The following is a 72,089-nucleotide window of genomic DNA, read 5'->3' as shown; positions in this document are numbered from 1 at the left end:
TATGCTGCTTTTACTACTTTTGGTCAGTATTGTGCTGGAGATCATACTCATTTAAAAAAAAAAAAAACTAAACAGTTGAACTAGAAAAATAATAGTCATTCTCTACAGATATGACTGCTTGATGACAAGCCAAATAAATGAATCTATGTGTTTATGTGCCCTAAAAGTGGCAACTTCGAATAATTCATGTTTAATTTAAACCCCAATATGACTTTTAAGGTGGGGTCTTTAGGACTTTACTGAAGTGAGGTCAAAAGAATGGAGAACAAATCCAACAGGGCTACGATTTTATCAGAGGACAGAGAGACCTTGTTCTTAGTCTCCATCACATGAAGACACATTGAGGCGGCTGGCAACTGCTTGCCAGGAACAGAGGCCTCACCAGAAGTTGACTGTGCTGGTTGGTACTCCTGATCTCAGACTTCTGGCCTTCAGAAATGTGACAAAATAAATTTCTGTATCATTTCAGTTTATTTATTCAAAACAGAATCACTTTTTAAGCCACTTGATATACGGTATTTTGTTATGGTGGCCTAAGCTAAATATGACAGATTTTGGAACTGAAAGTGAGGTTTTGCCTAAAAATGTGTATGCAGCTTTGAAATTCAGTAATGTATCAGGGCTGAAAATTTTTTAAAGCACATGCTAGGAAAAAAAAAATTAAAGGATATTCTGGTGAAGTGTCACTTGGCAATGGACTATTATTAGAAAATGGAGAAAATGCAATCCTTGAAAGGCAGAGGTAAAGAACTTGGTAGAACTATATTCTAGCATTTCATAGAAGGTAGAACCTGGAAGTATTATAATTGAAAGTCTGAGAATTATAATTAAAATGTTGAAGGAGTAGCTTGGTTCCTTCTGACTCCTTTATTAAAATGCAAAAGGTAAGAGCTGAGGTGGGCACAGTAGTGCACACCTATAACCCCAGCAATGCAGCAGGCTGAGGCAGAGGATTGCCAAGTTCAAGGCCAGCCTCAGCAACTTAGTGAGGCCCTAAACAACTCAGCAAGACCCCATTTCAAAAAAATAAAAAGGGCTGGGGATGTGGCACAGTGGTGAAGCCCCTATGGGTCCAATCCCCAGTACAAAAACAAAACAAACAAAAAATAAGAGCTGAACTGAAGAAAGAATATTAAGCAAAAAGGAACCACAGCTTTGAAGATTTGGAAAACTTTTAGTCTAAACATACTACAAAAACTAAGAAAGCTTCTACTAAAAATGTTGTTGAACAACTATTTGATAAAAGATATGGGTTGGCTGGGCATGGTGGTCATGCCTATAATTTCAACCCTTCTGGATGCTGAGGCAGGAGGATAATAAGTTATAGGCTAGTCTGGGAAATTTAGTGCGACCCTATCTTGAAATGAAATTAAAAAAAAAAAAAATCGCTGGGGATATAGCTCAGTCAGGGTGCTTGCCTAGCATGGGCAAGACCCTGTATTTATCCCCAGTAATGGGAAAACAAACAAACAAAAACTGAAGTCAGAAACAAATTAGATTATACTAGCAAAGACATTGCTGCTTGGATCTACAAAGAACCCAGCAGGCAAAGCAGTAAATTTCTTAGATCTTATAAGAAGAGGATGTAGGGATAATCAGCTACGAATATTGACTAGCCATTAAGAACAGGTAAGGATGGTTTCCTTCTTGGCATGCTCAGTGGGAGATCAGTGGGATTAGAGGATATGCTTGGAGGAGTGTTTTTCAACAATTCACCTGTGTCCTATATCATCTTGGAGTCTGGTGAATTTTCACATGAATAAGCCACACTGGCAGCCACTTATCAACAAGGGATAAGAACCAAATCTTCATTTATCTCATATAGCATGTATTAATGCTATGGTAACTATGAGTCAAAACACCAGGATGAGGCTAACCTGCAATACTGACCTCACCTAAGATCCACAAATGCTCAGACTCAGGTGTCTGTGAATGGGCAACAGGGAAGGGGCCAGGGATATAGCTCAATGGTACATCAACCCTGTGGTTGATCCCAAACATTACTAAAATAAAAAGTTCCAGGGGATCAACATATCTTATTTCATACTATCAGGATGGCATCTAAGGATAATCTGAACCATTACAACCCATACAAGGCAATTAAGACTAATCTGATGATCTTTGGTGTCACTGTCAACTTTAAAGGTCACAACAGATGGGCTAAATAGTAACACCCATACCTTTACATTCATAGGCCTTCTTCCCAGTGTGAATTTTTATGTGTTTGTTTAGTCGTGAGGAAACAGCAAATGCTTTTCCACATTGCTTACATATGTAGGGTTTCTCTCCAGTATGGGTTCGCATGTGAATGTTAAGGGATGTGGAATATATAAAAGCTTTCTCGCATATATCACACACAAAGGGCTTTTCTCCACTGTGAATTTTCAAATGTTTAGTACGATGAGAAGAAGTAATGAAGGATTTCCCACACTGAACGCATTCAAAAGGCTTCTCTCCAGTGTGAGTTCTTACATGATGAATCAAGCCTGAAGTCCTAGTGAAGGCTTTCCCACATTCCTTACATTCATAGGGCTTCTCTCCACTGTGAATTCGTACATGTGTAGCAAGGGCTGAATACTGAGTGAAGGCTTTCCCACATTCCTTACATACATAGGGTTTGATTCCAGTGTGTGTTCTTATATGTTCAGTAAGCTGAGTAGATCTAGAGAAGGTTTTCCCACATTCCTTACATTCATAAGGTTTCTCTCCAGTGTGAACTCGTATGTGTTCAGTCAGGCCTGACCACCGAAGAAAGGCTTTCCCACATTCCACACATTTATATGATTTTCTTCCAGTGTGAATTCTACTGTGATCATTAAGGTATGCGTTATTTTTAAAGGACTTGCCACACACCCTACATTGGAAGGACTTTTCTCCATTATGGGTTTTTATATGTGCAGAAAGTTGAGAAAAAGTAGTGAAGGACTTCCCACATTGCTCACATTTTTTGGATTTCTCTCCTGTATGAATTGTTACATACTGAGTTAGGTGTGAGGAAACTGCAAAGGCTCTCCAACATTCCTTGCATTCACAGAGTTTATTTCCAGTGTGGGTTCCCATGGGATTATTAAGGCATACAAAACACGGAAAGCCATTTCCACATTCCTCCCATTTGTAGGGTTTTGTTGCATTGAGAATTTGAAGATGTACATCAAGGTCTGTGGCATGAATAGGTTCGTTCCCATATTTCTCCCATTCATACGGATTTCCTCCATTTTGAGTTCCCATATTTGCCTGAAGGTATGATTGATTAAAGAAGGCTTCCCCACTATCTCTGTATTCAAAGGGTTTCTCTGTCATGCTAGTTCCCTGGTACATCATATCTGGAGTCAGGCTGAAGACTTGTTCACACTGATTCAACTCAGAAAGGTTCTGTTCAGTAGAGGTTTGTTTATGTAGAGTAAGGATGTTTTCTCCATACCCATTACCCTCAGAAATGTATCCTTGATTTTGCATTCTCACATCTGTCATAAGGCATGACTGTTCAATGGGTACTTCTCCACATGGCTTATAGTCACACAGTGTCCCTCCATCACTGAGGCTTGCCTGCTGATGAATGCATGAATGAAGATTAAGGGATTTCAGAAAGGTGAAATAAATTTTACCCAGACATTTCCATGGTCATTAAAATTTTTACAATTTCCATTTCATGCACAGATTTCCTAGCCTCTTTATTTCCTAAAAATTGGATAATGGATCCTTTCATCAAAATCTTGTGCCACTGACTCTAACTGTAAAAAGACTATATTCCCATAAAATTGTTTAAAACCTACATGTCAATTTGTCTAGTTACATATTTGGGAATGTGTTTTTGAGAAAGCTCTGAAGCAACAAGCTTCATGATGTTCAAAATCTCTCTCCAGAGGAACTGCTTCCTCTTAGGTACATACTGCTCTCAAATATCTCTCATTTGGGGGCTGGGGCTGGGGCTCAGTGGTAGAGTGCTTGCCTAGCGCGTGCAAGGCCCTAGGTTCAATCCTCAGCATCACATAAAAAAATAAATGAAAAAGTAGAGACATTGACAACTACAACTAAAAAATAAATATTAAAAAAAAATATCTCATTTGTACTGGTTCTCTATAAAGGAATTCCCAATCTTTTCTAAGAGTGAGAAATAACAAATCACTCCTGTTAATCTTACCGTTTGTATCCCAATGGAAGTTTGTGTCATACAGTCATTCTGAAGCTCTGACCCTTTGATGCTAGGTTGGAGTTCCAATTCTGAAGCTAAACAGCAAAAGAAATGTAAGGGTTTGAAGAAATAAATGGTAGATAAAATTAAAAATGATGAGGGGTCAACTGTCCTTGTTTGCAAATTAAATATCAGATTTAAGGATTTTTAGTATATTAAAAATTTGACAATAGAGCTGAGTGTGGCTCAGAGGTGGAGTGCTTGCTAGCAAGCATATCCCCTTGTGTTCCATCCCAGGCACTGCCAAAAAAAAAAAAAGCAGCAATAAGGACACAAGGTCAACATTTTAGATGGCTTATTGCATATTGATTCTGTGAAAATTAAAGTGAAGATTATCAGAAAAGGAAAGTAAGAACTAGGAAAAGCATATACTGAAATAATAAACTTAAAAGAGGGAACAGAATAGGTAATTTTGTGAGATTATAGGAATGTTTGAGTAGACTGAAAGTAATAGGTTATAGGAAGTAGAAGATCTCAAATTCTGAGGAAAATGGCTTCAAGCTTCAGAAATAAAGTACACCTTTAAATGTTTTCCCATATTAGCCAGGCATGGGGGTGCACACCTGTAATCCCAGTGTCTCAGAAGGCTGAGGCAGGAGGATTACAGGTTCAAGGCCAGTCTCAGAAACTTAGCAATACTGTAAGCAACGTAACAAGACCCTTCTTAAAAGATAAAAAGGGCTGGGGACATATTTCCCTAAAATTGTTTAAACCAAGTTATCAAGTTATCCAGTTATATATTCAGAAATGTGCTTTTCTGAGAGCTTCATGGTATTTAGATTCTCTCTCCAAAGGAATTCCTCCCTCTGGATGCAAATTATTTCTCTCAATATCTCTCATTTGTACTGGTTCTTTATAAAGAAATTCCCAATCTTTTCTGAAGGTGGGAAATAACAAATATTCCTTATTTACTTTATCAGTATTAAAGCACCTCTGGGTTCAATCCCAAACACAAAAAGCAAACTAATTTTTTCTCATATGTATAGCACATACCTATAATCCCTGCTACTTGGAGGCTGAGGCAGGAAGATCACAATTTTGGGACAAATCTGGCCAATTTACTGAGATCCTGTCTCAAAATAAAAAATAAAAAGGACTGGGGATCCAGCTCAGTGGTAGAGTTGCCCTTGGGTTCAATCCCTAGTACCAAAAAAAAAAAAAAAAAAAAACCTCCCATATTGCTGGGTGAGGTAGCACACGCCTATAATGCCAGATACTTGGGACACCAAGGCAGGAAGATCAACTGTCTCAAAATAAAAAAGGGGTGGGGTGTAGCTAAAAGGTAAAGTGCCTCTGAGATCAATCCTCAGAACTAGGGAAAAAAATTCCTCATTAAACTGAGTTCTTCTTACTCACATTGAAGAACTTCACTTTCCATTGTCCTCAACTGTTCTTCTTTTAACGAGGAGATCAGACTAGGTATGAAGAACTGATATCCTGTGCAGGTGGAAAGATGCATGAATGGAAGAGGCTCATGCAAGAGATGACAATCCTTCTTATGACTAAGGAATTATAGTTCTAATGAAAGCAATTATTTCAAAATGGGTAAAATGGAAAAATATGGGTTGAATGTATAGCTAATTGATACAACATGTGCTTAGCATGTGCAAGGCCCTTATTTTCATCCCAAGCACCAAAAAGAAAAAAAGAAAAAAGAAAAAGGCATGTCTCTCCATTTCTGTGCCCCCAAAAGATTGGTTATCTCTAAACTCTGATAGTCAAATGAAAGCTGACATACACATTTACAAACACTAAGACTTATCTTCAAGTAGAAAATACAGCAAATCTAACAAAATGATATTTGTTCTCATGGGACAGCAACTCTTCCCACTGGTTCTCAAACATTACTGTGCATTAGATTGATATGGAGTGCTTCTCAAAACGGACAACCAAACCTCAAACCAAGTTTCCAATATAGTTATTTCAAAGTTGTGGAAGGAAAGTGTATATTCCTAACAGGCTTAGTGAGGTCATGGTGTTGATGACATTTTAAGAATGGCCACAGTAGATGAAAATGTATTATATCAGGAACTATGTGTTATTTCCCACTAGAGTCAGAATTAACAGTCAATTCTGCAAGACAATAATAAGCATATGAAATACATCTGTTCCATATCAAATTACAAGGAATAATGACAGCCTTACCTACTGAGGTCAGGTTCTCAAAGTTCTCCAGCATCACATCTTTGTATAGGTTTCTCTGAGTTGTGTCCAGTAAAGTCCACTCCTCTAGGGTGAACTCCACAGCCACATCATCAAAGGTCACTGAATCCTAAACCATTACACACATGCTGGTTTGAGCCAATTAACACTTCCACCAATGTTCACTGGAGAATTAGGAAAGGGGGCTTAATACCTATATATGGTTCTGAGGTCTCCCATATTCCATCCCCAGTGTTCAATGGCCCTAGGAACGCCTCTCTCTATCTAAACTCACTCACTGTTAACCACCTACCATTATATATGCCTTGAACATCATTTGTTAAACGTGAATCAATCTCAGCACACCTAGTTTAGGAGCTTTTGTCCTACCTGTCTCTACTGTAACACACTCCTGAGCACACTGCAGATAAATGCTAATGAATAAATTATTTGAAAAAGGACACTAGTCTGCCTCACCATCTGTCAGAGCATTCAGCAAAATGAGAAACATGCAGTGGGCATCATGAGGATCAAAGTAATTACTGAAATACTGGGATGATTTTCAAGGTAACACCTCACCAATCTGAGGCTTCCACTCCCTAAGGAAATTCAAATGAGGACTCAATGGGGCTGTATTTCCATTAAAATAAAGTCTCTCTAAAAGGCAATGTCTTTAATGCACAGAAGTATTCCACTTTGTGGAAGGACACCCTTTCTTTTTACCTGGTAATAATTTGCCTGGTAGTCAGTCACCATTCTTTCTACGTTTGTCTTTTCTTCATAAAAGCAGATTGGTTCCGTGGAAAGAAGGCCTAATGGAAAAGAAAGATGGCATCAGAACCCAGAGTTGCCCATAATTCCTATATTCACATGCTATAAAGTCATTCCATCCTACATGGAAATTCCCTCATAATCTTACACACTCAAAAACCACATAAATATACAACATTACCATGAAATGCCACAATAGCCATGACATGTCTCACCTAGAGCCCAGGAAGCCAATTCTGAGCCATGCTGCCCACTGGGGAAAGGGTAATGATCTCATTTTATAGGTTAAAAAAAACAAACAAAACAAAACAAAAAAAAAAAACTTGAGCCCTGAAAACATATAACTCTATTTTCCCATGGTGAAACACATGAAGATTATGCAGCACCTCTTCCCAAAGCATAGACACCAGGGAGATGAATTATGAGACAACATTCTATGTCCCACTTCAGTTCTTCCTAAATGAATCAGCAGCATGACTGCTGAAGCACCATCCATTGGACACTATATTCTGCAGGGGAGACCTAAAACAGAGTGTGAAAAAGAGCATCAACAAGGACTTACCATGGGACAAATCAATGGCTGCCATCCTGGGATGCTGATGGTGAAATATGCCTGAATGCTCCCTTCCCTGATGCCAAGACCACTTTAGGGCAGCGTATGAATCTAAGTGGACAGAAGCAATCTCCATTCCTTTTCATACAGGGTTATGTGGAGTCCCATTCATATCAATCATTAATCAACATCAAACATCAGTCATTAAACATCATACATTAGTGTTCTCTCTACAGTTAACATATGTGAAAGCCACTAAAAATGGAGTATTCAATAACAAGTACAATTATACAAATACTGACAAGACTGGTATTTGTCAGAGGTTGCTCTAATACCTTTCTATATATAAGTTCAGATAATTATCATAATCATCCTACCATTACTATACTTAATACTGAAGAAACCTACAATTCAAACACTTATAATTAGGCTAGTATCATCCAGTTTGGAAGTTGTCAAACAGGACTTGGATGCTGCTGCTTATCCTAAAAGCCTGATCTCCTATGGTTCTTACTACTCTCCACATGACCAGAAGGTAGTCTTGTAACTATACAGTATAATTCAGTAGTACTAACCCCAAGTGTTATTGACCACTTCTTAAGGATCTAGTATGACTAAATAATCTTGCTTAATAAATTAAAATCAGAATAAAAACATGAACACGATTTAGCTACCTGAAAACTCTCAAATGTTTGGAATAACTTGGATATCTGAATCTATTTATGTGTATATGCAATGGGAACTGAACCCTGTTTTGCACATGCTAAGCATGTACTCTATATCCCCAGTTCCTGAATCTGCTTTTTTCTTGGTACCAGGGACTGAACCCAGGTCACTGACTGCTGAGTCACATCCTCAATCCCTTTTATTTTGTGAGACAGGGTCTCACTATTTAGGGCCTTGATAAGCTGCTATGCTGGCCTCAAACTGGCAAGCCTTCTGCCTTAGCCCCCTAAAATGCTGGGATTACAGGCATACCTTTTTCCCCCCTTTTTTAAAAAAATAAAGCAAGTTTATTCTCGTTTTAGAAATACTAGTTTGAGAACAGGAAATGGCCTTCTTGTAGGATGGGCATGAGATCAAAAACAGAGAGAAAAGGAGGAATTGGGGAGGGAAGACAGGAGAATGAAGGCCATATCCCTCACTCTGGATGGGGGTAGGTCAAATGAATGATGGCTGGCTAGGAGATAGTAGACACCTGCAAGAACTGGAGAACAAGGGATCATCATCCACAGTCTCTTCATAAAGCAGCAGGTAATGGTGGCACCAGTGACTGGAGCTATCCCTGTAACCATCAGTCTGTGACGAGCACAAGCAGGCACTGCCCACCTGGTACCAGGTAGAGTCGGCAATGCTGACCTAGGCACTAGGGGCATAGTAGGACACACCTTCATCCTTGAGCTCCAAGCTATGCAGTCTCTGGCAATGGCTTTGGGGCCCCTCCAGCTCCACACAAACAGGGTCAAATCCCCAGCTCTGCCATGCCATCCTGGACCACAATGCACACTGATTTGGCAGGTAACAGAAAACAGTCTTCCTTCTCAAGTCACTCTACCCACCAGCTGGCAGCCAACTGCAACCAACTCCTTCACAACAGGAGGCAGTCTCACAGGTACACATGCCCGCTGCTAGCCATGCCACAGCTGCCACCAGCACCACACCCAGCAGCAGCACTGGTAGGGGACATCTGTTTTGTGCAGCCAGCAGTAGGGCAGAATAGACTCTGGGGGACCCACCGGAAGCAGCATGCCCAGGTTGGTGGCAGAAAGCACAGCAACCAGGCACAGGTGTGTGGAGGAAAGCCAAGCAGGTACCTTCTCTTTCCCTTCCTCCCACTGCTACCCCTCTGTATTAATTTTATGAAATATAAACACAAAACAAGTACAATCAAACTTTAGGGTCCAGTGAATTATGAAAATTATGTATGAGAAAAAGAATGTAATTATCTCAATTTTTTTTATTGATGACATGCTGAAATAATTTTCAATATGTGGGACAAAATAAAATATATTATTACAAAAAACCTTACCTGTTTCTACTTTGTTTACTGTGGCTACTAGAAGTTTATCTCAGGTCTGTCTTACTCTTTCATTCTTTCACGAAATAATCAGGAAGTCCTATTTCTGTGGTAGGCATAACCAGAGCAGGGATACACAGGAAATGTCCTGTCCTTAAAGACCCAAAGTTCTATAAGATAATAAAAACAATAACAAAATAACTGAGATATTAATCATAAGTGCTATGGGGGGAAAAAAAAAAAAAACAACAAGCAGCTGAGAAAACAGTGTCCTGTACATGCATACACACAGAAAGCACATTTACTTTTTTTTTTTTTTAAGTAGGAATTTAATCCAGGGGCAATTTACCACTGACCACATCCCAGCAGTTTTTATTTTTTTTATTTTGAGACAGGGTCTTGCTGAGTTGCCAAGGGCCTTGCTAAGTTGCTGAGGCTAGCCTCAAAACTTATGATCCTCCTGCCTCAGCTTCCCCAGCTATACAAGCATGCACCACTGGGCCTGGCTAGAAAGCACAGATACTGTGAACTGGTTCTGGGGCAAGATGATAGCAAAAGAGGGAAATAAACATTAACTACTTCACCTTTGACCAACAAGTTTAGAATTATCAAGGATTTTATAAGAAATTCAGAACACATTTCCAGTACTGATCAGCTTCATCAGCATCTTGGTTGAAAAAATTCTCAAAATGAAGAAATCTGCCTTCTTCCCCCACATCAGTAAAAGGTGAATGCCAAACCACCAACACTTGTCTACTTTATGGATCTTCTCAAAGAATACCTTTCCACAGTATTCATCGGGTGAGAAAAGACAGTCAATTTTTTTTTTGCATCAGTTTTTTGTTTTTTTTTTTTTTTTGTGGTGCTGGGGATTGAACCCAGGGCCTTGTACACAAGATGCAATCATTCTACCAATGAACTATATACCCAGTCCTTGCTTTAATTTTTATCTATTTATTTATTTATTTATTTTAAAAAGAGAGTGAGTGAGAGAGAGAGAGAATTTCAACATTTATTTTTTAGTTTTCGGCGGACACAACATCTTTGTTTTTATGTGGTGCTGAGGATCAAACCCGGGCCGCACACATGCCAGGCGAGCGCGCTACCGCTTGAGCCACATCCCCAGCCCTAATTTTTTTTTTAAATATTTATTTATTTTTTTAGTTCTCAGCGGACACATCTTTGTTTGTATGTGGTGCTGAGGATCGAACCCGGGCCGCACGCATGCCAGGCGAGTGCGCTACCGCTTGAGCCACATCCCCAGCCCCTTTGCTTTAATTTTTATTAATTTCTTCCTTACACTTTCTTCATGTTTCTTATATTATCTTGTAACATCCATTTTAAAGAGTTCCTTTTTTTTCTTTTTCATTTTGGCAGTACTGAGAATTAAATATACTCTACCACTGAGCTACATCCCCAGATCTTTTGATTTTTAAAAAATTTTGAGACAGGATTGCTCACTAAATGCCGAGCCTAGCCTTAAACATGTGATTCTCTTGTCTCAGTCTCAGAGTGCTGGGATTAGAAAGGTATGCACCACTGTGCCTAGCTAAAAGATTAGCTCTTAAAAAAAAGCCAGATGTGGTGGGAAAATTCTGTAATCCCAGTAACTCAGGAAGCTGAGGTTTGCATGTTCAAGTCCAGCTTCAGCAATTAGCAAGGCACTGTCTAAATAAAAAATTAAAGGGATGGGGACGTAGCTTCAAGATAAAGTGACCCTGGGTTTACTCCCCAGTTCCCAGAAAAAAACAACAACAAAAAATCTTCAATAAATCAAATAGAACAACAGCCTAAATAGTGATCTGCAGAATGAAATTTAAATGACAACCCCCTGAAGAATTCACAGTTCATGACTCATGAACCAAATTCACCCTAACAAAAACATTATAGATCTTACTCTACACAAGAGATGTTTCAAATGCTAAATCCACATATGGTAAGTCACATGTCTAGATCGGTGGGATGGCTCACACCTATAATCCCAACTATTTAGGAGGCTGAGACAGGAGAACCCAAAGTTCAAGGCACCTCTTGCAACTTAGTATTACCCTGCCTCAAAATAAAAAATAATAAAAAAAGAGGTGAGGATAGAGAACCCTTGGGCTCAATCCCCAATATGAGAGAAAGGGGATCTAGATCCAAGAACAGTGCCTACAATATGCCCACAATCATTCCCTTCCAGTCCATTCACTCACCCAGACTTTGAGCCATAAAAGAACTGAGCTCCTTACCAATAGGAAACACATTCAGCTGAACCATATTAACCAAGTTGGTACCTGTGGTTGATAAAGTATTAACACTTGTCTTGGAAGGCCAAATGAATAGTGCATTGTAACCAGTATAGCAGTAATAATCACTAAAAGGACTGTGTCTTCTGAATGTGCTTGTGCAGAAAGTGAAAAGCTCAGAACTGCAGCTCAATTTAAGAACTAAGAACCAAAGAGCTTCCATGATAGTTCTCATGGGGAAAAAAAAAAAATCTGTTCATCACCACAGGGGCTGTTATTGTCAAAAATTAAACAAAAAAATTTATGCGAATGGATTAAGTTACAACACTGGTGCATGCCCATAATCCCAGCGACTACAGAGGCTGAGATAGGAGGATTACAAGTTTGAAGCTAGTCTCGAACTTAGTGAGACCCTGTCTCAAAATAAAAAGGGCTGGGAATGAGGCTCAATGGTAAAGCACACACCTGGGTTCAAACCCTAGTGGTGGTGGTGGGGGGGTTACAACCTCAATATCAACCTCACCTAATTTCTTATGTGAAAATTAGGGCATTAATCAGTGTGTTAAAAACAGGGGAGATTACTCCAACATGGCCAAGAAATTACACTCAGAGAAGCACATAATATTAAAGATTTATTATATTCACAGGTTCTAGAGAGGAAAGCACAGCAAGTCAAGCAGGGGACTACAAGGGAAAGCAGGTTGAATCAAGCAGGTAAGCAGCTGAAAGAGGGTGACAACCTAAGGGGTGGGTGGGGGGGTTTACTAGAAGTCTGAGTGGGGTAATTAAGCAAAAGTAGTAAAGGGATTCCATTGGTGCCTTTGAATGTCAGGAGTTCACAGTTAGAGGGTATAATAAGAATTTGTGGCAGAGGCCAGCCTTACCACACTGGCACATCTGGTGGCCTTGGATGAGAAATACTGAAGCATCATAAAAATATGAAGTTTTAAGATTTACAAAACAATCAGGGAAGAGTATGAAACGTGGAATGGGGGCAAATGACAGTCACCCTCTTAACCCCAGGATACTCTAAACCTCACTTCCCAGGGAAGTATTTTCTCCTTTGACTTCTTAGTAGACTAACCTTGGTCTCTTTGAAAGCCCTATAATAATTACACACACCCGAAACTATGCAAAGATGTCCATAATCTACTGTGAAATCACTTTATTTGCAGTTAATTTTTACTTTTTATAATTTGCTTACTTTCTTTGGTGTGTGGTGCTAGGGATTGAACCCAGGGCCTTGGTCATGGGCGGCGGGGGGGGGGGGGGGGGGCACTTTGTTTACTTTTTTTTTCTAATTTATATATGACAGCGGAATGCAATTTGTTTACTTTTAATCAACAAGCTATATTATACAATGTTGTTTTGAAATATATATTCATTTTGTGATGAGAACACTTAAAATCTTTGGCAATTTTCAAGGATATAACATGTTATTAACTAATAGCCACCAGGTATACAGGAGATCTTTTGATCTTTCTAATTCCAACTGAAATTTTATATTCTCTGGACAATAGCCCCCTCTTTATCCCTTTGCTACTTCTATGAGCTCAATTTTTTTTAGCTTAGGTATACAAGGAGATCATGAGGTATATGCATTTCTGTGCCTGGTTTATTTCTCTTAACATAACATCCTTCAGGTTCATTCATGTTGTTGCAAACAACAGAATGTCCTTTTTTTAAACAAATACCACCTTTGAACCTGCTTTATTCAATCACCAATAAGACTCTGATAAGAGGGACCAAAAAAAAAAGCCCCAACAATTTCCACCCCTCCCCCCGCATCAAGAGGGACCAGAATAAGAGCATGCTCAGAAGCAAGTTCAAGTTATACTATAAGCTCCTCAAGCACTTACCCCAAATGATCTAGTATATCCAATAGGAAATTTATAGTACAGACTTCTAGTAGCATGGAATGAATCTGCAATTTTCTGCAGAAAATTATTCTCCTTTTGAGAAAAAGCTTAGCCCTGACTCACGGTAGAGAATAAACAACTGTGGGACATCAAGTGACCAAATAGTCCAATCTTCCTTAAATAAACTGGGACTTGTTTGACACACCTTGCCTTGTTTGACCCACCTTGCCTTACGTTTGGGCATATGTAGCATCAATCTACACTAAATGGAAATGGCATATAAGACACTGAGCTCTGGCAAGTCCAGTGAGCCTAAATAAATTGCATGAGTAAATGGCAAAGACTATTTCAACACCATCTTCAATTGCACTGTCCCTTTCCCTCAACCCATGCCTATGGCTTCCTTCCACCCAGTATACTAACACAAAACCTAAACCTCCCCCTTTATAGATGTGTCTGTATGACATGCACCACCTGAAAAGTACAGAGCTGAAGCATGGTGAACCACTGACCAATGACTGGTCAGACTGTAGTAACAGTGCCATTAGTAATACTGTTGTCAGCACCACCATCTGTGTCTTCACAAATAATTTATCTTTCATCATGGAATTCACATAGCATTATTTCTTTTTTGCTGGGTGGGAGGCAGTCCTAGGGACTGAACTCAGGGGCACTCAACCACCAAGTCACATCCCCAGCCCTACTTTGTATTTTACTTAGAGATAGGATCTCACTGAGTTGCTTAGCGCCTCACTTTTGCTGAGGCTGGCTTTGAACTCTCAATCCTTCTGCTTTAGCCCCCCAGCCACTGGGATTATAGGCATGCAATACTGCACCCGGCCATATAGCATTATTTTTAATTAAAAAACTCACTTCAGGGCTGGGGATGTGGCTCAAGAGGTAGAGCGCTTGCCTGGTGTGCGCGGGGCACTGCATTCGATCCTCAGCACCACATTAAAAAAAAATAAAGATGTTGTGTCCACCGAAAACTAAAAATAAATAAATAAACATTAAAAAATTCTCTCTCTCTCAAAAACAAACAAAACAAAACAAAACAAAACAACAACAACAAAAACTCACTTCACTGCAAAAGACACTCCAATAGGAATATATCCATGCAATCAACTAGTCTTATTAGATATGCCACAATAGGTGGAATATTGTAATAAAAACTCACTTCTCAGGGTTGGGAATGTAGCTCAGTGGTAGAGTGCTTGCCTAGCAAGTGTGAGACACTGGATTCAATCCTCAGCACCACATAAAAATAAATATATTGTTTTCTATATCCAAAAAACAACAATAACAAAACACATAGGTGGGCCTGGTGGTGCATGTCTGTAATCCCAGTAGCTTAGGAGGCTAAGGCAGGAGGATCATGAGTTCAAAGCCAGCTTCAGCAAAAAGCAAGGTGCTAAGCAACTCAGTGAGACCCTGTCTCTAAGTAAAATACAAAATAGGGCTGGGGATGTGACTCAGTGGTTGAGTGACCCTGAGTTCAATCCCGGGTACCAAAACAAACTAAACCCCCTCACTTTCCAGTGGCAGAACTTCAAGCAGTACATCTGGCTCTTCACTTGGCCAGAGGTATGGATATACAATGATTCATCAATAGCTGTCAATGGTTTTGTTGGATGCCCAAGGATGTAGAAAACCAAGACTGGGTGACAAGCAAATCTGCAAAAATTTTTTTAATCACAGATGGCCTTCTCAAAGTATCTGTGACCTATGTGAATACCCGCCAAAGGTGATCCACTAGAAATAAGACAATTGGGCTGGGGGTGTGGTGCTTGCCTAGCATGCACAAAGCCCTGGTTCTACCACTAGCACCACCAATAAATAAATAAATAATGATTAATAATTACATGAGCAATATGAGGCACTCTGTTACTTTTGTACAGTTGTCTGTTACTTTCTCAGCCACCCCAATGGGTGTTTGTTTAATGGGCCATGAGCAAAACTGCCTCAAGAGCAGAGATAACATCATTCATGGTTCAACAAAATGGACTCGCCCTTACCAAGGCTGAGCTATCTAACACTATTGCTGTGGGCCTGATCTGCTAAAAGCAGAAACCAGAGATAGGTGTCCCTTATAGCACCATTCCCTACAGAGGACCAGTCAGGCACTTCACTAGGTGTTTTGATTACAAGTTGCTCACACTGAACCTCTACTAGCATGAAGGTGACAAATATTTACCCTCACTATAATACACTTATGTTATAAATATGGATTTCCCTCTCCATTAGTAATACTGCTGCCTGCACCACCATCTGTGAATTCACAAAATAATTTATCCTATCATCTTGGAAATCACATAGCATTATTTCTAATTAAGAAATTCATACCAGGCATGCTAGCACATGCCTATAATCCTAGTAGCTCAGGAGATTAAGGCAGGATTGCAAAGTGAAACAAAGCCAGCCTCAGCATCTTAATGAGCAAGACCCTATCTCAAAATAAAAAGTAAAAAAAAAAGGGGCTGGGGATGTGGCTCAGGCGGTGGCGCGCTCGCCTGGCATGCGTGCGGCCGGGGTTCGATCCTCAGCACCACATGCAAACAGGGATGTTGTGTCCGCCGAATACTAAAAAATGGGTATTGAAATTCTCTCTCTCCCTCTCTCTTAAAAAAAAAAGGGGGGGGGGGCTAGGGATGTGGCTCAGAGGTAAAGCACCCCTGTGTTCAATTTCTGATACCAAAAAAAAAAAAAAAAAAAAATTTACTTCACCACAAAGGACGTACAAAACCAGGAATATATCCATGCAATCAAATAGTCTTATTAGTTAGGTTACCATTCAGAAGTACCTGATCTACATGAGAGGTGAAATATTATAAGAAAACTCATGTACAGGGCTGGGAGTATAGCATAGTGTTCAACCTGCAAAAGGCCCTGCATTTGATTCCCCATAATCTCAGGAAAAAGAGCACAAAACTCACAGGACAAAGTTGTAGACAAACCTCACAATGGATGAGATTCTGTCTCATAGGATACAACATAGTTGTTCTACGATTGGCTCCAGAACCTTTGTGGACACCAAAATCCCCAGATGCTTAAGTGCCTTATTACACAATATTATCAGGTGTCGTGGCAAATGCCTATAATCCCAGCTACTCAGGAGGCTGAAGCAGGAGGACTGCAAGTTAAAGGCCAGTCTGGGAAACTTAGCAAGACCTTGTTTCAAAATAAACAGTTTTACAAAGCAGGATATATAGCTCAGTGACAGAGCACGCCTGGGTTCAATCTTCAGAATTAAAGGAAAAAAATTAAGTAAAATCCCACAGTATTTGCTCATCACCTATGTGCATTTCCCCAATATTTAAAAGCAACTCTAAATTACTTTAATACCAAATACAACATAAATACAAAATAAATAGTTATTATACTGTATTATTTAGGAATTAATGGCAAGGGAAGAAAAGGTCTGTACATTCTCAGTATAGATGCAACCACTGAAGGCTTACCTATACATTACATGCCAACAACAATAGAATGTTTTCTTCCAATTGGTGGCTGGTCAAATTTCTGCATGTGGAATGTGCAGAAAGCTAAGAGTATATGCTTTAAATCAGACCTTGGAGATGAGGATGTAGCTCAGTGGAAGAATACCTACCTGCCCAGCATTAGCATGTGTGAAGCCCGAGTTCCATTCCCAACTCATGTGCACACACACATGCACACACACAATCATACAGCTTTACATGGTACTTTCTCCCCATAGGCAGAATCCTGGAGTGAAATAATTGATCAGTGAATGTAGAATTGACTCTGCAGACAGAAATTCTGCCTCAGTTCCAGGAACCTAGATCTTAAGCCCTAATGGGAAATGCCTCCCTCAGGACACAACTAGAAATGAGACAGCTACCTGGGTATTTTGGGCTTCATATATCACAAATATCTAAAACAAAAGGCAAAATGAAGGGAGGGGGCTGATCTACTGGCCATAGTGATTGACGCCAAGTACCAAAAAGAAATAGGTACAGGCTGGGCATGGTGGTGCATACCTGTAATTCCAGTGATTAGGGAGGCTGAGGCAGGAGGTCTGCAAGTTCAAGGACAGGTTCAGCAATTTAGCAAGGTCCTAAGCAAATTGACAAAACCCTGTCTCATAAAAATTAAAAGGGCTGGGGATATGGCTCAGTGGTTCAATTCCCAGTACCAAAAAAAGAAAAGAATCTGAGGTAAAGCTGTATAAATGGGGCAAGGAGAAAGAAATTTAAAGTCTCACATATTTCCATGCTGAGTAGAAAAAGCTTAATGGAAAATTTCAACTGAAAAAAATGAAGAATGGAAGACTTAGACCCTTTGGGAATGGAGTTTGGATTAACTCTACCAGGTACAAAACTAACAAATCACTTCAATCTTCCTTCCATTTTTATTTTACACATAAGTACTGAAGGTTATATTTTACAGTTTAGTCCTGAGGTAACAGTATTCACTGAGAATGTGATGAAATACAAGGAGAAGTTAATATGGCTTATGATGGTGAAATACCATGTCTAGTGGGAATATGCATCATATCACTTTGGGAAGGGTTAGGATTTCTTCCCTTATATTTTCTTAGCTATAAATACAGACTTGATTAATTACTGCAAGAAACTTAAAATATATGTAGAAGGGTGAATATGGAAGTTGAGTAGCCAGAGAGTGGAATGTGCCAATAGGCTAAATATTCATCTCAGCTTCAAATTCCCTGTCAACATTTGCTATGAAATACAATACTGGTTTCTTTAAATATTTATCTTTTATCCAGAATGTGTTAAGCTTTCCAAGTACAGGGGCATTACAGGGACACTAAAGAAGGATGGAAACTTCTGTGGGATCCCACTGGTGCATGATGAGTCATCCTCTGGTGCTTTGTCCCCACCATGTGCCCAGAATACAGGCTCCATAGGCAATATCGATTCTCTTTGTCATCATCCTGTAGTCCTCATAACAGGGATACCAGCCATTACAAAGACTCCCATGCTGCCCCTGACGAGTGCAGGCAGCGGAACTTAAGATGGCTTATGTGAATTTGCAGGGACACCAAATAAAACAGACACAATTTACACAAGCTTCAGGACAGCTTCCCCGCTCTCAGCCTCAAGCTCCCCAAAAGGGAGAGCAAAAGAAAGTCACAAGAGGCTGATGAGAGAGAGAGAATATGTTTGGAAGTGAGCTTTTATTGGGGAGACTCTTATTCTTAGAAGTTCTATCCAAAAAAGGGCAGAAGGGGCAGGGCTACAAGAGACAGGTGAGTGTAACTTAAACCTGGGGGCACATCCCACAAAGAAGACCCCTTGATGTCTGAGCTAGATCCTGCCCAAGCCACAGTGAATGCAGTGGTTGGTCAGAATCTGAGGCATCAGGAAGGGTGTGGTCACTCATGTGGCTCCCCACACTCCCACTAGAAGCACATCAGCACATGTGTCAGTTTCAGAGTTTCCTAAGTGCCCCATGACAAGTCACAATACATTACAGAATGCAAGATGCATGCTGACCCAACTTGTTCTACATATCAACCCATAAGAAGCCTATATCGTAGATCTTGGTTCCCCATAGTTCTCCAGGTACTGACACTGCATTTTCTGCCCAATTCCCTCTGCACACTGGCCCAACTTCAGGTAGCTTTTGCCATAAAGCATCGTTCATGCTTGACTAGTGACTGGAGAGCAACTCAGGCTCACAGCATACCAGGAGCACTACCTTCTAGTGGACTACACCTACACTGCAGCCAATACACCCTAACAGGACCTTAATGAGTTCCACTTTGGGATATTCATGCCCCTGGATAAGCTCCTCTCCAGATTCATACACAAGATCTGTGATTTGTTTCTAGCCAAGAGAACGTGGCTAGAAATTTGCAGATGTAATTAAGGCCCCAAATGAGTTGGTTTTTAATTCATCAACAGGGAAAATCATTCTGGTAGAACTAATATAATCATGTGGAAGACTCTTCAAGAGTCCTTCTGTGAGGTACAGATGCTCTGCTAGCTATATTAATGAAGGGTACACATGACAAAAATTATAAGTAAACTCAAGAAACTATGGTAAACACTCAGCTGACAAGTATAAGACAAGTCCTACAGCTGCCAAGAAATGAATTTTGCAAACTACTTCAGTGTGAAGATTGATTCTTCCCACTTAAACCAGATGAAAATAAACTCTACCAATACCCTGACTACAAACAGATGAAATCCTGAGCAGAAAACCTATGTAACTCATGACTGGACTTGTGACCCAGAGAAACTGTGAGATAAGCATGTACTATTCTTTTTTTTTTTTTGGTACCAGGGATTGAACTCAGGGGTACTTGGCCACTGAGCCACATCCCTAGCCCTATTTTGTATTTTATTTAGAGACAGGGTCTCACTGAGTTGCTTAGTGTCTCGCCATTGCTAAGGCTGGCTTTGAACTCTCAATTCTCCTGTGTCAGCCTCCCAAGTGACTGGGAAGCACGTAATATTCTAAGCCACTGAATCTGCTGAAATTCATTAGGCACCAACAGATAGATATATACAGGTTTTCTAATGAAGTTGGTCTTGGAAGAGGTAGGCATTCTTCTATGTTTAGAACGTACTTTTTTTTAATACCAGGATGTGAACCCAGGGGTACTTAACCACAAAGCTGCATTCCCAACCCTTCTTATTTTTTTTTCTTAAGACAGGGGTTTCACTAAGTTGCTTAGGGCCTCACTATGTTGCTGAGATTACAGGCATACGCCACCACACCTGGCTATTATCTGTCACTGACAATTATGCTACTGCTGGGTATGACTGTATACTCCTATAATCCCAGTGACTCAGGAGCCTGAAACAGGATGGACTGCAAATTTAAGGCAATCTGGGTAACTTAGGTCCTGTTTCAAAATAAAAATTACAAGTGCTGGGGATGGCTCCATAGTAAAGCACTTGCCCAGCATACACAAGGGCCTGGGTTCAATTTCTAATACCAAACACATACAAAAAATAGAATATGGGCTGGGGATGTGGCTCAAGCGGTAGCGTGCTCCTCTGGCATGCGTGTGGCCCGGGTTCGATCCTCAGCACCACGTACAAAGAAAGATGTGTCCACCGAAAACTAAAAAATAAATATTAAAAATTCTCCCTCTCTCTCTCTTTAAAAAAAAAAAAAAAATAGAATATGACAAAAAACAACAACAATAATGATGATGTTACTGAAGTTCATCTATACTATGGCATCTATTATTAATTTATTCCTTTTGTTTACAATAAGGATTCCAATAATATTATTTATTCTGTTGAGCCATATTTGGTTGTTTCTAATTGAGGACTATTTCAAATAATAGTGATGAAATGTCTTCAGTTTTATATTAACAGACATTGCACCCACTATTCTAAAGTTAAAGCACATATTTAATAGATATTGCCAACAGCTCAAATTGCTTCTTCAATAAACTCTGCCACCAGCAGAATATATACATCCTCACCAATTTTATCTTCAGAACCTCTCATCAAAGCTGGGTGTGGTGGCACATACCTGTAATCTCAGCTATTAGGAGAGCTGAGTCAGGAGAATCACAAGTGTTAGACTAGCCTGGGCAACTTAGCTAGATCTTGTTTCAAAATTTAAAAAAAAAAAAAAAAAAAAAGGTCTGGAGATATAGTTTAGAGGGAGAGAGCTTGCCTGACATGTGGTAGGCCCTGGATTCAATCTCTGGTACAAACAAAACAACCCTCATCAATTTTTTTTCTTTACAGCCAGCTAATTCACCAAGACCTCTAAGTAGCAAACACTTAAGGTAAAATGGATATTGTTATGCCAAAGGGTTCCTTCAGAGCTTTCTACCAGATCATATTTAATATCTAGTGGTATCAAACTACTAGATGTGTCAGCCTATATAAGGAGTGACACAAGACTAGCTGGTCTGAACTTTCTCTCAGGGAAACTGAGCCCTAATTTGGATGTGGGAATCCCAAAATGGACTGACAACCACTCAAAGAAGCTTTGACTATTTATGAACATATTCATTTCTTAAGATTCAGAATTAACAAGTGAATTTTCATAGAGAACTTCTTCTTTAATGTTTAATCACTGATTCTCATTAATTCCTTGAATTAATTCCCTATTCACAAAAATAAATAGCTGTAGAAATGAAATTAGTCATGCACTTCCTTCCATACTTCCTAGTTCAAAAAGGTGAATTCCTATGGTCTTTTTTTTTTTAAGAGCACTAATTTTTTAAATACCTTTTATTTTATCTATTTATGTAGTGCTGAGGATCGAACCCAGTGCCCCAAGCATGCAAGGCAAGCACAATACCACTGAGCCACAACCTCAGCCCCCCTATGGACTTTTGATCTCAGCTTAAATAGAACTCACTTTTTTTTTCCTTCACCTACTTTCATACACTAACAGAGCATATTATACTTTACTTCCAAAATTCTGATCACTACATAAATTCATTTATTTGCCCTCTTTATTAGTGTATAACTTCCCTCCAGACCTTTAGCTCTCCCTCCCTCTGAAGATAGCCCTCATGTGCATTCCTTGCTTTACAACTACAATAGAGGTAAAGCTTTACCTACAATCTCTCTCAAGATTGCCCCATTCTCCTTTGAATATGCAACTATTTTCCTAAACCTATATAAATACCTTAAAAAAAAAAAAAAGACCTAGTGTGAATTTTTTTTCTCTACCCTCAGTCATTCAGGCATTCATCAGTTTATAGGATATATATAAGAAATGGAGAAAATATTAATACCCATCAGACTTTAAACAAATAGCAAAACTTGTGACTTTCTGAAAGAACATGTGATCTTTCAAAAAAGTCAACAGAGAGGGGCTGGGGTTGTAGCTCAGTAGTAGAGCGCTCGCCTAGCCTAGCATGCATGAGGCGCTGGATTCAATCCTCAGTACCACAAAATGTAAAATAAAGATATTGTGTCCACATAAAACTAAAAAATAATTTTTTTTAAAAAAAGTACATTAAAAAAACCCAATAGAGGGGCTGGGGATGTGGCTCAAATGGTAGGTTGCTCACCTAGCACACATAAAAATAAAAGATATGTGTCCACCTAAAAAAACTAAAAAAAAAAAAAAAAAAAAAAAAAGTCAACAGAGAAACAACAGTGACTGTTTTCAGTTCAAAGAGCCTAGGAGACATTAAAAGTTTTCAATATAAGAACTTTGAAAAGATTGATATTAGATCCAGTAACACCCAAAAGTCTATTTTGGAACAATGTGGAGAATTTTAATTTCAAAAAAACTAAATACTTTGGGCTGGGGTTGTGGCTCAGTGGTAGACCTCTCACCTGGCATGTGTAAGGCACTGGGTTCGATTCTGAGCATTGCATATAAGTAAATAAATGAATAAAATAAAGGTCCACTGACAACTAAAAAAATATTTTTTTAAAAAGTAAATACTAGATTTTTAATTTTCTTATAGGAAATGTTACTATTGTGGTTTAATATCCTTATCTTTAGGTGATACCTCACTAACAACCTGATAGTATCATGCCTGTAATTTCAATGTATGCTTAAACAGTTCGCCATAAAATGTACTTTATTATTCTGTGGAGAAATCAAATAGCTAATTTAATTGGTAGTACCAGTCTAACAAAGCCTTCTTAGCTGGTGGGATGGCACACCTTTAATCCTCCTGCTGAGTCAGGAGGATGCACATTCAAGGGCTGCCTCAGCATCTTAGCAAGGCCCTGTCTCAAAATTTAAAAATAAATAATAAAAAAACTGAGGATGTAGTTCAGTGGTAGAGTGCCCCTAGGTTCAATCCCCAGTACCCAAAACTAAACAAAGCCTCCATTCTTTCCTCCTGGAAGAGGGCTTATAAGGTTGGAACAGAGGTAGAGACCTATAAAGTTCAGATAAGAATAGTTATTAATGGGGATGGGGGTGTTGCTCAGTGGTGGAGCAGGCTTAGCATGCATGAGGCCCTGGTTCCATTTACAGCATCCAAACAACAACAACAACAATAAAAAAAAAAATAGCTTTTTTCTTCAGGAGAAAGTGGCGCTGGGGTCTATGTACCTTTGTATATGTTCACAAGACACCTAAGAAAGTATCTTTCTCTTTCTACCAGGGTACAATGTGTCACGAATAAATACATGACGCACAAACAAAGCGAAATTCCCGGATGAAATATTAGTTCGCATAAAAAAGGAGGAGAAGGACTCCTCGACCCATTTTCTACCCAGCGCTCACCAGGACACGCAGAAGTCGCCGGGTCCCCGGAGGAGGACGCAGGTGTGAACCAACGTGACTCCACTGCCGGAAATTCTATTCCCTCTGGAAAAAAATTCACAAAGGTTATTTCGGATGCTTTTAGGAGGGGCGCGCGGTGCACGAACACGCGTCCAGGGCGAGCTCTCACCACGCCGCTCAGCCCGGCGCTGGAGGGGACCGACTGCCCGGGCGGCCTCTCGGACAAGGCCACGCCGGGAGGACGCGCAGCCCGGCGGGCGGGGCGCGCCCGGCCCCTCGGAACAGGTCCTGGGGACCGCCGGGGGCAAGCTCGTGTTCCCACCACCCTCTTCCACCGCCGGGGCATCCCTCTCACCACGCCTCACCAGAGCCGGGCCGAGACCTAAGACCACCAAGTAGTAAGGTCTCGGGCAAACCGGGCCAGAAAGGAGGCGGTGGACCACTGACGTCACTACCGCTTCCGGGCAGGCAGCAGCACGTTAGGCCTCTTCGGGCCGAGAAATTACACTTTCCTCTCGTGTCCGGGGGCTCGCGGGTGGGCTCATCAAGGGGATCAGAGGCAGAAAGAAGTCCAGAGGCCAAAGCCGAAGTTAGAACCAGGCCTCTGAGCGGGCTGCGGGCGGGGCCCACGCCCCGGGGCGGGGCTGGGGGCGGGGCCCTGCGCTCCGGGGGTGGATGGAGAAACCGGTTGGGCAAGAGTGGGGGTGGGGACGCATCCCTCAGGATGCTCACAAAAGCTTTTCTCCCTTCCCAGTGAAGGATTTCTTTTGCAGGCTCCAACAAGAGAGACTGTTGGTTTTGCTATATAAGTAATATTTGTAGATGAGGACTCTGTTGCCACCAGAACCCAAACAGAAATATTGGATTTATATGTCCTTAATGAGGGTTGATCTCTTTGGAGGAGCCTATTGTTAATTTAATGTTCCTGTAGAAAGGGGGATGTCATCAAGATTTTGTCTGCAACCGGGCCCACATCTGTAACCTCAGCTACTTGAGAGTCCAAGACAGGAGGATGGCAAGTTCAAGACCAGCCTCAGAAACTTTAGAAAAATCCTTTCTCAAAATTAAAAACAAAAAGGGTTTGGGATGTTGTTACGTGTTAGAACATTTGCCTAGCATGTACAAGGCCCTGGGCTCAACTCCCAGTTTTGCAAAAAGAAAAGAATCAGGTTTTCTAAGATTTTGATGACAAAACTTTGAGGCACCTCATGGTGACCTGAAAAATGTGTGTCCTTTAGAAGTGGAAAAAAATTTTTGCAGAGAGGCTATTGAAATAGCCACTTTTGTTTTGGTTTAGGATTTGTGTGTATGTGTGTGTGTGTGTGTGTGTGTGTGTCACTGGGGTTTGAGCCCAAGGTCCTGTGCATGTTAGCTTAGTACTCTACCACTAAACTATATCCTCATCCCTTAAATTTTTTTTGTGTGTGTGTGAGACAGGGGTTCTCTAAATTGCTCACATCAGCCTTAAATTTGAGATTCTCCTACCTTAGCCTCCCAAGTTGCTAGGATTACAAGCATGTACCACCATGTCCAGGTAAAGCCACAGTTCTTAATATCTGCCTCTGTTTTATTATTTATTTATTTTTGGTATTAAGGATTTAACCCAGGGGGCACTTTACCGTTGAGCCACACCCCCTGCCCTTTTTAGTTTTTAATTTGAGGCAAGGTCTCTCTAGGTTGCTTAGGGCCTCACTAAATTCCTGAGGCTGGCCTCAAACTTGCAATCTCCCTGCCTCAGTTTCCCAAGTAACCAGGATTATAAGTTTGCACCATCATGACCAACTGTGTTTTGTTTTATAAGAGGAAAAGATGGTAAATAATAATTAAAAATGGACTATCAAGAAGAAAGGGGGAAAGGATGGAAAGATAAGAGCCTATTACCTCTAGATAGTAGCCTCAAGATAATTAGTCCCTGGGCTGGAGGTATGCCTTAGTGGCAGGCATGTTAAACTCCTGCTTAATATGCAAGAGTTTCCCAGCTTTGATCCCCAGCACTGCAAAATATTTATATAAATGAAATAATAAAATAAAAGATAGTAAGTGGTGGATGTAGCTCAATGGTTTAGCCCTTGCCTAGCATGTTCAAGGCCCTGGGTTTGCTCCCCAGTATATACACACACACTCTCTCTCTCTCTCTCTCTCTCTCTCTCTCTCTCTCGGGCAAATAGTCCCTTTCTTCTGTTTTTTCTTTACCTTTTCTTTTCCTTTCATCAAGTACTGGTGATTGAACCCAAGGCCTTATACATGCTAGATGAGCACTCTACCCTGAGCTACATCCCCACCCTTTTTTGTTTTATTTTGAGACAGGGTCTTCCTAAGTTGGCCAGACCAGCCTGGAACTTATGATTCTCCTCCCTCAAATTCCTGAGTAGCTAGAATTACAGGCTTTGACCACAGCACCTCACCCTATTTTTTTTTTTTTTTTATAAGAATGGTTTGGAGTCAGGCATGACTATAATCCCAGTAATTTCAGAGGCTGAGGTAGGAGGATTGAAAGGTCAAGGCCAGCTTCAGCAACTTAGTGAGACCCTGTCTCAAAATAAAAAGGTCTGGGGATGTAGTTTAGTGGGTTCCCCTGGGTCCAATTTCCAGTATCACACCCCCCACGCACAAAAAAAAAGAAAAAAAAAGACTATTATGATGGGATATCACACCTATGACCATGTGGCAACAATTAAGTACTTTTCCAGGTGAAATTAATGTCCCCAATCAAATGGGAGACTATCCTGGAGGTGGCCTGACCTAACCAGGTGAGCTCCTTCAAAAAGGGTGAAGCAATCAGAGATGAAGAGGAGCAAAGATACTTTCTCTGTTCTCTGTTGCTAGCTTTATTTTTTGGCCTGGGTCTCACTGAATTGCCCAGGCTGGTGTCTATGAGAAACAGGTAGCTGGGATTATAGGCACACCCTACCGCACCCAGCTTCTGCTGTTAGCTTTGATGAAATAAGCAGTCAAGAATTCCACAGCCACACAGAAATAAATTGCCAATAACCTGAGGGAAATTAGAAATATATCTCACTGTTTTCAGTCTCAAGATGAGAATATAGGACTGAGAGTATAGCTCATTGGTAGTAGCATGCATGCGTGGCATGCAAGAGGTCCTGGAATCAATCACTGGCACTAGAAAAATTTTAAAAAGATGGGACTGTACCCTGGCCACATGTGATTTTAGCATTATGACATCCCTGAGCAGAGAACTTGGCTAAACCATACACTTCTAGCCTACAGAAACTGCAAAGTTTACTTTTTTCCCTCCAGTACTAGGGATTGAATCCAAGGTCTCAAGTACGCTAAGCAACTACTCTATCACACAGCCACATCTCCAGCCTAGTTGGTATTATTTTAAGCCACTAGGTTTGTGGCAACCATAGCTACTACAATCTGTAAATTATGGCTTTTCTTTCCAGAGGAGTATTTCAATAAATGAAGATAACATAGTTTTTCCTTTAGAATTTGGATTTTTTTTTCCACTTAAGGTGTTTTCAAATCAAGTTCCTATGAATAATCTTTTATATTTCTCTTGATGAACATGAATTTTGTCATATAGGCCATACATAAGTTCAAATTCAGTGGAAAGGGCTGGGATGCAGCTCAGCAGCAAAATATTTGTCTCACATTCGCAAAGCCCTGGGTTCAATCCCCAGTTCCAAAAAAGACAAAAAAAAAAAAAAAAAAAAAAGACAAAAAAAAAAAAGAACCCCACCAAATTCAGTGGAAAATTCCAAATTCTTTTTTCAAAATATATTGCTTTAAAAAAAAAACAACAAAAAACTCATAGCTGAACATAGTGGTGCAGCTACTCCTGAGGCTGAGGCAGGAAGACCACAAGTTGTAGGACAGCCTAAGCAACTTAGTGAGACTCTGTCTCAAAAAATTAATGGGGTTTGGGATGCAGCTCAGTGGTAAAGCACTATTGGGTACAATTTCTAGTACCAAAAATAATAACAATAAGGACAACAAGAAGCTGTGGGTGTAGCTCACTGGTAGAGTGCACAAGGAAACTGGGTTCAATCCCCCTCCCCAAATTACAAGAACAGCAAGAAACAAAGAAAAATAATTTAGAGCCATCCTTCAGCTATCACAATAAATCCTAAGGTTTCAATGTCTGTATCTAAAAGTCAGTCCTGTTCATCTTGTGCCTTTCTCAGCTTCTGCTCCAGTGTGGCTTGTCCTCAGCTCCGTGGGTTTAGTTGGCCCTGCTTCACATGGGAAACACTGTGTGAGGCTAGGCGACAGGTAGGTGACAGGCACGCAGGAAGCTTTCGGGAGCTCCGGTGGGGAGCTCCGGTGGCGTGAGCTCCCGCCCCTAGGGCGGCCCTTTCAGTCCATCCACATCGCAGGGCGCCGGGCCTCGACCCTAGTCCAACACCGCCCCCACCTGTAGCCCAGCGGAGGACTGTTTCGAAGTTTGACCGTGTCCTCGGGGCCCGTTTCTGTCTAGTCCTAACGCAGAATAGGCCTCAGGGCCGTGATGGGGATGATGGGGAGTAGGATTTTTCCGCCGGCACGGATCCAGAACGGAGGAAGCCCCCGGCCCCGCCGAGGAGTGGGCGGAAGTGACGTCGTAAGACGTGCCCCTCTCTTCCGCCGGCGGCGGCGCTTGTCAAAGACCTGCTTAGCCTGGTGGTGGTCGGTCCGTGCTTTCTTTGAGACGCTCGCGTGCAGCCGAGGGTCCGGGTGTGGGAATGAGGCGACACTGACAGGTCTCACCCCGGCTCCGAGGAGCCTCGGTGGAAAGGCCTTGCCCGCTCCTCTTCTGTCCGCCGGGGCCGCGAGTCCGGCCGCTGGTCCCCGGGAGGAGCGGGTTGGAAAGTGTCGTTATACTGCGTCGTCGGAGTGACCGCATTCACCCAGCTCCCCTCTTCAAAAGGCTCCAGGGAACCTTTCTCACTTATTTTCCAGAAGGAATTTTTTTTCCTGTCGAATCATAGATTCTGGCCCCGCGTCCTCCGTCCTCAAGGACCTAGCGATCCCACACGTTCTGGTGAGCCCTGGGTGAAAGGCGGTCAGAAACGGGGGAGGGTCTTCCTTTTCTTATGCAAACAAATATTTCACCTGAGAATATGACTTTGTCTTTGCGAGCCTGTGTTCATTTTTGCCACATGATGTTAAGGTGGGAAGATACAGATACTGTCTTAGGCGCGTTTCCCTGGGTGACTACCGCAAGCGGTTGTAGACTGCGGGTCTTTCCGCTCTCTTTATCTGAGGTTTTGGGTCTGTACATCCCTACAGAGCTTCAAAACCAGGACCTACAAGGAGAAAGAATGGAGATTTTATTACGCTCACCCCCACCCCCACCCCCACCCCTGTTTTTTCTTTTGTGTGCTTGAGATGGAACCCAGGCCCTTGTGAATGCTAGGCAAGCGCTTTACCGCTAGATTTAATCTCCAACCTACAACTAATCGAATTGACCTTTAACAGGGTAAATTCTTAAACATACTCATAATTTAAACACCTAGAGTTGGTAAAAGGGGAGAGAGTATATTGAGAGGGATTGATATTTACATTGAGAACAAGACAAGAGTAGGATTTGATGGTTAGATCATTGAGGTAGGGTAAGAAGATTTTAGGAGATGGAAACTTCATGAACAAAATCCCAGAGCAATTGAGAGCCTAGAGCAGTTCCTGAACTGAGGAAAGGGAGTTGGCTAAAGCTGAGCACAGAGAGGGAGAGTGCTGGAAGACTAGAGTGAGATAGGACCAGAAAAATGACTGGGTTATATTGTGAGGCTGTGGAGACTTATGAAATGGTTTAAGCAGGGAAGTGATTTGAATATATATCTGACTATAATGGAATTCAGGAAATGAAAGAGTGAAGGTAGAGTCAAGATAGCAACTTACGACGAATAAGTTTTAAATATGATTGTAGTAACATACTTAGATGATTGTTACAGAACAGAAAATAATAAAATAATTTGCAAAGTTGTTTTGTTTTTTGATTTGAGATGGGGTCTTAGCATAGGCTGGGCTAAAGTGATATTTCTACCTCAGCCTCCCAAGTAGCTACAGGTGTGTACCACTGCAACTGACTTTTTTCTTTTCTGTACTGAGGATTGAACCCATTGCTTTAACATTGAACCACATCCCAGCCCTTTTAATTTTTTTATTTAGAGACAGAATTTCACTAAATTGCTTAGGACCTCATTAAGTTGCTAAGGCTTACCTCAAACTATTTGCACCCACCCAGCCTATTTGCAAGTTTTAAATAAGGTGAAATTGCCAGACTCTTTTTATCCTTTCATCTCTTCATGCACTCTTCATGCATAGTGTGTGGATGGTTGATCAAGGGAAAATGAAAAAGTTCATCCAGCTCTTGGAAAATTGCAAACTGAAGGAGGACACAAGCATTTAACCAAGGAAATAAATATTTTGGAAGTAAAGCACAATATTATTTTGTTGTGTATTTGTATGGGAGTTGGTGAAAGTAAGGAGAGTGCTAAGTAAACAGAACTAAACAACTATACACATTGTAGAATTAGTCATGCTGAAAAGGAATGGAATATCAGGTAACAGAAGCCTATTATAAATTAGCTGTTGAGATTTCTAGGGTGAAAGGCATACATCAAGTATTACTGGCAGTTTTCACACTAGTGCTCTTTTTTTGGAAAAAAGAAAGCTAGAGGAGGAGTCTGATCTCCAATTCATGACTGACAGAAAAAAATTAATACTGTATGTTGAAATGCAACATATAATAGGAGAAATTATGAATGTTGGGTTTTTGTTTTGACTTTGTTTTTGTTTTCAGTACTGAGAGTTGAATCCAAGGGCACTCCACCACTGAGCTACATCCTCAACCCTTTATTTTTTATTTTTTTTTTATTTTGAGACAGGGTGTCACTAAATTTCCTGGTCTCAAACTTGCCATCTTCCTGCCTCGGCCTTCCAAGACTCTGGAATTACAGGCATGTGCCACCATGCCCAGCCAAAATGGAGAAGCCACGGCTTAAGCAATGGTGCATGCCTGAAATCCCAGCAACATATGGAAAGCTAATGTAGGGGAATCACAAGTTTGAGGCCACCCTGGGGAATTTAGTGAGACCCTGTCTCAAAAAATAAAAAAAAAAAAAAACTGGACATATAGCTCAATGGTACAGCACCCCTGGATTCATTTTTACCCTAGTACTGCAATAAAAATAAAAACTCCATTTTAACCTGGGTTTTTTCCCTCCAGTGCTAGAGTGGCCCTGAGTCAATCCCCAGTACTCCCCCCCCAAAAAATTCCAAACCTCTAAATAGGTTTCTATGTTGCTCCATGGTTTTACCTGTGTTTATACATTTTCCATCTTTCCTCCATCCTATATGGGCTGGAGGGCAGATCAAGTGTATATACTTTCCTGGGAACTGTTAACTGTGAATTTTCCCTTGGGCCAGGTAGCTGCCCTTTTAATTATGGGACCTATTGGAGTCTAAGCTATCTAAAATCCAATAATCCAGCCAGGCATGGTGGTGCATGCCTATAATCCCAGCAGCTGAAGTAGGAGGATCGAGAGTTCAAATCAAGCCTTAGCAATTTAGTGAGGCCCCTAGGCAACTGAGCAATACCCTGTATCTAAATTAAAAAAAAAAAAAAAAAAAATATATATATATATATATATATATATATATATATATATATATATATATAAATAAAGGACTGGGGATGTGGCTTAGTAGTTAGCACCCTGGGTTCAATCCCTAGTGTCAAAAATAAAATAAAATCCAAAATTCCTGTCAGGTACAGGTGTACACTGTTCTGTTGTTTGTTGGTCTTATTATATTTGTGTAAGTACTTTTATTGATTTAAAATATAGAGGCTCATACACTCACCACATAAACCACACTTCTCCCAAACATGATAAAAATTGATACCCACATCAGTCTATGTGGGTATAAACAGGGAAAGAACACTACCCTCTGATATCCCACACAACATCAGCCTGGCCCAGAATTTCACTGTTGGTGACATATCACTTTAGAGGAAATCACTCCATTTGCTAATATCTTGCTATTGAAGATGATTTCATCCCTGTAACAGGTTTTCCTTTAATTCAGTAGAACTTTCACCTTGGGATTGCTCATGGGCAGTCTCGCCAAAGGTACAAATTGGATATGGGACATTTCTGCTATTTATTTATTTTAGATACTGGGAATTGAACCCAGGGGTACTCTAGCATTAAGCTGCACCCCCAGCCCTTTCTTAAAATCTTGAGACAGAATCTTGCAAAGTCACCTGGACTGACAATCCTCCTGTCTCCTAAATTGCTGGGATTACAGGCACACACAACTGTGTTGACTCTTCCTTTCATTTAGATTCTCTTATGTTGTTCCTGAGCTTGCTGGTTGATCCATCATCCTATTAAACTCTTTGCTGTCTGTCAAAATGCACTACACTCCATGCCTGTAGGGAAATCTGCTATTAGGGTTTGAATTTGGAATGTCCCCTAAAACCTCATGTGTTGAAGGTAACGCAGTATTATTCAGAGGTAAGGCTTTTAGAAAATGATTGGATCATGAAGGCACAAGCCCCCTCAGTGGATTAATTCATTTGATAGATTAATAATTTGAAAGGATAACTGGGTGGTAACTGTAGCCAGGTGGAGCATGGTTGGACTAAGTAAGTCATGAAGGGTGTGCCCTTAGGGACTGTATCTAGTTCTTGGTATCTCTCTCTCAGAATAACTTTAAAATATGATTGTGGAAACATAGACTTTGATCAGTGTTGTGATCAAAGTGATTTTGATCAAAGTTTTTTCATTCATTTTCCTAGATTAAAAACTTTTTTTGAATATCATGAGCTCTGTAATGTTTTTGAACAATCAATAAAAAAATAAATAAAAAATAAACTTTTTTTGAGAGAAGAGAGAGAGAGAAAATTTTTTAATATTTATTTTTCAGTTTTTGGTGGACACAACATCTTTATTTTATTTTATGTGGTGCTGAGGATGAACCCAGTGCCCCGCCCATGCCAAGCGAGCTTGTTACCACTTGAGCCACATCCCCAGCCCGATTAAAAACTTTTAAAATTAAAAACTTTATTAAATTGTATTCAGAGTGAGGAGTGAGGATTCCCATGATGTCCATACACAAGTCATGGAAGACCTAATTAATCCTTTCCCTTTCCTCCACTATCTTGTCTCATTTTTCTAAGTGGGCTTCTAGGCAAAAGCCATGCAACTCCAGGTTTCTAGGAACTGGAAGTACCCAGGCCCTCATTGTGGGCTTGGAACTCAGGCCTGAAGCTCTTCCTTTCCTCTGCTATGATGTGTTGGAGTGGCATCTTTCTGTCCTGGAGTCACACTTTGCTCTTGGGACTCTCAAACCCAGATCCTGGATGAACTGGATAGTTTCCAAAGAGCATCTGTCAATCCTCCCATCCTTGCTGCGTCCAGTTCAAAGTCAGAGAGGTAGGATGTCCTATTGTTGCAAAATCTTCCTGTTCAGGCTATCATATCCATTGCCCTTTTCTTCCAATCTCTGAATCTCACTGTTAACATCTGAGCAAGGCCCTAGGGGGTAGATTTGCTGAATGACCCATGGGCTGCCTGCTCTGTTTCCCTCTCCCCACTCAGCTTCTTTGCGTGTCCTATGGATTTCTTCAGGGTTCCCCTTGGAACCTCAGCCTATCTTCTGAGGAGCCCACTATTGCCAAGCCAGAATTCTAAGAGTAAACGTCTTCTACCATCCCTAAGACTTACCCAGAGGATGTTTGTTGCCAGGGAACATATTTTAGGTTGCTCTTTTCCCTCAAGCTCACAGACAAGGTGGGTGTTCATCTGCAGAGGAGGAGGGAGATGATGTCAAGATCAAGAGATCCTGGCTAGCTCCCTGCTTTAGCTGAAGAAACGACCCTGCATTCTCAAGGCTCTGGTTTAGAGCCGAGGAATGTAACCACACATGATATAGGTAGAACACAGGCTCTCTGGATGTTTGTTTAATAAGGGAGGGGTATCGAGTTTGAGAAGTGGCATCAGACAGTGAAGAAACAAGAAGTTGTCCTTCTCATGAGGTACATTAAATGGTTGGCTCACTTTTTTGTGAGGGGAGGTAAAGCCAGTACTGGTGATTATACCTGGGGCACTTAACCAGTGAGCAACTTCCCCAGCCATTTATTAAATATTTTTTATATTGAGACAAGGTCTCAATTTCATAGGGCCTCAATAAGTTTCTGAAGCTGGCCTTGAACTTGAAATCCGCCTGCCTCTTCCTTCTGTGTCGCTGGGATTACAGGCATATGCCATCATTCCTAGCAACCCACTTTCATTTTAATAGTATATACAGAAGATCAGAATCTGGCTCCCCAATTACTGGTTTAGGGATCTTGAACAAACCACTTGAAACCTGCATTCAGTTTTCTTCACAGCTATATGATGAAGCTGGCAACCCTGTGATGAAGAAAGGGTAGCAAAAATCAGGGAAGATGGCCTTTCCTATGCCTCTGCCCTTGGTAAAATGTAAAGAACTATTCAGCTGGAAGGGGAGATAGTTCCTGGATACTGGGAACCCACAGGTCCTCTTTTTCCAGCAAGAGAGACTAAGTATCCCAAGTTTGCACATCAGTCTCTGTTCACAGTGACATCTGGGGTGATGAATAAGACCTTCTTGGTAGGGTTCCTTCCTAGTCTTCTTCCCTCCCCCATCTTCGGGTTTTCACTTTAGGGGAAAAGAAATTTTACAGGTCCCAGGATAATTCTGAATGTGAATGAGGGCTCTGAGCTATTGATTCCTAAGAAAGGATATTTCTGCTGGGAGAAACCTTCCTCAGTGCATAGCCATTTAAGAATGCTGACAAATTTGTATTCACCAAACCTACTGCAGGCTGCAATAGAGGCACCTAGGCCAGTCCAATCAAGAGTTTTGACCAACTTAACATTGCTAGAACCTAGTCATTTCTTCATCTCTTAATTTACTGCAGGTTATGGCATGTTTAATGAATTCTTGAGTATTTGATCAAAGCATAGTGAAAAAAAATTCATCCTAAAGCTATTCTTAGGGAACTTGTAACCTAGTGGAGTAGATTGTCATCTAACTACACAAATAAATGTATAAGTCAAATTGATTGAATGTTCTGAAAGTGAAGTAGAGGTTAGTGTGATTTTTGTCTATCTTTACAAGGCAATAGGAAAAGGTAAGAACCGAGAGGGATTTTTAAGCAGAGACTGAAAAACAAAAAGGTAACATTGAGAGGGAGGGGAGTACCAGGAGGGAAAAGTGTCTTGTGAGTTGACTGAGTTCATTTCTTTCTTTCTTTTTTTATCTTTTCTTTCTTTCTTATACTGGGGATTGAACTCAGGGGGCACTTAACCACTGAGTCACATCCCCAGCCCTTTTATGTGTTTTATTTAGAGACAGGGTCTCACTGAGTTGCTTAGACCCTCACTAAGTTGCTGAGACTGGCTTTGAATTCATGATGCTCCTGCCTCAGCATTCTTCAAGGGTTTCTCCCTTCAAGACTTCTTTTCTATTGCTGGGTTAAAAAAAAAAAAAAAAACTAAAGAAAGGATCTATTCTTTAATATGTTACTGACAGGAAAAATAAGTGATATTTATTCCAATGCCATAAATCAAGGGAAAATAGAAGAAAACATGAAAGTGTTTTCATTTCACAAATTTCCAATTTGTGAAATGAAATTCAAGGAGTTCATCAGAATCAGGTTGAACACTGGTAAGTTCTCCATAAAAAGCCTCTTATGTTAATTATCAATCTCAGTAAATATTTGTATTCACAAACACAGTGTCAAATTCTGTTTGAGTGGATAGCTGAAGTTCAACCTTCTACCCAAACTCTACCTCTGATCTCCTGAAGGGATGTTCTGAGGTGGTGGGCGTGGTAAGATGGCTGATTGTAGGAACATGCTCCCTTTGTTGCACTTCTTTATACTGAAACATTTTCCTTGAGTAGACCCCATACTTATGAATGCTGCTGCTACTTATGAACTATTTGCAAATGTATAGATGGTGGTGCCAACAGAAGCGCAACTAGCAGAAAGACAGTTGGTGTGACCTCATGTTTATAGATGGTTGTTAAGTGCCACATACTTGGTTTATACTGCTCTGGATTTTGGCCATTCCTGTTCTAATCAAGGAACTCATCTCAGTGATGGCCTGGCAAAGTATAACCACAGAGCTTTTCAGGGATGGAGGGTCTTCATTCACTAACCTATTTGTTTTACTACCTTCATGAAGAGAATGTCTTCTGGGCCCTTAACATCAATTGGTGAAGGGGAGCCATTTTCACATATAAATATAGTACAATCACATATAAATTCAGTACAATCTTCCTTTATCTCTAGGATTCCTTCTTTTTTATTATGCCAGGAAATCTCTTGCATTATCAGTCTCACTAACTGTAAGATCACCATTGAGTGCAGGTTTATCATCTAATTAAACTATTATCTAACTATTAGCTAATATGTGGGATCCAGATGTCTATTAAGTGGCCCCACATCAATGAATATGGCCCTATTTAGTTTTACCTTCCACTGTCCTTGGTCTTGACATCCTTAGCATCCATTCTTATACTTGTTTTGTGATTTTCCTCTGATATTATTTCCAGATTGGGATTATTTAGTTGCGTGAGCTTTTCTTCTTACATTATATTATATATCTATATCCCTGGATTTTTACTGGTGTTTACTCTAGTGACAACAGCAGATCATGGTTTATCTTGAAAATGTACATTTCTTTCCAAGATCTCAGGCCCAGTTGAGATTATCACAGGGTTTTCATTGAGAGTAGGTTGCCTCTTTAGATACTAAGGACAACCTACCTGCCTGGTTAGTGGGTCTCAGACTGTCTTGGGGGTTTAAGATTGACTTTTCTCAAGGTCCAACAACATGTCTCCATTCCAAGTTTCAGATTCTTATTCTACCTGATTGAATTGCAAATTTTTAAAATTTAGCAGTTTCTCCATGCCAAACATTCACACCAACAAGCCATATAATCTCCCTCATGACATTTATCACCATGGAGAAATAAAGTCACATCTTTCTGAAATTTCTCTACCTATAAAATGAGAGTTTTATAGTTTTCCTGGTGGGCAGCATGGCTCACCATCCTTTTTATGACTCTAGGTGATTCAGGATACTCTAGCATTGTATGGTAGAAACGTGTATGTGAATTTTACTGAATATGCAATTATATGGGAATTTCATTTTAGAAAGGAGTGACTTCTAGTCATGCAAGTGTACAAATTATGGTCAGCTCTGGATTACCATGCTTTCTCTCTTTTCCAGGAGTTCTTTCTAGGGACTCACTCTGCCTTCATGAAGAAAAGATAAAGACATCAAGGATGTTGACTGACTACCTGACACACTATTATCAGGTATACAGAAGCAGTGTCCCCCATAATGACATACCTGCTCCAACATGTAGACACATTTCCTTTTAGGCAGATTTGTCTCCACACCTTCTTCAGTGAGGTCAATAGAGCCTCACTGAAGGGCTGAGTCCCCAGCTAGTTTTCCCCAGGAAATGGAGCTTCTCATATTAGCAAGGTGTTACCTTGAAAATCTCCCTCATTGTTCAGTGATTAGCAACTGATCAAGACACTCCAAGTTCTGAGTGCATGTTTGTTTGCTTTGACAGATGATAGGAAGAAGAAAATGTGTTCTTCTAAAGACTTATTCATTCACACTGATTATGAAGCATATACAGTACCCTCAAGTACTTCAGAAGAAAAAAGTAAGATGAGAACAGCTTCCAGGCAGGTTGTAGTGAGATCAATTCATGTGTCAGAAGGGCCATTAAAGCCACATGACCAGAGGTGATCAGCCTTAAAGTGAGGTGGATAGAGAGAAGAGTTCCCAGGACCACTGAACCCTTGGTAGACAATGGAAGCCCTCAGATCCCTGTGTAGGCATTGGTCTCACTTCCTCATTCTCTTGTGAACATTAGTGGAGATGTTTTATTGTACTTGTTTCTCAGGTTGGCATGTGTGTAATGACATTATGTATACAAAGTGCTAAAAGGTTCAATCATTTAGGAAGTAAAATGAAATGAAGAATTATCCTTATTGGTAAAAAAAAAAAATCCCAATGATTCTGAAACAATAATACATCAGATTCGTCTGGAGGGCTTATTGAAAGATGCACAAGAGCCAGGTGCGGTATCTCACACCTGTCATTTTAGCACCTCAGAAGGCTGAGGCTAGAGGATCATGAGTTCAAAGCCATATTATTGTATATATAATTTATGACTTAATGATTGTTTTTTTTTTTCAAGAACTTGGTGACCTTTGAGGATGTGGCTGTGAACTTCACCCGAGAGGAGTGGATTTTATTGGATCAAATGCACAGAGACCTATACAGAGATGTGATGTTGGAGAACTACCAGAACCTGGCCTCAGTAGGTAAGACTGCCATCATCCTTGTAGCTTAGGGAAGATGGGTGTTCTGTACTTGTACACTGATGCTGCAGCACAGTGATGTCAACTCTGACTATGTTGGAAAATAACAGGGGCATAGTCTCTGCTTAATACATTTTAATCTAATGTTATGGTTCTCAAAATGTGAGCCAAGATGAACATATCACCATGACGTCGTTAGAAATATGTTAGTAGTCTCCTTTGACATACAATTATGTCATTGGGTAGATCCTTGTTGTGCTTTTTTTTTTTTTAAACCAAGGATTGAACACAGGGGATCTTAACCATTGAGCCACATCCTCAGCCATTTTATTTTTTATTTTGAGACAAGAACTCACTAAGTTGATGAGGATGGCTTTGACTCACAATCCTCTAGCCTCAGCCTTTTGAGGCACTGGAATAACAGGCTCAGTGAGCTACTGTGCCTGATTCTCATGCGTCTTTTTTTTTTTTTTTTTTAGTTGTAGATGTACACAATACCCTTATTTTATTTATCTATTTATCTATTTATTTATTTTTATGTGGTGCTGAGGATTGAACCCAGTGCCTCACACATGCTAGTAGCTCAGTATGTATGAGACCCTGGGTTCAGTCCTACCACTGAGCCATAACCCCAGTCCTTGTGCATCTTTTTTTTTTTTTTTTTTTGGTGCTGGGGATTGAACCCAGGGCCTTGTGCATGCAAGGGCACTCTACCAACTGAGCCATACCCCAGCCCTCATACTTTTTATAAACTTTTTAATAAACCCTCTGGATGAATCTGATGTATCATTGTTTCAGAATCATTGGGATAGTTTTTTACCAATAAGAATAAAGATCTCTTCATTTCACTTCCTAAATGATTGAAACTTTTAGCCCTTTGTATACATAATCATTAATTTGGGTTTCAGGGGTCAGGTATAACCTGTGTTTTGGGAGCACAAAGGTACTACTTGCATTTTTAACCCCTCTGAAATAATTTAACTGTTTTAATTAGAAGCAACATTCCTGAATAATGTGAAGATTTATGATCTCTTGCATCAGTTTCTTCTATTAATGCATTTTTCCCCATGTACAGGTTGTCAGCTCATCAAACCTAGTCTGATCTCTTGGTTGGAGAAAGAAACAGATTTGTGGGCAGTGCAGAGAGGAGATCTCCAAGGTGAGTGTGAAGGAAACTGTTTAAGATGCACTTGATTTCAGAATGTTGAGGTCATATATCTGAGAATATCTTCAGCTTCCCATCTTCATCTACTTTTTGTCTACTACAGATTTTCTTATAATTTCACAAAAAAACCTACTCTATTTCTTCTTGAAGTATATCATTTTGATGTATGCTATGTGTCTAGATCTTGGATATTTTTTTTTAAAGAGAGAGAGGGAGAGAATTTTAATATTTATTTTTTAGTTTTCGGCGGACATAACATCTTTGTTTGTATGTGGTGTGAGGATCGAACCCAGGCCACATGCATTCCAGGCCAGTGGGCTACTGCTTGAGCCACATCCCCAGCCCTAGATCTTGAATATTTTCTATACCTGATAATATTAATCTTGGGACTGGGAGAATAGCTCAGTATATATGAGACCCTGGGTTCAGTCCCTAGCACCACCAAACACACACACACACACACACACACACACACACACACATTCATTCTGTTTACCATTTGCTTTAATTTTCAAGGAATCAATTTAATAAACTATTTAAAATTATTTTCATCCATAGCTCTGAAAAATTTTTAATCATGTTAAAATTCCCAACTTTTCTTTTTTAAAATTTTAAAATTTTTGTTTTGTTTTTTGTGCTGCTGGGGTGGTACATACCCAGGACCTTGCACATGTGAGGCAACACTCTACCACTAAGCTATATCCCCAGCCCTTTTTATTTGTTTTGAGATATGGTCTCACTTAGTTGCCCAGGATGGCCTTGATCCTCCTGCCTTAGCTTCCTGAGTAACTAGAATTACAAGTATGAGCTATTGGGCCTTACTTAAGTTTTCAAAATTTTAAGCTAGTTTAATTTAAAAACAAATAAAAATCATTTCTATCTTTCTGGGGATGTAGTTCAATGATAAATTGCTTGCCTGGCCTGGATTCAATGCCTCATACTGAAAGGAAAACACACACAAATAAAAGGAAGAAAAGAAAGAAAAAAAAAGAGTCAGCTTTAATGTTGTGTATGTGTGTGTGTTTTGCTGGGGATGGAACCCAGGGCTTCATGCATTCTAACTAAGCACTTTACCATTGAGCTATATACCCAGTTGTATTATTTGTAACTCCTTCAGTATGCCATTTCTTTCTCCAATTGTTAATTTTGTTTTTCTGTCTATTTTCAGAATGTGAAATGAGACTTAGTACCAGTGAGTCCATGCTTAAGCAGGAGTTTTTGAGGGGACAAACCTGCATTGGGATACAAATGGTAAGTTTAACAGGGGATGTCTCTTATTTTCTGTATTCATAGAAGATTACAAATTCCATTTTAGAAAATCAGTCCAAATGAGAGAGGCATGAGAAAAGTAGCATTCACCTTAGGGAGAGAAATGTCTGGAGACATATTCTGAATATAATGAATTTAAGAGTGCCCTAAATGTCTCATGAAACCTGTTGATTTAGAGTTTACAGTATACATCCTTCTTAACAGTCTAAGATTAGAGAATGGCACAGGCTTCTGGCAGTATTTTACTATTGCTCAATTAGAAAGCAAACATGATAAACTGAGTATGGTAGTGCACACCTGTATTTCCAATACTTAAATGATTGAGGCAGGAAGATTTCAAGTTCCAGGGCAGCCTGGTCAACTTAGCAAGACTCTTTCAAAATAAAATTAAAGGATTTGGGTTGAGGATGTAGTTCAATTTTGGAGTGCTTACCAACTATATGCAAAGCCCTGGGTTCCATCCCCCACTCCCCCCTGCCAAAAAAAGACAGGAACTATATAAATGTAACACAATGGGGGAGAATCATTATCATCCTCAAAATGATATACTTTAATCAGTATTTGTCCACATATCAACAGGGAAGAAGCAATAGTGTTGGTGAACTCTATGACTATAACCAACCTGAAGAAGTCTGTCATGAACATTCTTTTTTCAAGACACACATGAGAGTTCAAAATGTAGGGAGAAGTTATGATTGTGATCAGTATGGAAAAGATTTCCTTACTCTGCACATGAAAACTTCTATTGGAGATAAACTTACTGAGTTTAATGAATGTGGAAAAACCCTCAGCCCAACTCCAAATGTTGCGTATAAGAGAACATGCACACAAGAGAAACCCTTTGATTGTAGTGACTATGGGAAGGCCTTCATGAATCAGTCATACCTTCAGGCCCTAATGGGAACTCACAGTGAAGAAAAACTCTGTGAATGGAATGAATATGGGGGCAGTTTTATTATATCCACAAATCTTGCTATGCATATAGAAAGTCTCAATGTAAAAAATCCCTATAGATGTAAGGAATGTGGAAAAAGTTTTAGATATCCTGCTTACCTTAATAAGCACATGCGAACCCACACTGGAGAAAAACCCTATAAATGTTTAGAATGTGGGAAAGCTTTTGCTCAGTATTGGGGACTTTCTCAACATGTACGAATTCACAGTGAAGAAAAGCCCTATGAATGTAAGGAATGTGGGAAGTCTTTCACTGTTTCTTCATACCTAACTAAACATGTAAGAATTCATAATGAAGAAAAACCCTATGAATGTAAGGAATGTAGAAAATCCTTTGGAAATCCTTCATACCTTAAAAAACACATTCAAATTCACACAGGACTAAAACCGTATAAATGTAATGAATGTGGAAAAGCCTTCACTCAATCCTCAGGCCTTACTAAACATGTACGATCTCACAGTGGAGAGAAGCCCTATGAATGTAAGGAATGTGGGAAAGCCTTCACCACGTCCACTTGCCTCATTGCACATATAAGAACTCACACTGGAGAGAAGCCCTTTGTTTGTAAAGAATGTGGAAAAGCCTTTGCTAGATCTTTTTGCCTTATTGAACATATAAGAACTCATGCTGGAGAGAAACCCTATAAGTGTGAAGAATGTGGGAAAGCTTATACTGCTTCTTCAGACCTAAACAGACATGTAAGAATTCATACTGGAGAACATCCCTATAAATGTAAGGAATGTGGAAAAGCCTTTGCTTATTACTCAAATCTTTCTGTACATCAAAGGACTCACACAGGAGAGAAACCTTATGAATGTAAGATATGTGGGAAAGTCTTTACATATTCCTCAAGTCGCAATAATCACATACGAACTCACAAAGCCCAATAACTATAGATATATAAGGAAGGTGGGAATGTTTGTTTTCTACATACCTTAATAGTCATATGTTATTCCACAGTGGTGGAAAACTATGAATGTAAACAATGCAACAAAGCCTTCAGTTACTCTGATTTCTTTTTAGTACAGGAACAATGTCACACTGGAGAGAAACCCAATGAATGTAAGGTGTAAGCCAACTCCTGATTTTGAGAATTCAGAAGTTCATTTGCAAAATATTTTGTACTTGCAATTACATATCATCAGTAAGATGTACATTTTATTGTCCTTGATTAGTGATACTATGTTTGATAATTAGTTAAAATATTGACCATCAGAGAACTCTATTTTAAATATAGACTTTTCCTTGTGAATAAGAAAGTGATTTGTAGGTTGCTATTTTGATATTCAGAGCATATTATCCCCCAATAACCTTGTTTATTTTTTGAGCAGCCAAGAGTCGCCTGCAGTGAGTAAAATTCTCAATTTTTTTTAAACATGTGTTGTGGTTTATTTTCAAGGCAAGTTTTTACGATGGGATATCTAGGTAAAAGTATATATTTTTAATTTCATCATACATGAATGTTTTTCTTTCCACATATATTGTGCCATAGGCAATTTCTGAATCAACTTTTATTTAATTTTTAATATTTATTTTTTAGTTATAGGTGGACACAATATCTTTATATTTATGTGGTACTGAGGATTGGACACACTGCCTCACACATGCCAGGCCAGCACTCTACCTCTGAGCTACAACCCCAGCCCCCTGGATCAAATTTTTAGAAATTTGTTTAAAGCCTATTCTTTAATAAGGAACAGATTTTAGTTTAATTCCTAGGCACTCATTTACAAAAGGAAAATCAATGTCCTCTTCACTTTTGTTTTTCAATGCTGGGGATCAAACCCAAGGCCTCATACAGGCCAGGCAAGTGCTCTGCTCTACCACCACACCATCCACAGCCCTTCTCTTCACTTTTATCCTAAGGAAGAATACTCAACTGATTGACTTTAGCCCTAATTTTACATGTGACCCTAATCCTGTGTTTACTATTTCTCTAAATATTGTCAATGTGTCCTCTTATTGATGATAATCCTTGGGACACTGATAATCTTGCCACCACCATTGAGCTCTGTAGGCCAAAATATTTTTATTGCTAATATGTTCCACCTGCCCAAGACATCTGATGTGGCCTTATGGTCTTTGATGGTTAAGGGCTATTCACTTGATTTCTGCTAATATGGGTTCTCATCAGCAGCACTGAAATTGGGGAAAATATCTCAGTCATACCTGATATATAAAGGAGTATAAACACAGAGCTTTTCAAGGATAGAAGTTCTCCCATCACTGATCTGTTTCTGAATACCTTTATGAAGACAGTGCCTTCTGAGTTCTCCATATAGGCTAATTAAGGAGGGCAGCGCTAATCACATAACAAATTTAGGAGCTGGACATGTCTGTAATCCCAGTAACTAGGGAAACCTAGTTGTGGTGCATGACTGTAATCCCAGTAACTAGGGAAACCAAAGCAGGAGAATCTCAAGTTCAAGACCAGCCTCAGCAATTTAACAAGACCCTGTCTCAAACTTTTAAAAACATTTAAATGGCTGGTGATGCAACTCAGTGAAAAAGCACACCTGAGTTCAATTCCCAGTACCACCAAAAAGAAAAAAAATTCAGTACAACATCCCTATACCTCTAGGATACTTTCCTTCATATTATGCCAGGGAATCTCTTTGGCATATCACCCCCACTCACTGTAGGTCACCACTGAGTTTAAGTTCAAGTCATCCAAACAATTTAACTGTAAAAAGCAGCACCCAGGTCCATGAGCTTATATATGAAATCCTGTTGTTTTCCTATTTCAATAGTTGGCCCTGTCTAGTGTTATATTCCACAATTCTGGGTCTAACATCCTTAGAATCCCTTCTCATACATGTTTCTTGTTTTTCTTATGACATATATTACCCCAATGGGAATTAATTTATTATGTGAGCTTTTTTCTTTTGCTTGATGTTATACATTTGTGCCTCTGGGTTTTGCACTGGTTATGACTAGTGGCAGCTGCAGGCAGTTGTGGTGCATCTTGAGGGAAATGTTATTTCCTTCTGTTAGTGCAAGAGGACTGGGCTAGATGTAAACTTTACAAACCAGCCCAGCACGGCTTTTATTCAGGAATGGAATGATGCCTCTGACTGACCCATTTTCCTGGTGGAAAATGAGCCATTGGCCAAAGCAGGGTGGGTGTTAGGCTTATATGGTTACACTAGAGGTGAATCAATTAATGAGCATGTCAGTTTGGGCTATCCTTACTAGGCCAGATGGAAGGTATGGGGTTAGTGGATGTGGGGTCAGTGGTCAGTACCCGGGATTTATCTTTACTGGGCCAGATGGTGGGTGGGGGTCAGTTTAGGGTGGGATCAATGCTTTGGCTTCTTCTCAGAAACTGTCATTTCAAACTGGATGGAAATTTCCTCCCCAGGGCCTGTCTTGTCACTGGGAAAGACAGTGACTCCTTCACTTCTTCTCCCCAGGCCACATTATTCTGGGGTTTGTCTTTTTCAATACCTAACACCTTCCATGAGAATTTAACATGGGTTTCAAGCAGAGGAATGCAGAAACAAAGGGACAAGTTTCCCACCTTCACCATTTGCTCTTCATTCACATTGTGATGGTATCTAGAGATGAGGGTCTTTGAGGGACGTGATTAAGTCACAAGGGTTCCACCCCCACAGTGTTATTAATAAACTGTAAAAGAGACTACAGGGAGCCATCTGGACCTTCCATTTCCTCTGCCTTATGAGGACAAAACATTTATCCTTCTCACCCCTTCCAACTTTTCTGCATTGTGAAGACACAATATTTTTTCTTTTTTGCCCATCTGTCATTTGAAGATATGGCAGTAGGCACCATCTTGGAAGCAAAGGGCAGGGGTCACGTTCCTGGTGACTTAAACACTCAAACCTGCCACCCAGGGATGTGTTGCACGCAACTAAAACACTTGGGGGTCACTCCAGGGGAACTGGGCTGCCTGAAATAACCACACGAGAGAGAGAAATACCTTTTTCTTTGGGGGTGCTGAGACAGCTCTTCTGACATAAAGGGTCCGCAGAAAGAGAAAGAGTGAGTGCATCCTGATCCCTTTTATTGAGGAGAAGCCATTCAAATGAGGCAAGGGGTCAGGTTTCAGAGGATTGAGTCTAGCTTCATGATGTCTGCTGTCAGCAGGTTGTCTGACATCTAGGAAGGCCACACTCAAAGGCAAAGCAAGAGAAGGGGACACACAAATTTCCATGGAACATTTTATCCCAAACAGGGCAAGGGTTAATATCCCAAAGGAACAGGTGAGGGTAGCTCCTTCCCTGGGGATGTAGGAGGACATGCCCATGCACAAAGACACATTTGCATTTTCTCAACCCTAAAGATCAGGGCTACTATCTTGGTTACTTAAACAACCAGATCACAGGGTGACCGACAGTGCCACACTGATCAAAAGGGGAGGCAAACACTGGTCACATGCTATGTCTACCTTCCACAGGCAGGCCCTCAATAAATAGACACTGAATCTTTGGGTACCATCATCAGGAAGATTTCTTAGACCCTTAAAGTTAAAAGGAGGGGATAGGTTGGGGATGTAGTTAAGTAAAAGAGCACTTGCCTAGCAGGAGCTCAGCCCTGGGTTGCAAATAAAATAATTTAAAAATATAAGAGGATATGTGGGGTGCTAATTATTCTGTAGTCCAGTAGACAGGGGCCATTTCAGGATGCAATTGTCAAGAGACACCTGATCCCTGTCTCTCTCCTCTTTTACTCTTATAAGCTAGAGAAACTAAAGACCTAGGCTCTAGCCCTTGAAGACTACAACAAATAAAATAAAAGTAAGGGGTGGAAGGAAGACTGCCACTTTAAGTGGCCAGGAGCTCAGTGAAAACAAAAAAGGAATTTCAAACTTAGTTAACTAATGCCAGGTAAAGCAAATATAATGGTATGATTACTTACTGACTTTAAAAAACCCCTAGGTATAGGGAGCAAAGATGCAAGGTAATTAAATAGATTACATATACATATGGAAAATATTTTAACACAAGAAAATATAGGAGCCAGGCATGGAGGTACTTGCCTTTAATCCTGGAGGCCCTGGGGCCTAAGATAGGAGGATAGAGTTCAAAGCCAACCACAGTAAAAAGCAAGGTGATAAGCAACTCATTGAGACCCTGTCTCTAAATAAAATACAAAATAGGGCTGGAGAGGGCTGGGGTTGAGGCTCAGTGATAGAGCATTCACCTAGCATGTGCGAGGCCCTGGGGGTTCAATCCTCAGCACCATATAAAAATAAATAAATAAAAGTATTGTTGGAATAATACAAGGGGGAGAAATGAATTACAGTAGAGGGGGTAGAGAGAGAAGAGGGGAGGGGAGGGGAGGGGGGATAGTAAAGGATAGGAAAGGCAGCAGAATACAACAGACACTAGTATGGCAATATATAAATCAATGGAAGTGTAACTGATGTGATTCTGCAATCTGTATACGGGGTAAAAATGGGAGTTCATAACCCACTTGAATCAAAGTGTGAAATATGATATATCAAGGACTATGTAATGTTTTTGAACAACCAACAATAAAAAAAAATAAAAAATAAATAAATACAAAAAAAAAAAGTATTGTTGGGACTGGGGATGTGGCGCAAGCAGTAGCGCGCTTGCCTGGCGTGGGTGTGGCCCGGGTTCCATCCTCAGCACCACATACCAACAAAGATGTTGTGTCGGCCAAAAGCTAAAATGAATATTAAAAAAAAAAATTCTCTCTCTCTCTCTCTCTCTCTCTCTCTCTCTCTATTTAAAAAAAATAATAAAAAAGTATTGTGTTTAACTACTACTAAAAAAAAAAAATAGGACTGGGGGTGTTGCTCAGTGGTCAAGTGTCCCTGAGTTCAATCCTCAGTGTCCCCCTCAACAAAAGAAAATATATGAATAGCCATGTATATATATTTTCCTCCCACTAAATTTAAACATTGGGCTTCATACAACCCAAAAGTATACCTAATAGACAACAGAGGAAAATGGTTATGTTTTACTTTATAGGCTTGTCTAATTTTATCAGTCATGAAACCCATTGGGCAGAGGGTCAACTTCTCACCTGCCAAAGCACTACCCAAATAAAGCTTGTGTACTACTGCCACCTCCTGGTGACATCTTTTTCCTTACTACTGCCACCTCCTGGTTACATTTTTTTCCCCTTAATAGCCAAAAAAATTAAAAAAAAAAATCACTGGAATACCCTACATATGTGTATGTTTTTATTTTATACATTTAGATTCTAGATTCATTTGGAGTTTATTGTTGTATATTGTAAAAGGAACAGGTTTAATTTCATCTTTTTCCAGATGGTTTACCAGTTGTTTTAGCACCTTTCATTCCAAAGTGCATTTCTGTTCCATTGATCTAGAATATACTTGAATCAAATTTCCATGTTATTGAATTTACTTGGAGACATTCTATTTATCCGCTTCCTGTTCATATGTAAGTACCATGCACTGTTAATTACAGAGGCTTTATAATATTTTGGGGGGCGGGTACCCGGGATTGAACTCAGGGGCACTGGACCCCTGAGCCACATCCCCACCCTATTTTTTATTTTATTTAGAGACAGGGTCTCACTGAGTTGCTTATCACCTCGCTTTTTAATATTTTTTAATATCTGTAGGTTATCATCCATTTTGTTTTTCAGTGTTTCCTTGTTTATCATCAGATATTTGTTCTTTGATATTAACTTAAGTATCCATATGCCTAACGGCTTTTAAACAATGTTGGCATTCTTGTTGGGGTTACGTCACACTTCTGAATAACTCTTGGAGAATACTCCGTAATATCAGTGGTTATTTTGAATTGTCGCATGGGGGCGGGGGGGGGGGGTCCCAGGCCCTCTGGCAAAATCCAAAAATAACAAGAAAAAAATAAGTTCGCAGAAAATATGATTACACTGAAAACACAAAGGAATAAACTATTAGAGGCTAGCATGGTATTCAGATAAGTTAATGAATTAAGGAACCTTAAAGACCCACAAAGAGACCACGGAAAAGCCGAGCCACGCATCACTGTGAAGAATCAACGGGCTCTGCGGCTGTGGGCGGAGTCGGCACGGGCCTGGCCCCGCCCCCAGCCCCACCCCCAGGCCTGGCTCTCACTTCGCCCTCGGCCGCTGCGCCCGGTTCTGCCTCCTGCAACGAACCGACCTGTGTGTCAGCCTCATCCTCCCCGGAGAGGAAGTTAGAATGTCCGCGCCAGGCCGGGCCGACGTGGCTCGAAGTGGCTGATGCCTGAGGAACCCCCTTGAAGGCCGAAGCCTGAAAGCGGAAGTGACGTCAGCGGGCGCCGGCTCCGCAGGGTAGTGTCAAGTGCCTTCCTCATGGTGCACCTCTCCCCGCCTTCGGTGGATTCTGCTTGCGGGGTCTCCCAGGGTGGCAGCGGGTTGGCAGCGGACCCCCGTAAAGGCACCGGGCCGGCTTCGCTGGCGTGCCTAGGGCCGCGCATCCTTCCCGGCTCTCGGGTCCGAGAGGCGCCGGGTGGCGCTGGGTCAGGAGGTGTCGCCGGGGCGCGCCCTCCGGGTGCTTTCTTCCGCGGCGCTCCTCTTTTCCAAAGCCTGCAAAGCAGTCTTTCCGAAATTGTTTCCCAGAGGGAAGAGAATTTCCGCGATTTAGTAACGTTGGCTCCAGACTCGGTGCCCACTCTCCTGACGGATTGGCATTCTGGCGAGTTCAGGTCAGTATTGAGTACAAGTTGGTTCACAAGAGCCTCTACTTCTTTTTTAAAAGAATGTTTTATCTGAGAGTTTGACATTGTCTTTGACGATATTTAGTTTATACATGACATTCGGATAGAAAGATAATGTAGATTTTTAGGTGTCTAGGGTGTGACTACTTCTATGCAGATACAGGTTTTCTTACTGTATAGGTTTCTCTAGATATAGGTTTCTCTTCCGAAGTTCCCCACAGAGCTTCAAAAACGGGGGCCGCCAGGAAAAAGAGATGGAAGCTTTATTAGTGGTGCTAGAATAATTGAATTCTTTACAGCATGTGTTGTTGTTGTTCAGGTTATTCTGTGGTGGTAGGAATTGAACACCAGGCTTTGAAGGTAAGCCCTCTACCCCACCTCCTGTATGCATGCATGTTTTTTCCCCTCACATTTTTCTTTCAAAAAATACGAATTAACATATGTAATAAATATAGTGGCAGATGTACCAATTTTTAGCATTGTGCATGTTTGCCCACTTTTCAGGAAATTAAGAACATTTCTTGGTAAATTATCATTTGAATATAAATTATCGTTGAATATAAATTGAGAACATGAAACTTTTCCTTTAAATACTCGGGAATGCATCTTCTAAAGATAAGGGCATCGCCTTACTAAAACTACAATACTGTTTCAAGTAACAAAGTTAAAAATGATAATGTCGGGCTGGGGATGTGGCTCAAGCGGTAGCGCGCTCGCCTGGCATGTGTGCGGCCCGGGTTCGCGAAGGCAGGAGGATAGCGAGTCCAAAGCCAGCTCAGCAACGGCGAGTCACTGAGCAACTCAGTTGAGACCCTGTCTCTAAATGAAATACAAAATAGGCTGGGCATGTGGCTCAGTGGTTGAATGCCCCTGAGTTCAATCCCCAGTACCAAAAAATAAAATAATAATAATGTCATCTAAAGTTTGTTTTGTGTAACAACTGAATTTTCCACACTATTCCAACATACACTGTTTGGAGTTGAGAGTTTTTGGATCTCAGATACATTGGAAGTTTATATGTTGCAATTATTCATGTTTTTTAGTGCCTTTTCATTTAGAGTGGTTTCTATTGTTTCTTTTCTTCTTGGAGCTGAGGATCTGGAGATCAAATCAAGAGCCTAATACATGCTAAGTATGAGCTCTACTACTGAGCTAAACTCACAGCCCCTGTTATGTTGACTTTTGAAGAGTCACAGGTTATTTGAGGAAGTCACACATTTTGATATTGATTGCATTCTCATAGAATGTTTAAATATTCCTCCATTTCTTGCTATTTTCTATGAACTTGTTATTGGCTCCATAGAAGAGGTTTGGAAACTGATAGAGGTTGACAGTAAGTAATTTATGCTTTTGGGGCCATGTGCCTTGAATTACTCAGTTCTATTTTTTTAAATATTTCTAGTTGTAGATGGGACACAATACTTTTATTTATTGTTGTGAGGATTGAACCCAGTGCCTCCTGTGCTGGGCAAGCACTCTACCACTGAGCTGCAACCCCAGCTCCCTCAGTTCTATTTTAATCACTTAATGTCCATGGTTATTCTTCCAGGTACTCACAACATGTCCTTAAAAACAGAATAGTTATCTTCAAAAAAGGGATAATTGTGAGGGCTGTAACTCTGGTAGAATGCTTGCCTAGCATTCTTTGGGCTTTGTTATATCCTCGGCATTGGGAAAAAGAGAGAGAGCGAGCGCACAGAGTTGCTTATAAGTACCAAAGGTCTGTTGTGTGATTCTCCTGTTGGTGCTTGCTAGAGGCTTCCAATAGTTCACACTGTTTACCCATGGACACTTTGAGGATTATTGGGTCTGCCTGATAATGTGGACCAAGTGCTTGAGAGGCTTGTACTGTACCTTTAACTTGCTCTTGTCTCTATTTGAAACTGAAAGCCTTAAGATATGTTAAAATTCATTCAAGTTTTGAAATGTTGCATCCAGAATTCAAAAGGTCTATAGAGTGTCCACCCCTTTATTTTGGCTGGTAGTTTGTATGAGGTGCAATCTTTTAGAGTGGAATCTTTGAGGGATGTCTTTACAAGATCCAGACCACTGAATACCTACAAAATTTCATTTGCAATGTCAAGTTCTCTGGGGACTATTTTATTAGAAAGAATGGGGATTTGATATAGCTTAGGGGCTATCTGATTTAGGTCCCCTCGCCCCCGTATAATGTAGAGTCAATGCTGGAGCAGTCACTCTATCTTGTTTAGTTCATTTGGGGGGAACCCTGGGGGCTAGAGAATGTGGTTGTGAAGTCAGCTCCCTAGCATGTGTCTTTTGAAAAGAGGTGCTGCATCATCTCCCTCATGTCATTTATCACCATAGGGAAATAAAATGTCACATCTCCCCTGGCCTGAAATGTCTTCCTAGTAAAATGAGACTGTTGTCTTTTCCTGGTGGGCAGCATAGTTTATCGTCCCTTCTATTGGCTCTAGGTAGAAAGGACTACTCTGACATTGTATGGCAATTGTGTGTCTGTATGTAGAGTGTGTTGGATTATATGGGGTTTCATGCTAGAGTGGACTAATTTACTGACATATGAGTAAGAATTGTGGTCAGCTCTGGGTTCTCATGCTCTCTCTCTCTCTCTTTTTTTTAGGCTTTCTTCTGTCTAGGGGCCCAGTCTGCCTTCTTCAAGAAAAGATTAAGACAGAAAGGATGGTGGCAGACTGTCTGACAAATTGTTATCAGGTATGCAGACACCATGTCTCACAAAATGACCAGCTTGTCTTTACAGGTAGGCATATTTTTAGACAGATATGTCTTCAAAGTTTCTTAAATCAAGTAGAGACAAACTCAAGGATTCAGTCTCCAGCTGAATTTCTAGAGTGGAGCCTCTGGTATTGGTGAAGTGTTGCCTAAAAATCATCCCATTATTTCAGTAATTATGAATTAATCTTCACACTTATGTTGCTGAGGCTAGCCTTGAAATTGCAATCCTCCTGCCCCAGCCTCCCAAGAAGCACGGATTACAGGCTCAAGTGTGGTACTGATATGGACACCAAAGGCCTCAAACATGCTAGTCAAGTGCTCTGCTGCTGAACTACATTCCCAGCCTCCAGGAATGTACTTTAATAGTACAAAATAGAAAAGGACTTGTATTCTGGTTGTGGTGAGATCAGTTCAGGTGCCAGAAGAGCCATTAAAGCCACATGACTGAGGGAGATCAACTGTAAATTGAGTGTAGATAGAGAAAAAAGTTCCTAGGACCACGAAAGCCTTGGTAGACAATGGAAGGTAGACAATGGAAGCCTCAGATCCCTGTGTAGGCATTGGTCTCAATTCCTCTTTCTCTAGTGAACATTGGTGGAAATGTTGCTATTTTACTTGTTACTCAGGTTTGCTTGCATGCATGTGTGTAATGTTTTAGGACTTGGTGACTTTTTTTTTTTTTTTTTTTTTTTTAAGAACTTGGTGACCTTTGAGGATGTGGCTGTGGACTTCACCCAAGAGGAATGGATTCTATTGGATCAAATGCACAGAGACCTGTATAGAGATGTGATGCTAGAGAACTACCAGAACCTGGCCTCAGTAGGTAAGACTGCCATCATTCCTTGTAGCTTAGGGAAGATGGGTGTTCTGTACTTGCTGTGCTGCAGCATCAGTGATGTCAACTCTGACTATGTTGGGAAACAACAGGGGCATAGTCTCTTCCCTAGTATAGTGGTCCACCTTTATTCTAAGGTGTATATTCTAAGACGCCCCCAATGGATGTCTGGAAATGTTCATAGAACTGAACAGTTTCAATCATGTTTTGAGGTGCAACAACAAAAGCAACATGAATTTCTTTTTTCTTCTGTATAGTTTCACAGATTGAAGATTTTTTTCTTATTGTAGATATTAGCAGCCTAAGCATGTATATTTTTTTCCTTTTTAAATCAAGAACTTTCAACTTTCACTTAAATATAGCATTTTATGTTTTCTCTTTGGCATTTTCAAATTGGCAGCATCACTACTGTTCTCTTTGGGTCTGTTGTTAAGTAAAATAAGGATTACTTGAACACAAGCATTGTTATACTGTGATAATCAACCATAAGTGAGACAGCTACTAAATGACTTAATGAATGGGCAGGAAGCATATAGAGTGTGGATATGATGGATAAAGGGATGATTCATATCCCCTGTAGGATAGAGTAGGATAGCATGAGATTTTATCAAGCTACTCAAAATGGTATGCAATTTAAAACTAGTGAATATTTTTCTGGAAATTTATATTTAATATGTTTAGATAGGATGGATTGTAAGAAACCATGAAAATAAAACTATAGGGGGGACTACTATACATTTTAATACATATTGGTGGTTATCAAAATGTGAGTCCAAGAAGAATATTGTTGCCATCACCCCATGGGAAATAAAAATTATTTTTTATTTCCAGCTCAGTGGTAGAGCGCTTACCTAACATGCACAAGGTACTGAGATTCAATCACCAGGACTACCCCCACAAAAGTGAAATGTAAATTACCAGTTTCTTCTTTTGACCTATTGAATCAGAAACTCCAGGTAGAAACCTGTCATGTGAGTTTTAACAAGCCACCCATATGAATCTGATGCAGTGTCATGTGAGAATCACCGGGGTAATTTTTGTTTCACTATATTTTCTATTTGTATCAAGATGTTAGTGTTTGGGTTTCAGGGTTCAAAGATCTTTTGGGGGCATAGAAAGAAATGATATTTGCATGCTTAGCCCTTTTATGATTCCCTACATCTGTTAGAAATATAGTTCCTGAATCATAATGTTTTATGATCTTTTATCTGAAACTCTTTCATGAATGTATCTTTCCCTGTATACAGGATGTGAGCCCATTAAACCTAGTCTCATCTACTGGTTGGAACAAGAAGAGGATCTGTGGACAGTGCAGAGTGGAGATCTCCAAGGTGAGTGTTTGTGAATAACAGTCCCCATCAAGGACACATAGTGTATTTGGGAGTGTTAAGGGGGACTTTTTAATATGCACTTGATATCAGACATTTCAGGTCATTTCTCTGAGAAGGTAAGAAAGTAAAGAACTTCTCATATGCTCACTTTCTGTTTATTCAGACTTTCCTGTGATCTCACAAAACGACCTTTTTTATTATTTTGTTATATGGTTTATGTCCAGATTTTTGCTCCTTTTTATGCCTAATAATGTTTTTTGTTGTTAACCATCAGTTTTATTTTTCAAAGAATTAATTTTTAACAAATGTCTAAAACTGTGATTCCCATCTTTAGCTGTCACCAAAGTTTTAACCTAGTTCAAAATGGTCAAACTTTTCTTTTCTTTTTTTTTTTAAACCTTAACCCTTATTTATTTATGTTTTTGAGGTGCTGAGGATCGAACCCAGTGCCTCACACATGCTGGGCAGGCACTCTACCACTGAACCACAACCCCAGCTCCAGACTTTTCTTCCTTTTTAACTAGTTTTAATTTGATAACAAATATAAATGAGCCCTATTATTTTTAACTCCTAAGTCTACCATTTCTGCTCCAAACTTTAATTTTATTTTTCTGTTTATCTTCAGAATGGAAAATGCTACTTAACACCAAAGAGGCAACACTTCAGCAGGATTTTTTGAGGGCACAGACTTCCAGTGGGATACAAACAGTAAGATTAACATTGATATTTGTTGTTTTCCACTCAGAGAACATTGCCAATTCCCTTATAGAAAATAAGTATCATTCACCTAGGAAGGAGTATATTCTGAAGGTGATGAATTTGAATTTTTAACATGTCCCAAACCTGTCTGTCATAAAACCTATTCCTTCAGAGATCCCATAAGTACATGAATTAATAAGTCTGTACTTTTTTTTTTTTTTTGTGGAAAAATCTTTAGTGAATCACATGTGTAACTAGACATTGACTTTTAAGGCAGTATTGTGAATATTTTTTGGGGAGGGGGGAATGGTGCTAAAGAGTGAATCCTGGTCCTGTGCAAGCTAGGCCAACACTACCCTGAGCTACATTCCCAGCCTTTTTTTAAGTGTCAAGACAGGGTCTTGCTAAGTTGCCTAGGTTGCCCTTGAACTTAACAATCCTCCTGCCTTAGCCCCTGAGTATCTATGATTCTAGGTGAATGCCACTCTGCTGGCTCAATTTTGTAAGTAAGTAAATAAATAAATATATATATATATATATATATATATATATATATATATATATATATATTTTTTTTTTTTTTTTTTTTTTTTTTGGTGGAGGGGGTACCAGGGATTGAACTCAGGGGCACTCAACGTCTGAGCCACATCCCTAGTCCTCTTATATTTTATGTAGAGAAAGGGTCTCACTGAGTTGCTTAGTGCCTTGCTGTAGCTGAGGCTGGCTTTGAATTTACAATTCCCCTGCCTCAGGCTCCTTAGCCACTGGGATTACAGGCACGTACCACCTCGCCTGGCCTCAATTTTGTAAATATCTAAACAGTTGTTTTAAGATTAGAGCAGATAGCAGAAGGTTCTGGCACTATTGTCCCATAATTCAATTTAAAAGAAAGCATGCCAGGAACTATAAGAATGTCATGAAGATGTTAAAAATCATAATCATCCTCTAAATAAATATGTTATCATTATTCATTGTTCTACAGGGAAAAGGCAATAGAATCGGTGAATTCTAATATTAACAAGGGAGATTAATATCAAAAGATTGGGAATTTCTTTATAGGAAATCAGCATAAATGAGAGATTTTTGAGTAGCATTCACCCAGTAGGGAGATACTCTGAATATGATGAATTTAGGGTTTTATCCTAATTTTAGCTCAAAACATGAGGCTTCAGAGTTCCACTAATACACATTCCTACACATGTAACTGGGCACTGAGGTTCCTAAAGGAACTTCATAAAAATATAGAGTAGTCATTTCCAAGAGTAGACTGGATGTCACAGGATCCTTGAAATTGGGTTCCTTCATTCAGCTTGAAGTTTACAGAGCAGGGAATGTTTGCATGTTCAAAGTGGTAAGAATAATAATCATCATAATACTGTTTCTGTCTGCAGATAGGTAAGAATTAATAAGTCTGAAAAGTCTTTTAACTGTCATTCATCCCTTCATCAACAGGCAGGACACCACAGTGCAGGGGAACTTTGTGACTATATGCAGTGTGGAGAAATCTTCAGTGAACACTCATATTTCAAGACTCACATGAAAACTCAAAATACAAGGAATGCAGGGCATTTTACTCACTCTACAAGTCCTGCCATGCCTGTTCAAATGCGCACAATGAAAAACAACGCATGTAAGGTTTGTGGAAAAGTCTTCAGACGTTCTTCAAACCTTAATAGGCACATGCGAACCCATACTGGGGAGAAACCCTTTAAATGTAAGGAATGTAGGAAGCCCTTCACTACTTACTCACGGCTAATGGAACATTTCAGAATTCATACTGGAGAAAAACCCTATAAATGTAAGGAATGTGGAAAAGCCTTCACTAAGCGCTCAGGCCTTACCACACATGAACCAACACATGCTTCAGAGAAGCCCTATGAATGTAACGAATGTGGGAAAGCCTTCGCTTCATCCTCACGTCTTACTCAACATGTAAGAACTCACAGTGGCGAGAGACCCTATATATGTAAGGAATGTGGAAGAGCCTTCCTCACTTCCTCATATCTACGTAACCACATAAAAAGAACTCACAGTGGGGAGAAACCCTATATATGTAGGGAATGTGGAAAAGCCTTCCATTCTTCCTCATACCTACGTAGACATGTAAGAACTCACAGTGGTGAGAGACCCTATATTTGTAAAGAGTGTGGAAAAGCCTTCCTTAATTCTTCATACCTACATAATCATGTAAGAAAAACTCATAGTGGAGAGATACCCTTTATATGTGGTGAATGTGGTAAAGTCTTTCATGCTTCCTCATACCTACGTAGACATGTAAGAACTCACAGTGGAGAGAGACCCTATATATGTAAGGAATGTGGGAAAGCCTTCCTCAATTCCTCATACCTACGTAAACATCTAATCATTCACACTGGAAAGAAACCCTATGAATGTAAGGAATGTGGGAAAGCCTACAATAGATGCAATCTATTACTTGACCATTTAAAAACTCACATGGTGGAAAAGCCATTTGAATGTAATGTATGTGGAAAATCCTTTCAGTATTTCTCTTATCTTACTAAGCACATTCGTATTCACACCGGAGTAAAACCCTATAAGTGTAAGTACTGTGGGAAAGCCTTCACCACTTCTTCAAGCCGAACTGAGCATGTAAGAACTCACACTGGGGAAAGGCCTTATGAATGTAAGGAATGTGGGAAATCCTTCAGTTCATCCTCAAACCTAATTCATCATGTGAAAATTCACACAACAGAGAAACCCTTTAAGTGTCAGGAATGTGGGAAAGCCTACAGTAAGTTTTACCTACTAACTGAACATTTAATAACTCACACTGAAAAGAAACCCTTTCAATGGGAGGAATACAAAAAAATCCCTTAAGATTCTTCACATTGTAAGGAAGGAAATACAAAATCTTTCACTAATTCCCAGAAAGTTACTAAATGTGAGACTTTGCAATAGAAGGAAGAACTCCTGATGTAAAATATATGGGAAGGTTGTAGTTCTGTAAATATGTTGGTCTTCACTTGTGTCATCATAGTGGAGAAAACTTTATGAAGGAAAGGACTGTTGGAAAATCAACCTTTAGCAAACATGATTCAGATCCAAGAGAAATTTAATATAGGGGTTTGGGAATTATGTCCCCTTATCTTGAAATCTAGTGTACCAACAGACACCACTGTCTGAATGGTCCTGGTTTATTTTGAACGTTTGTGATTCTACCTTGATCATTCTGGAGTGATATGTCTTTCCTTTCCTCCATAGCAACACTATTTCATTTCAATCATTTCAGTTGCTACAACTTCTGGATAGCCACCAGGTGAAAAGTGCGCCTTTGGGATACAAACAATACTATTTTAGCAGTATAGAATCTTTCCTAGGTTGTTTTTTTTTTTTTTTTTTTGGACCAGGGATTGAACTCTGGTGTTTAACCAGTGAGCCACATCCCCAGCCCTTTTTATTTTGAGACAGGGTCTCACTGAATTGCTTAGGACCTTGCTAAATTGCTGAGGTTGGCTTTGAACTTGTGATTTTCCTGCCTTAGCTTCCTGAGCTGCTGGGACAGGCATGCATGACCATACCTGGCTTGTCATGCTCTTAAACATGCTAAATCCTGGGAGTGCAAGTACTGTGAGAAAGCCTTTTTCACTTTAACACATTTAATGTTGTTAAATGCCCTTGTTCTCTTATACCTGATTCTTTCAGATAAAAGGTGAGAGTGCAAGAAAAGTGAGTAGAGAAAGGACGAGTGGTAAATAATTACTAGTGTGAGAGACCTCAATTTCATGACCACGCAGAGAGAAAGAGAGAGACCCCTTCAACCCCTTGAGAATGGAAGTTCCTGTAACATTGGCAGTGCAGAGAGTGAGGGAGAGGCCTGAATGTTGTCTTTAATCTGTGAATCCATTACACAGCCTGCAAAGCACTTATGAATGCCTGAGTTAGCAACAGCTTGGATTGGCAGTACAAACTGCTTCTGGATTTGTCCTTTGAAGCACATGGGAACAGAAAAACTGAACATAACTGGTGTCATGTTCTACTGTGCTTGAAACCATCATGGTTCTGCATGTGGCCCTTGGGTACAGCCTCTCAGACCAGCACAATCAGATTTCAGCCTGAGTGATCCAAATTTAAAGTTTGAGCAACTTTGGGTTCTATCATGTGTAGCCGTCAGAACTCAGCCCCTTGATGGCTGCCATCAGGGCTGCAGCCCTTTCTTTGGCTTTTAATCTAGCCAGTGTAGAGGTATTCCAAATCATGCTAAACAATAAATCCTGAACAAAAGAGACCTGTGCACTTTCATGTTCCATGTGTTTCTTTGAGGAGTGGTAATGAAATGGTTCTCTTGTGGGTGTGATTATTACTGTTAAGCCCAACTATTATTGCCATTACCTGTTGGCAATGACAATAAAGGTGATCACATCAATCTGGGCTGCCTTGTGTGGGTGGTTATGGCTCATGAATTTGCCTTAGATGCCATCCTTACTGTCTGAAATGAGACCTATAGGTCCCTCTGGAACTTGTTCACAGTTGCCTGATGATGAGCACATGTGGGTGATGGGTGAAGTCACTAGTGCAGTTTGGCCTCGTCCTTCCCCTTGTCTCCGAGTGACAGTATCATTAATAAATGACAGTATAGTGTTCACAGCCCAGACATTGCCCTGCCTGAGAAACACTGCTGGTGACCTTGCCACTGGAGAGGACTTCCTCCTGTGCACTAGAGATGAGTTCAAATTCACCAGAACCTTCTTTGTAGCAATGTCTGTGCGCTAGTGCTCCTCAGGTACAAATTGCACACAAAATATTTGCTTTTCTTACTTTGATATTTGGGGTTTGATTGTGTGCCCAAGCTTGCTGTCAGCTTAGCCTGTGATCCTGGTATAATGTCAGCCAAAACATACAGCTCTATACCCAATACCTTTACGAAAATCTGATAGAAGTTACTGCTACCTCTTAGAGAGGTTACTATCTACATTTCTGAAAGTTGGCAAAACTTTTTCTGGTTTCCCAGGAGGCAGCTGCTGTCAATTAATGCAGTGACACCAAAGGGGAGTCCACTATCTTCCCAGTTAATTCTGCTGATCATGTTTTCCATGTTGATCTGACTCCTTCCCCTCAGTTTCAAAACCATTTATCTCTACTTAGAATTTGCTAATGTTTGAATTCATACCCTTACAACAGTATAATTCCAGGCCTTCCATCTTGATCATTGTCAAATTCATACTATTATCATACTTTTTACAATCTGCAGAAATATTATTGATCTTGCAACATTTCAGGTCTATTTTCTTGAATAATGCCATAGTTATCTGAGAACTTTGTTGCGGCCAGGCCCACAAGTACTGTACATACTTATTACAAGTACTGCAATATTTCACCTTTTCTTTCTTTCCGTTCTTTGTCCTTTTTTTTTTTTTAACCCCTTTCCTCCCTTCTGATTGAACCAGGGGCGATCTCACTGAGCTACATCACCAATCTTTTTTTATTTTTATTTTGAGACAGTCTTGCTAGATTGCTGAGGCTGGCCTCAAACTTACAAATCCTGTCCCAGTCTCCAAAATTACTACCTGCCTGGCATTTTTCTCCTTATCAGTGAAAAATCTCTTGAAGTTGTCCCAGAGTTGTTTAGTGTAACATCAGACCATCTGAGGACCAATTGTGTTACTCATGTGTTGTATTTCCTGTATATTGGGATGTACTGAAATTCTGAGGGTCTGGGCAGAGACTGCCCCTCCCAATGTGCTAAGTTATTCCTCAAGATAGTAAACAACATACATGGAGGCATGTATTTCATATTCAAACCAACCATCAAAAGGCCAAATTCTCAGCTACTTGCTTTGTCTAACTAATATATAAAGTCAGTATTTCCCCTGCCAAAAATCAACACAGGGAAAGGCTCAAGACAAATAGTAATATTTCCTATGCCTTTACCCATGAGAATTATTCAAACTTGATCCTAAACTTTTACATGCCCTGCTTTGCCTTTGTGGTGGAAACTCCAGTAAATGCTGAGGCAGATGCTTTCTTCCTGCTTATCTGTCTCCTGATCAACTCTCTCTCTTCCCCTTGTAGGCCTGTGTGTCCTCTGCTGTGCCCTTTTTGTTAGTACTAGGAGTAAAAACATAGTCACTGGAGCCTCTTTCTGTACTCAGTCATCTTTATGAATCCACAAACTTAAATCAATCATTTTTTGGCCTTTCTTCATAGCTTTTAATACCTGTGTACATATCTCACAGCAAGATGTTACCTTTCTTAAGTAAATTTTGCACTGGGTGAGAGCTATATATACTAGGCTGGTGTTGTCTATGTCACTAAAGTATATCCTCAACCTTTATAATTTTTTTATTACAACATTGCAGGAGGGGGAAAAAGATTATAGGAGTTTACATCTTATGTGTTTTCCCCTTTGTGATGGTGTCTTATAGATTTCTTCATTTTGTCCTACCCAAGTGTCTCCATTCCTTTATGTTTTTCAGAAATTTAAGACCTTAAATATGTTCCATTACCTTGTCTTCCACATTTTGTAATTCTAATTTCAAATTTATATACCAAATGCATAGCATTTTGGTCATTTTTCTCCCTATGGACATGAGATTACCATAGCTCCTCTATTTCTGGCAAACAACATACATGGAGGCAAGTATTTCATATTCAAACCAACCATCAAAAAGCCAGTGAGGGAGGTGGATTCACAGTGAGAGAAAAGAGCTAAATGCCATTTTTCCCCCTCCATTTATATGTCCCCAACATCTGACAACTCTATGGTGGCTATGAGACATAGCATAGACCTTTACAAAAAAGACTGAGATGATCATCCTCTACCCTCAATGTAGGCCAGGTTGTAATAGAGAGAATAAATAGCATGGAAAAGGCCTTTGAAATGAAATTCATATTGAAACCACAACTATAGAATGCTTACTTAAATTTGCATTTTTTCCTTTTTTTTTTTTTTTTTTTTTTGGTAGTGCTGAGAAGTCAAGCAAGGGCCTTACACATGCTAAGCAAGTACTCTACCATTAAGCTATACTCTCAACACTGAAATTTGCACAATGAACCCAACTTTATTAATTGTCTGGTGATACAGATATCTACCTTCTCCATATGATTTAAAGACCCAAAGTGTCATAATATTTAAAATGTCATAACAAAATTCTCTGTGAGCAACAAAGAATCAAGGGACTATGACATACCAAAAAGCTATCATAATATCCTATAGGAAGAAAAGTGATTCAATAAAAAATTTGAAAAATAATGAAGTTTCTCAAATTTGGTATAAGATATAAACTTATAGATTCAAGAAGTTCAGTGAAACTAAAATATGGTTAATCCACATGAAGTCACAACTAAACATACCATTAAGACTAGTGAAACCTAGAGAAATTTATAATCTGTGTTGTTGAAAATAAAAACATGGGGATTTTAAATTATAAACAAGACATTTACAAAAGAAAGGTTTAAGGCTGATGTGACTTCTGTGATTGTTAGGTTCTATTTTCCAGTTCAATGGTAAAATATTTCATGAAGACTGAGAAGAGGGCTGGGGATGTGGCTCAAGGGTAGCACACTCGCCTGGCATGCGTGCGGCCCGGGTTCGATCCTCAGCACCACATACAAACAAAGATGTTGTGTCCGCCAAAAACTAAAAAATAAATATTAAAAAAATTCCCTCCCCCCCTCTCTCTCTAAAAAAAAAAGACTGAGAAGATAAATATTTTACATTTATTCATATATTTTATATATGTATATTTTAATCACTGAGAAGGATACAATGAAATTGTTTTTTTAAAAGGTAAATGAAAACAGTACTTAAGAAATAGTTAACCCAGAGCTGGGGTTGTAGGTCAGTGGTAGAGCACTTGCCTAGCATGTGAGGCACTGGGTTTAATCCTCAGCACCACATATAAATAAATAAATAAATAAAGTTAAAAAAATTTTTCAAAATCTCATAAAAAATAGTTAACCCAAAAGAACAATAATAAAGAAGAAACTGGATAATGAGAAAGGAGACCATAGAGATAATAATATAGTAGAACTGAATCTCAGCATACTCAGACACATTAAATGTAATTGAAAGGATGTACCCCCATTTTGCCTGTGCTGTCCCAGAGCAGCAGATCTCCACATACCTGGCATCTAGGGAGAAAAGCTGAGCACTGAAGGAGCAGAGCAATGGTGGCCATGCTGGGCTGAGGCTGCTGCATCTGGCATTGCTCCTACCCATGCAGATTTGTTCAAATTAAAACAGCTGTTGTGATGATTTCAAATAACTCCTCTCAGTATACTTTTGCTGCCCTAATTTCACCACCAAGAGGTAGCAGTGCCGTGCTGTCAACCATCAGTGTCTTCACAGTCCCGCGCTCTGTTCTACCTCTTTACTGTTAAAGAGACTTAGGCCAAGAAACATCTCTGCTTCCCCATCCTTTAATTCCAATCCAGATAGCAACTACAAGTCCAGTCTGACAAGGACATCAAATACAGTAACTCCAAACCTTATTTTATTGACATAGAAAAATGTTGAGAATTATAAAATTTGATTGGTTTGAAGAATGTAAAGAATTTGACAGATGATGGATGCCAATATTAAATCTGTTGAAGTTTTATGTATAAGATGAGGAGAGACAACATCCAAACCTAAGATATGACTTCCTCAAATGTGGCTTAAGAAATATGGACACTTAGGGACTGGATGTGCCTCAGTGGTAGAGCATTTGCCTAGCACATGTGAGGTGCTGGGTTCAATCCTCAGCACCACATAAAACATAAATGAATAAAATAAAGGTATTGGGCTGGGGCTGTAGCCAAGTGGCAGAGCACTTGCCTAGTATGTGTGAGACATTGGGGTTGATCCTTAGTACCACATAAAAATAAATAAAGACATTCTGTCCATTTATAACTATAAAAAATTAAAAATAAATAAAATAAAGGTATTGTGTCCATCTATAACTAAAAAATTAATAAAAGAGAAATATGGACACTTAAAATTCTACCTTGAAAATAAGAATAGATTTTATTATTAGCGATAAAAGATGGGGTGTGGAATAGAGATTCAGTTTTCATTCACTTAATTAAATGTGTAAGGTCATAAACCAGGTAATATAAAGAGCTTTCATGACTCCACTTATATGTACATTAGAAGGAACTTTCAGATTTTACTATAAATCCTCAATGTAATTTGAGCAGTACTAATTTAATGCCAATATATAAATAAAGTTTCACATAGTTATGGTTTCACTATTCTCTTGGGAACTGAACTCATTTTCTTCTGTGGGTTTGGATTTGACATACATTTTTGTTTTTTTAAAATTTTATTTATTTATTTTTTATCCTGGGCATTGAAGCCAAGGTGTTCTATCGCCAAGCTGCATCCCTATCCCTTTTTAAAATTTTGAGACAATGTTTCACTAAGTTGCTGAGGCTAGCCTTGAACTTGCAATCCTCCTGCCTCAGCCTCTCAAGTAGCTAGAATTACAGGCATACATCATCAAGTTTTAGAGAGTCTACATTTAATATTATACAAAATACACTTCAGAGCAAAGAAAAATTACCAGGTAATATAAAGAGCTTTCATGACCAAAGGAAAAGAAGAGCCTAACAGAATGCTGATACTGTAATAATATATCAATTCACTGAAAAGTATCTTAAATGTACAGACATCTAACAGTAGAGCTTCAAAATACATGAAGGAAAAAGAGATACATTGGTGGGGGGAAGCAGACATCCATATAAAATCTCTTCCATCAATAATAAACAGAATAGTAGGGGCTGGGGATATAACTCAGTTTGTAGGGTGCTTGCCTCACATGCGAAAGGCCCTGGGATCAATCCCCAGCACCACCCCAAAATAAATTAAACAATAGTAGAGAGCATGAGCAGGGTTTTTTTTTAAATGTGAATAAATATTTATCAAAAGGATCACATTGACATCTGTAAAATGTGATATAGCAACAGTTAAATACAATTACTTTCACATGTACATGGAACATTCTCCAACAATGTACATATCCTGGGGCATTAAAGAAACTGTAAAACAAAGTATATTATTTGACCATGATGAAGTTAGACTAGAAATTAAGAACAGAACAGAAAAGGGCTGAGATGTAGCTCAGTGGTACAGCACTTGTCTAGCATGTGCAAGGCCCTGGATTCAATCCTCAGTACTTGAAAAGAAATTAATAAATTTGCCAGGCACAGTGTCACACACCCAGAATCCCAGTGGCTCGGGAGTCTGAGGCAGGAGGATCACAAGTTCAAAGCCAGCCTCAGCAACTTAGTGAGGCCCTAAGCAACTCAGCGAGACCTGTCTCTAAATAAAATATAAAATAGGGCTGGGGATGTGGCTCTGTGGTCAAGTGCCTCTGACTTCAATCCCCTATACCCTCACCACCCCCCCAAAAAAATCACATCACTTCACTAGGATGACTAAAACGAAATGTAAATGTTAGAAAGGCTGTGGAGACACTGGAAATTTCATACACTTCCTGCAGGAATGGAAAATGCTTCAGTCATTTTGGAAAACAGCCTGGGAGTTCTGCACATTTAAAAGCATACAGTTTCTAATTGACCAAGCAATTCCACTCCTTGGAATATCCCTAAAAGCTCTGTATATACAAAAAGATATTGGTAAATTTTTATAGCTGCATTATGTATGAGGTCCCAAAAGTCCAAACAAATGTCCAACGACTGATGAATGGAAAAATTATATCCACACAACAGAATATCATCCAGCAATAAAAGGGAAAGAGATACATTATATCCCAGATGAACCCTGAAAGAAATGGTGTGTAAAAGAAACTATTGGTCAAAGATTTTATGATTTTGTTACATGAAATTTCTACAAAAGGCAGATCTATAATTAGTAGCTTTGTGGTTGTTCAGAGATTAAGGGAGTAAGAAAATGGTGTAAGAGAAAGGGTTCTTTGTGCTGACTGCAAATCTCTGTGAATATACTAAAAAATAAATTTTACAGTTTCAAATGCATTGTTTATGGTATGCAATAGTTTAAGCTATTCTGTAAATTAAGTTAAAGAGAAAATCATGATAGTACCAACCTAATTGTGACCATGAAGAATTCAATGTCTGTGAAGCATATAGACTAGTAGTAGGTAACAAACGTTAGCTACCATTATATTTTTAGCACTATTGATATAAAGCTTTTGGGAACAAAGGGGTGGCTTGGTGGTAAAGTACATGCTTAGCATTCAGGAGGCCATGTATCCAGCACCAAAAGAAAAGAAAATTACTCAATTTTTAAAAAAAGGAATAAAAATAATATGATATTGGGCTGGGGTTGTAGCTCAGTGGTTGAGCACTTGCCTCGCATGTGTGAGGCACTGGGTTTGATCCTCAGCACCACATTAAAAAATAAATAAATGAAACAAAGATATTGTGTCTACCTACAACTAAAATAATAAAATAATAATAATAATAATAATAATATGATATTGATATTAGTGTGAGTAAATACATTACTAGCATAGAATGTCTAGAAACTGACAAAGTATGTATAGGAATTATTGTTTATTCAAGTTGGAATTTCATCAGTAGGTCAGGGTCAGTTTCTTAATAAGTGGTACTCCAATAACTGGCCATCCTTCTAGAGGAAGATATATTGGATCCAGTATCCCACAATGCATGCCAAAATATATTAATTCTTTTTTGCAGTGTTGGAAATCAAAGCCACAGACTCTTAAATACTAGGCACTCTACTGAGCTACAGCCCCAATCCCAAGATACAAATCTTTCATAAAGAAGTATCTTTCAAAAGAAAACTTGAGTTGTGTGTAGTGGTGCATGCCTGCAATTCCAGCTACTTAGGAGGCTGATGCAGGAAAATCACAAGTTTGAGGTCAGCCTGGGCAACTTGGCAAGACCTTGACTCAAAATAAAAAGAATGGGGGATTAGAGCTTAGTGGTAGAGTCCCCCTAGGTTTAATCTCCAGTACTTCAAAAAAAAAATCAAAGGAAACTTTGGTAATCTATATTTAATCAGTTTGATTAGACTTTTCCTTTTCTTTTTATTTTTGTGGTGCTGGGAATCAATCCCTGACAAGCACTCAACCACTGAGTTATGTCCCCAATAACAAGATTTAAGGATGACAAGACTTAAGGCAGGTTATTACATTCAAATTATAGAAAAACAATCTCTTGGACTGTGTAAAACATAAATATTTTATACATCAATAGTTGCACATTAAAGAAGAATTTAAAATATCACTCTTTGCTGATGACATGACTCTATATCTAGAAGATCCAAAAAATTCCACCACAAAACTTCTAGAACTAATAAATGAATTCAGCAAAGTAGCAGGATATAAAATCAACACCCATAAATATTATGCATTCCTATACATCAGCAAAGAATCCACTGAAAGAGAAGTTAGGAAAACCACTCCATTCACAATAGCCTCAAGAAAACAAAACAACAACAACAACAAAAAAAAAAAACCTGAGAATCAATCTAACAAAAGTGGTAAAGACCTCTACAAAGAAAACTACAGAATCCTAAAGAAACAAATTGAAGAAGACGTCAGAAGATGGAAAGATCTCCCATGCTCCTGGATAGGCAGAATTAATATTGTCAAAATGGCCATACTACCAAAAGCATTATATAGATTTAATGCAACTCCAATTAAAATCCCAATGACATTCTTCATAGAATTAGAAAAAGCAATCATGAAATTTTTTGGAAAAATAAGAGACCCAGAATAACTAAAGCAATCCTTAGCAAGAAAAGTGAAGCAGGAGGCATCACAATACCAGACTTTAAACTATACTACAAAGCTATAGTAATAAAAATGGCAAGGTACTGGCACCAAAATTGACTTGTAGACCAATGGTACAGAATAGAGAACACAGAGACAAACCCGCATAAATATGGTTATGTCATACTAGACAAAGGTGCCAAAAACATTCACTGGAGAAAAGATGGTTTATTCAATAAATGGTGCTGGCATGAAATTAAACCTCTATCTCTCACCCTGCACAAAAATCAACTCAAAGTGGATCAACAAATAGGCACCAGAACAGAGACCCTGTGCCTAATAGAAGAAAATATAGGTCCAAACCTTCACCACATTGGCCTAGGATCTGACTTCCTTAACAAGACTCCTAAAGCTCAAGAAGTAAAATCAAGAATCAGTTAATAAGATGGATTCAAGTTTCAAAAAACTTAACCAAAAAAACAAATAACCCAATCAATAAATGGGCTAAGGAACTGAACATACATTTCACAGAAGAAGAAATACAATAGATCAATAAATATATGAAAAAGTGTTCCACATCTCTAGCAATTAGAGAAATGCAAATCAAAACTACTCTAAGATTTCATCTCACTCCTGTCAGAATGGCAATCATCAAGAATACAGGCAACAATAAATGATGACAAGGATGTGGGGGAAAAGGCACACTGATACATTACTGGTGGGACTGCAAATCAGTGCAACCACTAAGGAAAAACAGTATGGAGATTCCTTAGAAAATTGGGAATGGAACCACCATTTGACCCAGCTATCCCACTCCTTGTTTTATACCCAAAGGACTTAAAGTCAGCATAATATATAGACGCAGCCACATCAATGTTTATAGCAGCTCAATTCACAATAGCTAGACTATGGAACCAACCTAGGTGTCCCTCAATAGATGAATGAATAAAGAAAATGTGGTATATATATATATATATATATATATATATATATATATATACTCAATGGAATATTACTCAGCTTTAAAGAAGAGTAAGGTTATGGCATTTGCCAGTAAATGGTTGGAGGTGGAGAATATCATACTAAGTGAAATAAGCCAATCTCACAAAACCAAAGGACAAGTGTTTTCTCTAATATGCAGATGCTAATTCACAATATGGTGGAGGGGGCAGTAGAGAAGAATAGCACTACCTTAGATTAGGTAAAGGGAAGTGATGGGAGGGGAGGGGATGGGATATGGGGATAGGAAAGATAGTACAATGAAGCAGACATTATTACTATATATATGTGACTACATGACCAATATGATTCTGCAGCTTGTACACCCAGAAAAATGAGAAATTATATCCCAATTATGTATGATATATAAAAGTACATAAATGCATCCTACTGTCATGTGTAACTAATTAAAACAAATAAAAAAATTATAAAAAACAAATAGCACTGAATGTGTTGGTGCATGCCTGTAATCCCAGCAGATAGGTAGGCTGAGGTAGGAGCATCATAAATTCAAAACTAGGGCTGGGGTTGTGGCTCAGTGGTACAGCACTTGCCTAGCATGTGTGAGACACTGGGTTCAATCCTCAGCACCACATAAAAATAAATTAAAATTTAAAAATAAAGGTGTTTTGTCCATCTAAAGCTAAAAAAAATAAATTCAAAACTAGCCTCAGCAACTTAGCGAGGCCCTAAGCAATTTAACAAGACCCTGTCTCAAAAATAAATAAATAAAAAGGGGTGGGGATGTGGCTCAGGGGTTATACACACCTGGGTTCAATTCCTGGCAAAACCTCCCCAAATGTTGCATATTAGCATAGCAAAATAATCATCAATTCTTGAAGAATTTTTGATACACATTTATTTTTTAAAATTTATTGGTGCTGGGGATCAAACCCAGGAATGCCAGATAAGTCCTTTACCACTGAGCCACATTCCCAGCCCAAGAAATCTTGATAAAATGTGTTAGTAAATCAATGTGTAAAAATGTCTTTATTATAAACTAAGAATAGCCAAAGCATACTGAACAATATAAATGACACTGATGGCATCAAAATACCTGATCTCAAATTGTGCTACAGAGCTATAGGTAACAAAAACAACATGTTATTGGCATAAAAAGTCACGAAAACCAATGAAATGGAAGACAAAAAGACAATTTTGCATAGGTACAGTCCTTTGATTCTTGTCAAAAGTACAAAAACCAGATATTGGAGAAAAGTAGCATTTTTAACAAATGTTGCTGAGAAAACTGAATTTCCATACGTAGAAAAATGAAATTATATCCCTATCTCTCATCTGCACAAAAATCAATTAACAGTGGATCAAAACCCCAGGAATTAGACCAGAAACACTACAAGTGCTAGAAGAAAACATAGGGTCAACACTCCAACATATTGGCTCAGGCACGGACTTCCTTAATAAGACTCCTAAAGCTCGGGAAATAAAACCAAGAATCAAATACATCAAATAAATCAAGTAAATCAAATAAAACCATGAAGTAGAACAGTATTAAATTACAAAGCTTCTGCACAGCAAAGGAAACAAGAGCATGAAGAGAGAGCCAACAGATGGGAGAAGATCTTTGCTAGTTAATCTTCCAACTGGAGATTAATATCCAGATACAGAAAAGAATTTAACACCATTCCCCAAATAACTAAATCCATAAATGGACAGTTGAACTAAACATCTCTCAAATGAAGAAAGTTATAAATATATGAAAACAATACATATATGAAAAAATATTCAATATCTGCAGTAATCAGGGAAATGTAAATCAAAACTACACTGGGATTTCATCTCATTCCAGTTAGCATGGCAACCATCAAGAACACAAATAACAATAAATGCTGGTTAGGATGTGGGAGAAAAGGTATACTCATGCATTGTTGATGGGACTGCAAATTAGTGCAATCACTTTACAGAGCAGTATATAGATTCTATTTTAAAAAATTTTTATTATGGTTTTTTTGGTTGATTTGTAAGTTATATTTTTTTTAGCAGCTTCTTTTTTTAGCAGCTTCTTTTTTAAGAGAGAGAGAGAGAGAGGGAGAATTTTGACATTTATTTTTTAGTTTTCGGCAGACACAACATGTTTGTTTGTATGTGGTGCTGAGGATTGCACCCGGGCCGCATGCATGCCAGGCGAGTGCACTACCGCTTGAGCCACATCCCCAGCCCCTGTAAGTTATTTTTGAACGTTTATTTTAATTATTTATTTTTATATGGTGCTCAGAATCAAACCCAGGGCCTTGCACATGCTAGGCAAGTGCTCTGCCGCTGAGCCACAACCCTAGCCCCAGTATATAGATTCTTAAAGAGACCATGAATGGAACCACCATTTGACCCAGCCATCCCAATTTTTGATATGTATCCAAAAACAAAAGAAAAAAAACAACCCTAAAATCAGCACATCACAGTGATACATGCATGTCAATGTTTATAGCAGTGTAATTCACAATAGCTAAGTTATAAAACCAGCCTAGGTGTCCCTCAATAGACAATTGGTAAACAAAAATGTGGTATATATACACAATGGAGTTTGACTCAGCCATAAAGATGATAAAATTATGTCATTTACTGGTAAATAGATGAGACTGGAGAATATTATGCTGAGTGAAATAAGCCAGATTTAGAAAGTCAAGGATTGAGGGCTGGGGATGTGGCTCAAGCGGTGGCAGCGCTCGCCTGGCATGCGTGCGGCCTGGTTGGATCCTCATCACCACATACAAACAAGGATGTTGTGCCTGCCAAAAACTAAAAAAATTTAAAATGTTGAAGAATTCTGTCTCTCTCTTAAAAAAAAAAAAAAAAAAAAAAAGTCAAGGATCGAATGTTCTCATGCAGAAACTAGAGAGAAATAAGCAATTTAAAAAGGGGTTTGTGGGACTCTCATGAAAATAGAAGGGAGAACAATGGAGAGAAAGGTGATTCAGACAAAGGGAGGAGGGATGGAAATGGGAAAAAGAGTGGCATGTATGAATGTATCACAATGAGTTCCACTTTTATGTATATATAACTCCAGCGTACTAATTAAAAAACATAGAGGGAAGACCAACAGAGAAGAGGAAGGGGCTTAGGGGAGGGTATAGAACTGGGGACCTGAAATGGAGCAAATTATGTGCATTTATGAATATGCCAAAACGAACCCCACATTTATGTGTAACTATGATTTAAGATACATATATATTTTTTCTAGACTTTATTTTAATTTTTTAGTTGTAGTTGGACACAATACGTTTATTTTATTTATTTATTTTTATGTGGTGCTGAGGACCGAACCCACCGCGGTGCACATGCTAGGAGAGCGTTCTACCGCTGAGCCACATCCCCAGCCCCAAATATATATATAAATCTTTATTATGGCTGGGGATGTAACTCATTGGTGGAATTTGTGCTTAAAATGCAAAAGTCCTGGGTTCCATTTCCAACACCAAAAAAAAAAAAAAAAAAAAAAAAGAAAAGAAAAGAAAAGAAAGAAAAAGAAAAAGGAAAAATATCTTTGTTAACTCTACAAATGCTACCCACTGAAAACCACAGCCAAATGGCATTGCAGGAGAAATTCTAGAATTTTTGC

The 72,089-nt window shown here is 39.4% G+C and overlaps 3 protein-coding genes across 9 annotated transcripts in view; 2 read left to right on the top strand and 1 right to left on the bottom strand.

Moving 5' to 3' along the window:
* Znf561 (zinc finger protein 561) overlaps nucleotides 1-24,544 on the bottom strand; it is a 26,219-nt gene extending 1,675 nt beyond the window's left edge. The window contains exons 1-9 of one of the 7 annotated variants that reach the window (XM_076849288.2): nucleotides 24,286-24,544; nucleotides 23,921-24,004; nucleotides 9,688-9,845; nucleotides 7,668-7,796; nucleotides 7,058-7,146; nucleotides 6,338-6,464; nucleotides 5,549-5,629; nucleotides 4,142-4,227; nucleotides 1-3,549 (exon numbers count right to left, since the gene is read on the bottom strand). The exon at nucleotides 1-3,549 is cut by the window's left edge and continues 1,675 nt beyond it. In XM_076849288.2, coding sequence (XP_076705403.2) covers nucleotides 2,161-3,549; nucleotides 4,142-4,227; nucleotides 5,549-5,629; nucleotides 6,338-6,464; nucleotides 7,058-7,146; nucleotides 7,668-7,794 — 1,899 coding nt within the window. In that variant the 5' untranslated portion in view covers nucleotides 7,795-7,796; nucleotides 9,688-9,845; nucleotides 23,921-24,004; nucleotides 24,286-24,544 and the 3' untranslated portion in view covers nucleotides 1-2,160. Of the gene's footprint in view, nucleotides 3,550-4,141; nucleotides 4,228-5,548; nucleotides 5,630-6,337; nucleotides 6,520-7,057; nucleotides 7,147-7,667; nucleotides 9,846-23,920; nucleotides 24,005-24,275 lie in introns of all 7 variants that reach the window. The other 6 variants (XM_076849312.2, XM_076849291.2, XM_076849318.2 and 3 more) reach the window with 6 other exon arrangements.
* Nucleotides 24,545-28,518: 3,974 nt separating this feature from the next.
* LOC143394649 (uncharacterized) lies at nucleotides 28,519-44,599 on the top strand. Its single transcript, XM_076849324.2, has 6 exons — nucleotides 28,519-28,904; nucleotides 37,131-37,219; nucleotides 38,119-38,245; nucleotides 39,318-39,401; nucleotides 40,576-40,658; nucleotides 41,256-44,599. Exons 2-6 carry the CDS (start codon nucleotides 37,187-37,189, stop codon nucleotides 42,519-42,521), a joined length of 1,593 nt encoding a protein of 530 aa, XP_076705439.2. The 5' UTR covers nucleotides 28,519-28,904; nucleotides 37,131-37,186; the 3' UTR covers nucleotides 42,522-44,599.
* Nucleotides 44,600-48,972: 4,373 nt separating this feature from the next.
* Nucleotides 48,973-57,688, top strand: LOC143394475 (uncharacterized). Its single transcript, XM_076849142.2, is given in 8 exon segments — nucleotides 48,973-49,268; nucleotides 49,600-49,640; nucleotides 51,880-51,971; nucleotides 52,689-52,815; nucleotides 54,075-54,158; nucleotides 54,784-54,866; nucleotides 56,310-57,584; nucleotides 57,586-57,688. Coding segments are annotated over 6 exon segments (1,644 nt in total). The 5' UTR covers nucleotides 48,973-49,268; nucleotides 49,600-49,640; nucleotides 51,880-51,938; the 3' UTR covers nucleotides 57,628-57,688.
* Nucleotides 57,689-72,089: the final 14,401 nt, after the last annotated feature.

Source organism: Callospermophilus lateralis, chromosome 1, assembly GCF_048772815.1.
Source record: "Callospermophilus lateralis isolate mCalLat2 chromosome 1, mCalLat2.hap1, whole genome shotgun sequence".
Lineage (NCBI taxonomy): Eukaryota > Metazoa > Chordata > Mammalia > Rodentia > Sciuridae > Callospermophilus > Callospermophilus lateralis.
This window is presented reverse-complemented; position numbering and strand designations above follow the sequence as displayed.

Bases quoted from the DNA above. Each gene is read 5' to 3' on its own strand.
- LOC143394649 (XM_076849324.2), top strand. From the start codon at position 37,187: ATGTTGACTGACTACCTGACACACTATTATCAG. The intron at 37,220-38,118 runs GTATACAGAAGC...TTTTTTTTCAAG, and splicing joins ACCTGACACACTATTATCAG to AACTTGGTGACCTTTGAGGA. The intron at 40,659-41,255 runs GTAAGTTTAACA...ACATATCAACAG, and splicing joins CCTGCATTGGGATACAAATG to GGAAGAAGCAATAGTGTTGG.